The 60,948-nt window shown below is 36.6% G+C and overlaps 2 protein-coding genes across 2 annotated transcripts; both read right to left on the bottom strand.

The window, feature by feature from the left end:
- Window positions 1-9,772: 9,772 nt before the first annotated feature.
- LOC122295430 (cytochrome P450 CYP82D47-like) lies at window positions 9,773-12,067 on the bottom strand. The gene is made up of 2 exons (XM_043104448.1): window positions 11,022-12,067; window positions 9,773-10,712 (listed from the first exon to the last, which is right to left on the bottom strand). The coding sequence occupies exons 1-2, from the start codon at window positions 11,985-11,987 to the stop codon at window positions 10,074-10,076; spliced, it is 1,605 nt and encodes a 534-aa protein (XP_042960382.1). The 5' UTR covers window positions 11,988-12,067; the 3' UTR covers window positions 9,773-10,073.
- A 17,521-nt stretch (window positions 12,068-29,588) lies between these two features.
- On the bottom strand, window positions 29,589-31,771 carry LOC122295710 (cytochrome P450 CYP82D47-like). Its single transcript, XM_043104799.1, has 2 exons — window positions 30,739-31,771; window positions 29,589-30,475 (listed from the first exon to the last, which is right to left on the bottom strand). The coding sequence occupies exons 1-2, from the start codon at window positions 31,690-31,692 to the stop codon at window positions 29,855-29,857; spliced, it is 1,575 nt and encodes a 524-aa protein (XP_042960733.1). The 5' UTR covers window positions 31,693-31,771; the 3' UTR covers window positions 29,589-29,854.
- Window positions 31,772-60,948: the final 29,177 nt, after the last annotated feature.

Here is a 60,948-nt window from a genome sequence, read left to right as displayed (position 1 = left end):
ATCGGATGACTATATTAACTATTTGGAGGACTACTTTGTTGAGTTGTATGTGAATTTTCTAGTACTTAGTTTTAGATTGCCTTATGTTTTTCCACTGTGTTTATAACTATACAGATTTATTGCACGCATGCACACACTTGCACAATGCGTTGGGGATGTGTGACCCGATTGGCTAGTACCCCGGCATTGTGACTCCTGCCAAATCACTCATGGGGGTTGAGGGTGCTACAAATAGAGTGTTGATGAAATCTTACCAATGTGAAGAGTAACTGGCAATGGTGATAATCGTGGTGAATAGCATTGCTCAATGGGAAGGAACGATCATCATTCACCAACCACTCAGTGTAGAGGCTTGATGACAACAAAAAAGGAACCCACAAAATTGCATATCCAACGACGATAAAGAAAACATGTAGAAGAGGGAAAGTTTGAGAGTGGGTTTGTTGACTATGGTTTGGATGTGAGAAAAAGAAGAGAAACTGTGGAGACATGGGGGTTTGTATCGGGGTGGAGGGTTAACAAGAGAGGGAGTATCAAGGAATAGGAAAACTGAAAGGGAGAAGAAAAGCATACTGAAATGATGCTATTTTGATCTCCATGATTGAGCTCTTGGTGGGCTTGGGCCCAGGGTTTGGGTATTATATTCACTCCCCCTTTATAAAAATTTCATCATCAGACTTTTCTTATAGGCCATCAAAATCCCCATAAAATAAACATGGGTACTTGACTCGCATCTCTTCCTCACATTCCCATGAGCCTTCATTAGCAGTGTGATTATTCCACAACACTTTAACCAAAGGAATAGTTCGAGTTCGTAGCACCGGTTCTTTCCTTTCTTAAATCTGCACTGGTTCTTCCTTATAAACTAGATTTTCCTAAATTTGAAGTGGCTCATAGTCAATAATGTGGGCAGGGTCAAGGATATACTTCCTCAAAATAGAAACGTGAAATACGTTGTTTACCCCTGAAAGTGCCAGTGGTAGTGCCACCTTATACGCCACTGGTCCAATCTGATCAATTATCTCAAAGGGTTCGATATCCCTAGGGCTAAACTTGCCCTTCATTCCAAATCTCATAACTCTTTTCATTGGTGCAATCCTCAGGAACACTTTGCCTCCAACGTCAAACTCTAAATTGGCAACAACGATTATCTGTATAGCATTTTTGTTGACTATGGGCAATTTTTATTCTAGTTAGAATGAGCTCTACCTTCTTTGTTGTTTTCTGGATGCTTTTTGGCCCCAAAATTTGTCATACACCGAACTCATCCCAATACGAGGGAGATCTACACATCCTACCATACAACACTTCATAGGATACCATTTTAATACTTGCTCGATAACGTTTCTTGTAAGCAAACTCAACCAATGGTAAATGATGGATCCAAGTCCCCTTGAAATTCATAACACACGCCCTCAACATGTCTTTTAGGATTTTGAATGGTCCTTTTTGGCTATCCGCCCATCTAGGGGTGAAAAGTAGTACTAAGTCTTTACCCTATTGCTCATGGCCTCTTGCAGGCTTCACCAAAACTTGGAAGTGAATCAAGGATCTCTATCTAACACGATAGATATTCATACCCCGTGCAACCTCACTATCTCTTGCATATAAAATTCAGCTAGTTTTTCCATCTTATAGGAAACTTTAATAGGCACAAACCGAGCAGTCATCGTTAAGCAACCCATGATCACCTGACCACCCAATGTCCTTGGTAATCCTGTCACAAGATCCATGGAGATGTGCTCCCACTTCCATTTTGGAATCAGATATGGTTTCAACAAACCTGTTGGTCTCTAATGTTCCTCCTTCACCTGTTGCCAAATTAGGCATTGTTCTATAAATTTAGCAATTTCGCTTTTCATACCATTCCACCAAAAAGGCGCTCTCAAGTCCCTATACATTTTGGTACTCTTTGGGTGAACTGTAAAGAGAATGGTAAGCTTTCTAAAGAATTATCCTTTTTATTTCATCATTATCATGCACACACAATCTATTTCCGAACCTCAATTCTTCATCCTCTGACACACTGAACTCAGATTTATTTCTTTTCTCTACTTCCTCTACAAGTCTCACTAGCCAAGAATCCTCTTTTTGGGTTGCCTTAATCTATCTACCAAAAGCTAGTTGAACCATAAAACTGGCCACGAAAGCTTGTTGATCACTAGTGACAATCTCAATTCCCACTCTTTCCAAGAACGTCAATAACTGACGTTGAGTAGTAAGTCTTGCAAAAATACTACTGCTAGTTTCAAATCATAAGTGGGGTAATTTTGTTCATATGACTTCAGTTGGCATGAAGCGTATGCTATAACCTTCCCTTGTTGCATTAATACACACCCCAAATCCAATTTTGATGCATCACTGTAAACCATTGATTAAGCTATATTATTGTATATTTTATACATTTAGAACTAAGATATTTGAATTATTTCATGACATTATTATTTGTTTTAGATGAAAAAATGAATAAGAAACATAAATTTGAATTGTGATTTATATTAATTAATAGCATAGTCTATGCTTAATTTTATAATTTATGATTTAATTGATTAATGTTTCTTTACATACACAACACCTCTTTAATATTTTATTCTTTATTTTTATTTTTATTTTTATTTTTATTTTCTAATTCCTATTTCTTTTTGGGGATAAGAACACAGTAATACAGCATGAGGGAGTGGGTTCCCTTCGGTTTGGACACATGCAAAGCAGTAGAATCTTTTGGTTTCTTATCAAAACACGAGCGGGACCCACGTGGCTATCCTTTTGGTTTGGTTCTCTCAATAGATAAGCGTGCGGTTTTATTGGTTTTGGCTTGTACGCGAGGCACCGAGCAGACCTGCAGAATTCTTCTTTTCAATTTGAGTGGCGCGCGGGGGACCCCAGCGATTATTTTCTTTTTTGGTTTTGGAAGCAACACGCAAGCTTTGAGTTTGGAGGATTCGTTTTGCACGCAGGACGGGAGAGTAGTTTTGGTACATGAGGTATCTATCTCAAATTTAAAATTTTTATCTCATTATTATAATTTTTTTAAATTTTTATATAAAATATAATAAAAATTTTAATTTTTTCAAATTTCAATACAACTTTTTTAAATACCAAAATAATAATAATATTAAAAATAATATTTTAAACTCTCATCTCAAACTCAAAATTATCATCTCAACCCCCAAACCTCTCTAGCAAACCAAAGAAAAAAAAAACCGACGCTGCTCATCCTTCTTCCATTATTTGCCACGTCCATCTTTATTCATCTTATCTTTTCTTTTCAATCCTTACTTTTTATTTAATTTTAGTTCGAAAGTTATGGTGTCTTATTGAGATTTTCAATTTAAAATCATGTAGTCTTGAGTGTTCTATTTTCTGCATATTTAATTTTGATGTAGTTATTTTTCTTGCTCTTTTTAACCTTGTGTTTAACAGTAATTACAATTTTCATGGAATGTTTTTGAAAATTTTGTGATTTGAAGATAAGAATGAACCCTAAAATCTTAATTTTAGAGCTTTCAATTTTCAGCTCGTATTTTATCAATTATCTCTAATTTAGCTTAGTTCTTGGCTTAGTTTTATTAATCTCTTAATTCTATAGCATATTAGATTGATTAAAAGTTAATTAGAATTTAAATAATTTCAATTTTATTAATTACTTTTTTCTAATTAAATAAGATTGCTTGGCTTAGTTGATTCCTTGATTTTTAATTTCAATTTGTTAGTCTCGTACATTTCATTCGACACTCAAAAATTTATAAATATGAATCTAGTCCATGACTAGTACCCTTTTCATTTTCGTTGCATTCTTTCATCCATTGCATATATCACCACTTTGATTTCCTCTTTGTGAATATTTTTACCTTTACACGAGTTTGATTTTAAACAACTCTTTTTAAGGAAACGATCTAGAAATTTTATTCTTAATTATTATATAACATCTCCCTACACTCAAATGTACAATATTCATGTTCAAACGTGGAAGACAAAACAACGAAGAAATTGAAAAGTAGTACGTTCGAACCGTTAGACAAAACGTTCGAACATATATGCGAACATACTAAATACATGTTTGAACATTGAAGGCATAACAGCTAAGTATTTGAAACATCATACATTCAAACGTTTAGACAAAACATTCAAACATTATAACATAGAATGGCTAAGCCATTCTCGAAAATCACATTTGACAACCTAAGTGGCCAAATGCCACCGCTGAAATGAAGTATATACTTCAAGAGGCTTTTCTATGGTGGCCATTTGGCCAATAGCGACCTGTGGTGGCCAAAAAATGGAGTTTAAAATCCGGCCACCCATTTAGTTTGAGTTTATACAAATTTAAAACTAGAACTTGTAAAAAACACATGTAAAAGGACAAAAGAGGGATGCCTACCATTTTGTGACGATTGTGGTGAGGTTTGACGGTGGCGGCGACGGTTTAGTGACAGTGTGTGATGGTGAAGCGCAGAGATAAACGTGAAAATGATGTTGAAGGTTTAGTTTTTAGCTTATATACATGAAACGTTCGAACGTTAGTACAAGTAACGTTTGAACATGAACAAAAATGTTCGAACATGAGCAAAATTACATTTGAACATTTCTTATTGAATATATGTTATATCTTATAATATACTATATTATTAATATAATTAATATATATTAATAAATATATTATATATTATATTATATTATTATATGAATAATAATATAATAACATATTAACATATGTTATATATTATAATATATATAGTAATGTGGACGATAAATAACTTTCCTATATATGGGAATCTTTCTAGTTAGAGTACTAAAGGAAAGTTAGCGTGTCTGACATATAATAAAGAAATTGCTAGTGAGTAGTTAAAATATTCCTAAAAGATGTGTTTCATGGGTCATCGATAGTAGCTAACAGAAAATCATGCATGGAGAAAAGAATGCGCTAAGTTTGATAGGAGGGTAGAGAACAGAATTGCACTAAAGGAGTTGTCTGGGGACGAGATAGTGGAACAAGTAGAACATGTTAGAGCGAACAATTTTGGCAATGGTCAAGGAAGGAATAAGAGAAAATGAGATACAACAGAATTGAATTGGACGAAGTTTAGTATTTTTTTTTTACTTACCATATTGGTTGTTCTACATATTGCGACATAGTTTAGATGTAATGCACACAGAGAAAAATATATATGATAACATATTGGGTACATTGATGAGTATTAATAAAAAGACAAATGACACAATCAAGACATAGAAAGACCTTGAGAGAATAGAAATTAAACATAATCTTCATTTGCGGGTGAAAGGCAACAGGGTGGTCATGCTGCATGCATGTTTTACGATGACAAAAGAAGAGAGGAAGGACTTCTGAAAATGGTTGCAAGGTGTGAAGTTTTCAAATGGTTATGCTTCAAATATTAGTAGATGTGTAAGCCCTAATGACTGAAAAATTAGTGGATTGAAGAGTCATGACTGTCACATATTTTTGCAGAAGTTATAACTGGTGAGAATTCGTCGGAAGCTAACATCTAATGTACTTGTCGCCATATTCGAACTCTGTATGTTTTTTAAGGATTTGTGCGCTCGGATAGTAAATTGAGATACGTTTCAAAAGATGGAATATGACGTTGCTACTATACTATGTCAATGTGAGCAGATCTTTCCACACATTTACCTCAGGAAGTGTTGTTGGGCAGACCAGTGCTATTCCGATATATGTATCTAGTTAAAAGATATTTGGGTTGACTGAAACGCACCGTTGGGATAAAGCCAGAGCTGAGATTTCAATAGCAAAAGCCTATATACATGATGAATGATTAGCATTTTGCTCTCTATATCTTTGTAATGTTGAGACACAATTTAATCGCCCAAGAGAAAAATACTAATATTGCTGCTTTGCCTTCTCGTGAGCTATTAGTGTTTTCCCATAATATATGATATTTTAGTGCACAAACGGGTTACGATTTAATTGATGGAGAGTTGGGTAAAATTCAGTGGTACGTGTTGAATAATTGCCAAAAGATTAATGACTATCTCAAGTATGTCGTTGCATGATATGAATAATTCTTGTTAAAAAAATTTAACTATAACTTTTGCGCTCAAAATAAGATTCTTTTGTGTCAAAGGCCTATGGCCTAATTGGTATTACCTCCAGCTTCTAAAATTGAGCTCTGGAGTTTGAAGCCCCCCTCCCCAAATGTATCAAAATAAATAAATAAATAATATTCTTTTGCACCCACATACTATGAGCTCATAAACAAACTCAGTATAGATGGTTTCGATACATAAGGATAATCACTTTACGAGTGTCAATACTACATCTAAATCGTATGAAAATGATCCATTCATATTGGTTTGTCAAGCTACCAAAGTTTATTATTTGATTGATTCAATAAAAGGCGCTGATGAAAATAGTGGAGAGATAACTTGTCGAGTCGTACAAAAATTTGTTCTTTAAAATATATATAGAGTAGGAACGAGTGGGATCACAAGAATAGTGAAGATGAATATGACACTCCAATTGTATAGGTCTATCAAGAGGATGGAGTAGGTATTAACTTGTTTGTTAACCTCAGTGCACTTGAGTTACTCTCCTTAGGTAGAAATCAAATCCCACCCGTCTATCTCGACCTATCCATATTAAATGATCATTCAATTGAAGTAAGTGAGAAAGAAGAAGAAGAGGAGTCAGAAGGAGAAGAAGAATTCTGGGAGGAAGTTGATAAGAAGGATGACAAAGAGGTTGATGATGATGACAAATAGGTTGATGATGATGACAAAGATGTTATTGGGGCTGGTGCCATGGAGTGGCTGAGTTGTCGCTCACGGTGGGAGAAAATACTTCCCTTGTTTCAGTGTGCTACAAACAAAGCACCGCTTCCAGTGGTTTTTAGTGGCTGGGAGACGGTGGTGATCAGAATTCGTAGTGTAGCTTAGCGGGGGGAGCTATGGTGAGTATTGGTTGTGTGTGGACGAGGTGGCTAAAACCGTTCCTTTATGGTGCGCACGAGTTGAGTCGCAGCCTCTTCACGGTGGAGGGAAAAGGGGCTAAGGGTGTGAGGCTAACAGCTTGATGTCGTGTGTTTGGGGGCGACTGAAGCATATCGAAGGGAGTCACGGTGGTGGTGGTTATGTCCAATAGGTTGCCTCGTGACGAACTCAAGTGGGTCATGCATGCGTGATGGGCTCAATTTGATTTTGGTGTGGTGTAACTCGACTTACTGTAAGGGACGACCAAGACTTACGGTGGTCTCCATGGTTGTGCAATCGGCACTATGGTGGTGCAATGTCTTACCTAAGTGATAGAAGGGCTGAGGGGCGGTTATCGGAGATGGAGGTTTGTTGCGCTATTTTAGGGGCTGCTAAAAGTGGAGAAGTAGTTATGAAGACTGGTTGGCAGTGGTGAAGGCCGGTGTAAAATGGGGAGATGGTAGGTGAGATCTTTACCAGTGTGTATGGAGAATGGCATCAGACTGAATGGTGATGAAAGGAGAGGGAGTACCTACAGGGAAGATGAAACCTACAGATGAAGAGGTCAGTTATGGAATGGGGTTTGAGTGGAGTGTTTGAATGAGGCTAGGGTGGAGGTTACAACAACGTAGGAGAGGAAATTGGATGCAGAGAAAACTGAAAATCAAGAGGGAAAAGGGGAAAGGAAAACCGTCGGGGTGAGGAAAAGAGAACCAGAGAGGAAAAAAAAAAAAAATCCTACCTACCTGAACAACACCTTTTGTTGGTATTACAAAAGGTGTACGTCACATGTCGTTAACAAACGGATTCACGGTGCTACATCTGCATGTGGTAATTATTATATGTGCTACATACAATAATTATTAGTTGTCTGCAACTAAAATATGGAATAAAAAGATTATTTTTCTTCATTTCTTTTGTGTCGTTGTCATTCCCTTTTCTTTTCTTTCTTTTTAGTAAATGTAGATCTTGTTTAGTTATACCATTCGATGAGATGAGATAAAATATTTTATTAAAAATTTTTAAAAAAATATTATTATAATATAATTTTTTTCATATTAATTTTATGTTAAAATTTTAAAAAATAAATTGTTTATTATATTTTAGGTTAAAATTTGTGAAAATTGTAATGATTATATGAGATGAGATAGTTTGAGTTTATGTATACAAACCAGCCCTAAGTGTTTATGTGCAGCTATATTTTGTATTGACATTATTATATCGGTTCTGTTTGAGTCTAATGGTATAATAAATTTGTGTCATTATTTGTTATCAACTGGGTAAGTTATATCTGATGTGTTGGCATTGGGTTTTCCTATTATGATGTGTTTGCCTTCTTGACCTGCCTTTGCCAACTCTTAAGTAAACCATCGAAGTAATAGTTGACAAGTTTTTCTATCTCTTTGCCTTTGCCTGCTCGATCTCAGTAAACCATCAAACAAAGCACTGCTCTCCGGTAGATATGGCATCCAGTTAACTGTTGGTGATGCTATCATGGTGAGAATTGTTTTTCATCCCAAGTTTGTTCTCTCTTAGTACATCACTTATAGTCCTAGGCAAATTTGTTGAACTCTTTTCCAAGAGAACTCTGTTTTTCGTTAACGTGGTTGTTACTTGTTTGTTATGAGTTGATACCTAGAGTCATATATACTTCAGCTTTCAAATATATCTTCAATGTTTTCTCGTGTCACATATATTCCATTCTTGTATTATTTTGTCTTTCCATTTTAATATGCTCCACTTGGTGTATTTATAATGTATTTTTCACATCTTTTGTATGTTTTAGGCTATGACAACCATACGGTTTCAATAGAGTTTTTATTTTTATTTATTTTTGGTAAAAGACTATTTTTGACAAATTTTAGTCACCGAAAATGAGTAGTCTCAAACATTTTAGTTAACGCTGCAAACGGGAAAACTATTTTTCGCATCAAGAGTGGATACGTTTGCGGCGAAACAGATTCGCCAGTAATAATCTTTCACACCGATGATATCACCAACCATAGAGATTTTTCCTGGCGTTCTTATTCACTATTTGTAGCAGTTTCAAACTTTCAACATGCTGGAAATAATACTTATTTTCAATGATTATTGCAAATCGTTGCTAAAAAAACAGTTGTAAAGTGGAAAGTCTATTTGTGACCAATTACAACATTGAAAAAATGTCTTTTTTCTTGTAGTGGCTGTTACAACTAAGGTGTGTAAGCCCTGCATACTCATTTTGGAAAGATAAAAGAGAGAGAGAAGTGAAGTCCACTCTTAAAGATATGATCTTTCACGTGAGTTTTAGATTTTTTTTTTTTTTTCAAAAGAAAATATGCATAACTTATAACATAATAATTGAGAACACAAATATCGTTTCACTTTATAAATTTGGGAATTTTGTATGCAATTATAAGTTAAGACTTACAAAGAAATTATTCTCAACTAGATTCTTCTTTTGCATGATCACTTTTAGATCTAGAGAGAGATTAATATGTGGACTTGCGCGCAGGCGTGTGCATATGAATCTCCACGCATGCATGTACATGTCTATCATCATTTACTCCCACCAAACACATATTTGTAGTTGACTAGTCTGCAGTTATCTGCAAAGTGTAAATGTCTATCATCTTGGAGTTTGGGTAGAAGACTCTGCATGAGGATCTCATAAGTATTGCAAAAATTATGAATCTCCACGCATGCATGCATGTACATATCGGTAGCACTCATCACATATAAAACATATGGAATTCGTGGATGAATGCGACGCACAATTTTCAGCACTGTATTGCATGTGTATCTAGAAAACAATTTTCTTGGGACAAAAAATCGAGTGCCAGACTGAGAAAAAGAAAATCTATTCATTATGCATGTATTGACTAACATAATGGATCGGAGGCCATCGAACATAGATCAGGTGCATGGCTTTCCATATACTAGGTTCCAATATTAATGTTCAATCATGTAGGCATATTGTAATTGCCAATTTAATTATTACAGTAATTACGTACCAACTTTTACGTGCATGGTGCAAAGCGGCACTTTTTAATTTATTGGAAAACTAAATCAAGCAAAGTTATGGAAATCTTGATCAAAGCCCGGCCAATTCTGAGACCCATGCGGCATGCATGCAGGCATGAATTCTATTTGATGGTCTTCGGTGCATAAAGCTTTGAAGGTAGGCGAGGTGCGATGAGAATCTCGAGGGGAGTGGTTTTCATGTTCGTCAGTCCAAAGCCCTCAGTCATATCAACCGGTGCATTCGAGAGACTTGAGATCTCAAACATGTGCAAAATACGAGCCAGTGTCAAATGTACCACTTGAAGGGCTAAAGTTACTCCGGGGCACACTCTTCGACCACTTCCGAATGGGATCAATTCAAAATTTTTGCCCCTGACATCAAAATCCTTGTGGGTTGATAAAAATCTTTCCGGCTTAAACTCCAAAGGGTCTGACCATATCTGTGGATCCGTTTGAATTTTCCAAATGTTGATAATGAGTCGGGTGCCTTTAGGGACATGGTATCCGCCTACGATGCAGTCCTCACTGAATTCTCTCGGCGATCCTAATGGAGCTGCTGGATATAAACGTAATGTCTCTTTGACAATGGCTTGGAGATAGACCAATTTACTGATATCTGAGTCCTCAACAAGTCTTTCCTTTCCTACTTGGATGTCAAGCTCATCTTGGGCCTTTTTAAGCACATGCCGATTATTTAGCAAGAGCGATATCGCCCATGTTAGGGTAACTGTGTTAGTGTCACCGGCCCCTGCGATCAGATTCTGCAAGGTGCAATTTTGTTGAAAATTCATAACTCATTACCTTGAAGGTGGAATTGCAACAACACAATCATTCTTCTTCAAAACAATCATAGCTGAACAAACGATCTTTGTTTTATTTTTCTATTTTATTATATAATAACTTCTTGAGCACACAAAACAGAAATCAAGAGATTGTTATATACATCGGGTTATGCAGGAACCCATGCAAGTTCAAACCTTGTGAAGCAAAAATTGAGGAAAATAAAATACAGCAATTATTTTTCTGCGCAAATATTGCAGAATATATAGAAGAGAAAAGCGAATGCCTACCGAACATGTGGCTTTGTTGATTGTATCCACATCAAAATTGCCTGCAAGCTGGTCTGCACCTTGGAGGATAGAAAGCATTACGTCCATGAAATCTTGCTCCCCTTTACCCTCGTCCAAAGCCCTCTTACGCTTATGTTCTTCCAGCCATTCCCCAATGATACTGTCCAATTCTTTGGCAGTTCTCTTCATGGCCTTCTCATGTCCACCCAAATCCAACCAACCAAGGCAAGGAATGGCATCCGACACCACGAACAACCCAAGCAAACGAAAAAACTCCCTTAATGCTTTTTGCAAACTACGTGCCTTTTCTTTGTTATGATCCTCTATACTGGTAGAAAATTGGTACCGCTTTCCCGCAACCATCCTAACAATCAAGTTAAGATTCATGTCCCCAATCCACTGCTTCAGTTCCACCATAACCTGGCCTGAGTTGTCCCTGTGCTTGGTCCAAACTTTGTATAGCTGTTCTAAGGAGGTCTCAACTTCGGAGACTCGAACGTGAGAAAGAAGTTCAAGCCGACGATTAGAGAGTAGCTCTACGGAGACTATTTTACGTAATTCACGCCAATAGGAACCATAGGCTGCGAGGCCGAACATGGCATAGTTATAGCCCATGTGCTTTGAAGCAACAAGTTTGGGACGAGAGGTAACGGCGACATCGTTGGTTGTGAAGCACTCCTTAACCACCTCCCAATTGCTCAACACCAAGGCCGGCTGCAACCCTATCTGGATAATGAAAGCAGGACCGTATTTGTCTGCCAAGGCTCCCAAAGTTTTGTGGGGTAGTTCGCCTCCTCCCAATAGAGGCAGGTGACCCACTATAGGCCATGCACCCGCTGGACTTGGTGGGGTTTTGAGCAAGCCATCTTTAGACCTCCTTAAAAGATGGAAGAACAACAGAGCTATGGCAAGTGCTCCAACTACAACAGAATTTAGGTAAGGAGAGAGAAGGGAAAGAAGATCCATTCTTGGCGACAATATTTTGCAAGAGGCAGCTTGGAGGATATCTTTTCGTGAACTTATAATGCTGTTATCACCGTATGTTCCAACTGTTGATTTTTTTGGGGTGATATAAAGTGGAAAATCAAATTATCATAATTTAATACACACGTGGCCTTCTTATCTTCTTTAACAGCCATAGATCTCAGAACTTGCGGACGCTAAGAAGTGATCTACCGGGTCATGTCAGCAGATCACTGAAATAATTGTAGGATAGCAATGTGCTTTTTAGTATTCTTCTAATTTTTAAAGACTCAAAAGGGTACAAAAATATAAAAAAAAAAATCAACTAATAAGTCTTCTCCGGCTTAAATCATGCAAACTTTATCCTTTGTAAAGTTACATTTTACATATTACCCTTTTGAAAAATACTGCCGACAATGATGGCTTATTCTTGAGTTATTTTATTCTTAATTATGAGGGTAGAACATCCCATGCTAAATGATAAGATTTAATTTATAAAATTATCAAATTTTAAAATTTATTTTTTAAACTAAATTATAACATGTAAACATTTTAATAGGTGTACCTATATGAGTTTGAGAATAGATTTTTTTCATTTTTAAAAATGAGGATAGTTATCCCTATTGTGCAATCTTAATTTTCTCATTTCACATAATTTAGCTGCTCAGATTGATGTTGATTTGTCTCTGTGTTGCAATCTTTTCAACGAAGCTATTAGAGACGAGATTAATCAACATGTAACTAGAGCTTTGATGCTCTTTTTTTTAATGCAAATGCAAAGGTTTGAGCTGTAATATTTAGGGCTTGTTTAGGAAGTGAGAAAAGATAAGAATTCTATAAATAATAATAACAGTAAAAATATTTGAGTTAAGATATTCTACTGAGTTTTAGAAAACAAGAGAAAAAAAGTTAAATTTAGGGCTTATTATTTTTGTTTTGTAATTTTAGAAATTTGTAAAAGTTGAATATTTGAAATTAAAATGTATTTATGTTTTTGATGTTTGCCAGATAGTTATGCTACAAATCTCGATAGATGTGTGAGTCCTGATAAATGGAAAATAAGTAGATTGAAAAGTCATAATTATCACATATTTTTACAAAAATTATTATCAATAGGAATTCATGGGAAGCTAACTTCTAATGTACGTGTCGTCATAACTAAATTATACATGCTTTTCAAGAATTTGTGCACTCTGGTAGTAAATCAAGATGTGTTACAAAAAATGGAAGACGACATTGCAATAATATGTTAATTTAAGCATATTTTTTCGCCATCATTTTTTGACGTAATGGTCCATTTAGCAATGCATTTACCTCGAGAGGTCCTATTAGGTAGACCAATGTAGTTTCGTTGGATGTATTTAGTTAAGAGATTTTTGGATAGGCCAGAGCACAGTATTGGGAATAAAGCCTAAGCTGAGCGGTCAATAGTAGAGGCTTATACACACAATGAATGGTTGACATTTTGCTCTCTATATCTCGATTAAGACATGCTTTAATCGAGAAGAGCGGAATGCTGATTTTGCTACCTCTTGCCCTCGTGAGCTATCTATGTTTTTTTCAAAATGTACAACCCTTAGGTGCTCAAACAGGATATGACTTAATCGGTGGACAGTTAGAAAAAGCTCGGTGATACATGTTGACTAATTATTGTGAGATTGATGATTATCTCAAGAATACTTCTAATTGTTATACAATCTATTAAAGTACTACTACATCAAAGGCATTCAAATAGTATATTCTTTTTACTTCTATATAGTGAACACATCAACAATTTAGCATAGAAGGCATAGAGATCAAATGTAGAGGTGAGGCACGAAGAAGCATTTACAGGATGGTTTGAATAACGTGTATGCATTTAAATGTCCCGTATGGTAGAATGTTTGTAAACCATTTTAATTTATAGTAACTTTGTATAATTTTGTTACTATTTCACTTGTTAGATTTTGGAATAACGTGCTCATGATCTAGAATTAGTTTTTTTTTAATTGCATGTATTTGGCTCGTTGTCCTTCAAACAGAGCACTTCAATATAATACATGCATGACTCGAGATTATAGGTTCCATACTATGAACCATGAAAGTAATTGAAAGATGCAAAACTGTGGTGTGTTGGTCGAGGGAAGTTATGAAATAGAGGATATTGACTACTATGGTGTCTTACGTGGCATTATCGGACTGAAATACCTAGGCTGGAATGTGACATATATATATAAATGTAATTGGTAGGATCTAGGAGGTAGTCAAGTATCGATATATAAGGATAGTCAGTTTATAAGTTTCAACACTGCATATAAATGGTATGAAGATGATCCATTTGTATTAGCTTGTCAAGCTACCTAAGTCTATTTCTTGATTGATCCATTGAAAGGGTCCGATAAAGCTAGTGGAGAGACAACTTGACGAGTCATATAGAAGTTTGTTCCTCGTAATATTTATGATGCAGAATTAGTAGTGGATCACAATTATAGTGGAGATGAAGATGACATTCTGATTATAAAGGCTTACCAGAAAGATGGAAAGGGTTAATTTATTTGTTGACCTTGTGCACTCGAACTAATCCTCTTATATAGAGATGACGTCTCACCCATACTTCTCAACCCATCCGTATTAAATAATCATTCGGTTGATGATTTTGACAAATCACAAAAATCAAAACAAGAAGAATAAGTCGATGAAGAAGATGATGATGAGGGACAAGATTACAAAAATGTTATTGAAGGAGATTCTGAAACAAGCACGGAAAATACATTTGAAGATGAAGAATAAAACTATTAAATGTTTAGTTTACTTAGATTAGGCTATTTCTTTTTTCATAATTATTTCTAAGCTAATTTGTTGAAATAATAATGCTTTTCAAGGATGCTACCAGAATGACAATGAAGAAATGTGCCTCTTTTATCTAGTCCCAAACTAGTTGAGGACTCGCTCTTGATCAAGTTGATACATGAGGCAGACAGCCAGTCCACACCGACTAGTAAGTAAATTGTTGTTGATAATTAATTATATTTGAATTCTTGAGAAGAAATTGATTTTAATAATTTTAAATATATTAGCTGATGTCTTGTCACATTTCGGTTGTGGCTTAACACGTGGTCTGGCTTTGGAAAAAAATAGTAGGCATCGAAAAATCAAGGTTAACATCCCCGATAAGTCCACTGGAGTGTGGATGATAGTGCAGCATTGCTTTCTTCCTATGTCATAACACTAGTTCGAGCTTATGTACTATTTTATATGCGATCTTGGCGAGATGTTCTGAATGAGGTTAAGGATCACATTCGGAGTCATGTATTGGTCAGTTTATATACCCTTTCTAGAGATGTTTTAATTTCATATTTTTGACGCAATTCACTTCTTAAGATGAATTTGATCTAAATTTTGGCAGTAGTGTGGAAGTATGTATTGTGAATGAGTTGATGGCATCATTATTTGGCATCACAAGGGATGATATCATGACCGCTTCAAGAATTTTGAGACGCTGGAAGAGGCTACTCAGTCCCCTTTTAAAAAAAAAAAAAAGTTAGAAGATTGAAGCAGGTGTTGTGATCTTTTCGCAAGCCAAGATTATCAGGTATTCTAGATTTTTTCCCTATAACTTATTTACATTTATATTGGTTTCACTGATTATATTTAACGTTGCTAATTTCTCCTACAACTCTTAATTTCTAACAATGCACAGAATAGAACATCTTTGACAATCTACAATCGAGCCGATTCATGGTCATTCCAAAGCCTTGTAGTTAAGATGCTAATTACTTATTAAAATTTAGTCATTTTTATCCTATTTTTTATATAAGTACTAACATGATTTTTTAAATTTATTATTGTGCCTTTGTTAGAAACGCAATGATCCTGATAATTTCTCCCTCATTCATATCTATGTTGTTACTCACACCGATGCGCAAAGTGAGTGGATTGATCATGTTGACAATGATAATTATGTAACTAGCATTCATTTTGTGTGAATAAATTATGACAACTTGTGTATGGATATTATGTTTTCTTACTATTTCTTTTAATTTGTTACTTATTGTGTGATTTTCTTCCTAATTATTGTAGGAAAAAATGATTGAGATGCAGTCTGCCTCTGAGGAATCTTTTTCTAGTGATGTCTACATATTTATGTAAATTCTCGGGACCAAGTCTAGTTTGGTGAGAAGTTTGGGACGTTCTTTCAAGCATGCCAGCTCATCCTCCACGACCTCGACTTCATAAGTTAACAATCTTATTAAGGATTTGGATGTCGCACACTAAGAATTAGGGGTCCAATCGGTCTCATTTGGTCTGACTTTGGACAAAATTTAGAATCGAATTGGTATATCCCGGTCTTACATTTTTCAAAACTGATTATGCACCAGTTACCTTCCTAAACCGGTATCCCAATTTTTAGTTCGGTTTGGTCCAATTTTTCGATTTAATGTACTATATTATATATTATATGATAGTATATAATACTATAGTGATATATTATAGTATATTATAATATATAGTAATATAGTATTAGTATAACTATTAATACAATAAACAAAATGATATAAGATTTTAAAATTTAATATTATATTAATTAATAATTTATTATATAATATAAAACTAATTTATACATAATTATATATTATATATAAAAATTATATACAATAGAAAAAATTAAAATATATATATCAACTAGTCTAATCCGATTTTAGAAAAAGAAAAATCAGAACCGAACCAATTTTGACCGATTTTAAGCAAAATAAAATCGGTACCGAACCAAATAAAACTTTAGACGGGACCAATTCCACCATTTTGGTCTGGTCCAGTCCAGCTTACCGGTTCACCAGCCTTTTCGTACACCCCTACAAAGAATTTGAGTAGATAAAGTCGAGATAACAGAAGTTGAAGGCTCTCTTATAGTGACAGTTTGATTCAGAGACTCATTTGCAGAAGCGACAAATAGACCAGGAGGAAAGAATACGCATTGAAGTGTTAAGCAATAAATCTCACATTGTCTGTGGACAAGATCTTTGGCATGTTTATAAGCAATGAGCTCTTTGAATTGGTTCTATGATATGAGTTAGGCCCTTGAATTTCTTCATAATATCAGTGCCTGCCACAGAATAAATTAGAGCCCATACTACTTACCCTGTGACAAAGAGCGGGAAAAATACTAGCCCACACGTGAGAAAGGGTGTTGAGGAATAAATCTCACATTACTTGTGGACAAGATTTTGGGCATGTTTATAAGCAATGAGCAGCCTTCTTTCTTTGAACTGGATTTATGAGATGAGTCAGGCCCATAAATTTCTTCATGAAGATCAAGAACAATTACAGAAGGAGATGCTAGTCTAGATGAAATGTGTTGTCACTGTAATAAGAGTGCGGTGGGCGAGGAAAGAAGAAAAAATAAATCCTATCATTGTTCAAAATTTTTGTCGTCTAATTTCGCAACTCTCTACAACATTTTCATCAAATGATACTATTTGTGGTGTAATATGATACAATTTTTATGAATTTATTAGTACTGATCAGTACGATTAAATGTAAACAAAGAATGTTTGAACCTGTCTTTACATTTGAAACAACGTTCAAACATAACTACACGGATGTGCAATATATACGCTCAAGTGTATATACTTCACAAACATTTGAACTTATTCTATTACGATCAAACGAATAATTTGTTGATATTTGAATGAGCAACAAAGATGAGGTCAGACATATTTATTAACTATCCGAACGTTTAATCTTTTTACGTTCAAATAATTGCCCAATAACATGCTAATGCAAAATTCAAACATCACATTACAAATGTTTATCGAACATTAGAAATTGAACGTGCGAATGAAAAATATGGAACATTAGATATTTATCATTCAAATGCTAATCGATCAGGTAAACGTTCGAACGTTATTATAGATATTTGAATATACTTTCTATGACGGAATTCGAGTGTTACAAAATCTCTTCACATTCAAATGTTACAACTCACAGCAGACTTCCAACCGTCACAAAAAGACTTTTAGTGATTGTTGTACAATAAACTGTGACAAAATATTTTCTGTGATGTGTTTTTGGTGATGGTTGTGGGGACAGATTCAAAACATCACCAAAAAATTTCTATGGTGATTTTCTTAGTTTTTGTGACGGTTTCATCTATCACAATAAATGAAATCTATTGTAGTGATATAGTTTTACTTGCAGAACCATGTGTTGATTTGTCAACTATTGAAAATGGCAAAAAAAAATAAATAAATTACAATTTGAAATTCAAATTGAAAACAAAAACAAAGATAAAATGGAGCAAAATTGTACGTAAAATTACGTGTAGCACCCCTCTTGATTAATTAAGGGCAGGAGTTAGATTTTTTCAAGCTAGAGCCATGCCAAAGATTATTGCAAGTTGCAACTGTGGAACTTTGAAAATTAAACGCGATCGAGTTCCATTCAATTGGAACTCAATTCAGCTGAGAAATACTACAAATTAATTCAAGAACAAAAGTCATAGACAGAGGATTGGGTTACGCATGCCGATCGATCTGTGAGGTCGAATTTCAGGATTGAAACTCGTTCCCCGTCATCACTGATACTTGTCTACGTAAGAAATTTACAATAATGTGATCGTGATATGGTTCTGTTTTTCCAACACCAGACGGTGCCCTTTTCATGGTTACAATAATGTGATCGTGATCGTGATCGTGATCTACAATAATGCGATCGTGATATTGATACTTGTCGTTTTATTCTACTCAATCGGCATATATAATAATCAACCGAAATGTATCGTCTACGTTTGTCAACTATATATAGGAGTTCGATGCACATCAACTTTTGTCTTGTAGTAATACTTTTCTTGCTTAGTGTCTATATTGAGTACTGTCGTTAGATAAGTTGTCACATTCATCATGGCTATACGCAAGAATTTATGGTGAATATCTAAGGATATATACAATTTTAAAATGTAAAAGTCTTGCGCGTGCAGATTTTTAAAAATACATGAAGTGGACCCCACAATTAAAAGTCTGAAAAATTCAATTTAATATATGGAAGATTTATTAATATTGTTATGACGGGTTTCAAATCACTCTATTGCTTTTGATCTGTACATTGTAACTTGTAATTAAAGAACCCGAAACAAAGGCATTGGCATGCACACAAGGAATAATATCACCTCATTTTCCAATTAAAGACTAGAGTAACTAGTGCTAGACTTGCCTTCTTTCATCAGTTGCCAAAAATTCACAACACTTATCTGCTAGTCAAAGCTAGCTTCACCGTTGCTTGGAGTACTGAGAATGAGGGCATGCAGGAAAAAAATTAAGCTTTGTTTAGACTTAAAAGGCCATGTACGTTTGGGAATCAAGGTGCTCCCAAAATTTTTTAAACATCAACTAAACATAAAAAAACTTTTATATTTCAACCTTTCATCACTCAAACACAAGAATTAATATCGCTGTTACAAATTCTGCCAGGTTTAGTAGCTAAGATGAGATACAAAATTTTCATATTATCTCATCTCATTATTACAACTTTTTAAAATTTTTACATAAAATATAATAATCAATTTAACTTTTTCAAATCCTAATTTAACTTTTTTAAATTTTAAAATAATAATAATATTAAAAATAATATTTTATTTAATTTTTAATTTTCACCTAAAACAAAAAATAATATTAAAAAATTATATTCAAACAACTTTTCAACTTTATATATCCACTTTCACAAATTTCTATATAATGCTTATTTTAAAAATTCTTTATTCAAAATTTTTTCCTTCATTTTTCAAATTCTAAACTCAAATAAATTGCCAGCATTTTCAAACATTTTTGGACAAGTGGGAGAAGCGAAAGTTAGTCAAGTGGGATTAACTGTTTGTCAGTGTTTGAAAATAAAATTGTACGTGGATATATATCACATTGTCAAACCAAGATATATAAAAACAATGATTTCGTTTCTATACGTACAACCAGGTCGATCGGTCTCTCAGTCAAGAGTTCGGAAACCTGTTCATATTGATAACTGCAGGATGGAAATGAAGTTCATCCGGAAATGGTCATGTATATACTTCAAAATCTTGCAAACATATATCATGTTAGTTTCTCCTTTCATTACATAGTTTATTTTTTAATTTTTTAGGACGTGACCTGACTGATCTTTATTTCTTATTTTCATTTTTAATTGGAGAGAGAGAGGGCCCGACGCATTATAAGAAATAAAAAAAAATGAATTTTTATGATTAATTTATTATGACGAAAAGACTTTTCGTATCTAATTTTCAGCTGTGATTTACACTCTATAGGCCGTCCTCTGAACAAACTCACAACATCAGACCTAGATACATGACTAGATTCACAATAGGCCTTATCGATCGGTTGTATTCTGATCACTTGTTAAAAAGCACACGTGTTAGAAGCTTAATAGAGGGTGGAAATCTCGTCTTAACATCATGTCCGGTTTGAAATTTTTCTCTTTTTATTGTTATGTTATTGGTGAAGTAAATCAGACGTTATCATTTTTCGCAAATAATTAATCAAAAGATTATGGAACCATGTGCTTACACAGTTAAACTCTGCTTTATCCTAATGGTCAATTTTTAATATCGTTTGGTGGCAATTGCAATGTTAGTGCAAGTTGTTGCTACTGAGAAATATGGTGAGAAATAGAGATCTTAGGTTGGTATGTATCTAACTATATACCAGAAGAACTCATTTTTTTCATCATCTTTGGAGATCGAAGGTCTACCTACAAATTATAATTAAGCATATGGAAAATGTAATATTTTATACACAACCACAAACTTAATATAAAATACTCATTAATCCTCTGCTTTTTTAAAAAAAATAAAAAACCAAAGCAAATAAAGAATTACATATTTTATCTTTCAATTTTTTAAGGATTCTTATTGAATACAATGATGAAAAGGTTAATATATGTTTAGTTTTATAATATTTTTGTCTAAGAAATTATTAAAACAAAAAATACCTCAATTGTTAGATGACTAAAAAATAAATACAATTTTGAATCGATTGACCCAATGAAAGACATCCAAAATCTCTACTTTCCCAGAGTCTTCCTCTGTCAAAGATGTCCCCACTTTTAAAGGTTAAGGATGACGTTCTTCCATCACGGCTAGAGACTTGACGAATCTACAAAACATTTGCAGGATCCCACATTCAATACTTCTGGAACTCCCCCACCACAGTTGCATTGATGAAGAATGGTTTGTTGAAAAAGTTACGATTCCTGACTGCACCCCAGCCCATGGTTTGCAACTTCCTTTTTGCCACCCAATACATGACTTTCTTGATCTTCTTCGGTTAGCCCCTACGTAGCTTCATTCTCATGCGTGACAGGTTCTTTTTTGTTCTTGCACAGTGTTTTGTATGGTTTTAGAGGCCACTAAGGAAGAATACCTTGACTTGACTGCCCGAGAGTTCATGGCCTTTTACTCTTTGAGGAGCTCTCCAGGAAACATTCTCAATTTTCATATAAAAAAGTAACAATTCACCCGTTTTGTGGCTTGCCATGCAAATTTCAAGTAATGGATGAGAAGGTTTTTCTTGGTTTCTGGCATGGGTTTGGAATTTGCCAATTTGGAGGTTATGCGATAGGAATTCCCAATTAGAGCCTCTTGGAGAAAGGTTCCCGACGACGAAGGCCTGGCGGGGGCCTATGAACCTCTGTCCAAATAGGAGCTTTCCTGTGTCAATATGGTTCATGCCTAAGCAGCTGACCATGATGATGTCATTTGAATAAATCTATTTTTCGTGACTTTGAATGTGTTTGTTGTTTTCACTAATTTATGATCTCTATGCGAGGAACCAGTATCTCACAGAGAGAGAGAGAGAGAGAGAGAGAGAGAGAGAGAGAGAGAGAGAGAGAGAGAGAGAGAGAGAGAGAGAGAGAGCAAGTTGTGGTGGAGGGTGAAATCCTTGATATGAGAAGTTCATGTTATTGAAACAATCCAGGGCTTGGTGTCCACTTTTGCTTCAAATTTGACAAGAAGCATGGTTGCCAGTAAAGAATGTATTATTTGAGTTTTTGTTGCCTGAAGTTACAATGGTCTTTGTAGGGTGGCTGGTTTGTTGTGAGTGCTACTGTTTTGGATTCCCATTGTGGCGTTGGGGCTTGTAAGGGCCATTTTTTCTTTTTATAAGAATAGAGTGCAAAAGAACCTACATCTTGAGTACTCTAGCATTATTGTTAGAAACTAACATTTCATAATTCAATAGCTCGATAGAAATTCATCAAATGTAAGAGATGATGTTCAGGTGGCAAAGAAATAAGAAGAGACAAATGCATGATAGGAGGTGTTCAAACCACTAATGTTGTAGGTGATCAAATTGTCATGATCAACAAGCTTTCCAACAATAGCCAGTTGATCAGCCAATAGTCTAATACTTTGTAAAAATTCACCACACATCTTGGAACCTTGCCGAAGGGATTAAGGTTGGAGCTTCAAGTTGGCAATCCGAGATTATCATTGACAAGCAAAGAGAGGGGCAAGAAAGTTCCACACCTGCTATAAAGAATGAAGGCCATATACCAAGGCCAAAACATTTTCTAAGAGAGTGGAATTCAACCAGCTTAACAAGAATTGGTCCTTTTTATACCCAAGGGTAAATGTAGGGTTGATCGTGCCAATGAGCTTCCCTGTGGAGTCAATGACAAATTGGGAGGACAGGCCTCAGTGCCATCAATGATACCCATGAGATCGTAGCTACGTAGGATAGGTTGGAATTGAGATACCCAAAGTAGATAGTTTGAGTTGTCCAATTTAATTGAGATGAGAAAAGCAAGATTGGGAGCATTGAATGGAACAGTGAGAGCAACCGAAGAGGAAGTGGTCATTGTAGGATCTACAGAAGCGGTTAAGCATAAAAGCTTTGGTACCATGTAAGATAATTGATATGATTTGAAATGGCTGCACACAAATAAGTGGTCTACCTATTATATATTTATAACCAAGATAAAACATATATGTTACAATTGAATATACGTGATAATATATGTGATAAGGAAGAGTTTGATTTACATAAATCCTATCTAATCTGAAAATACAAAGAGTTTTGGTGAATCCTATCCTATCTAAGATAAAGATAAGAATGACTCTATTGTTGGGGTAAATATGTTGCTACTGAAGTGTTTGTTGATATGGATAAGGATTCATTTACTCTAACAGGATGGGCATAAGGGAGAGAAGAGTTTTGGACTGCGGAACCCCTAGCAGTAGTTGGGATTTCTCTACTTGCACGAGGGCTTAGACTGTGCATGAATGTCTATACTTATAGATATGGTTGTCGTGAACCCCATTGTGCTTGAAGATGAAGACATTCATGGGCTTGGAGTTTATGAACAAACTGGGCATTGGGGCTCATGGGTTTTTTTTGTTGGGCTTTGTATGGGCTCAACAAATGGTTAGCCCAATTAATAGGCCTAACCAAATTCTTGGGCTTTCCTAAATATTTGTAGACCAAGTTGAATAATAAATTCTAATCGGCTAGATTTGAGCATAGGTAAGCCTAAGTCATCCAATAAATATTTTTTAACTTTAAAATAGTTCTCGGGACTATCACCTATTAAATAGGACTGGACTTGGCCCATAAAATTAAAAGGACTTTAAATCTAATTATTGGGCCCGATAAAATTATAATCCACCGTAATAAATCCTAGGCTTGTGACCTTTTCCAAATTATCTAGTAAACCGAAATTGGGCTTCTAAGCATTTTGGCCCCTAAATATCCCAAAAACATCAACTAAACCTTAACGTACCTGAAAATATACTTTGGGCCTATGAGCCTAATTAAAATTTCTTTATAAATTTAATAAAAAATGGTTCATAAACTTATTCAATATGGCCCAATAAACTTAATTTAGGTTCAACAAAATTACCCAAATTCCAACCTTAATTAGAAATATTGGACCGAGTTATTACTATAACACCATGATCCAATATTATAACAAATGAGATATGGATAATTTTATTAGGCCTGAATTTGTAAAGCCCCAATACCATAGAAGTCGGAGAGTTATTTTTTATAATTTAAAACTCATATTTCATCAAGATATTTACAGATTTTAAAATATGAAGTCATCAAAATATTATAAAATTTCTTAATAAAAGCTGTCAACCCTTAGAAATCTTCTATTAGTAATCCACTGTACTTAAATAATAATCTCACCTATGCTCCATAATCTTAATCCTCAGCTGAACTATTCCAAATCATCTGATAAATATTGTGGAGGTAAATGGTGAGTTATCAACAACTTTATAAGCAGAAAATATATACTAATATGCAAACATGAACATTTATAAAGATCGGAATGCAGAATAGAACATTTTCCTTTTCATTTTTAAAGTGCGGAAGGAGAAACATGTTATCAAAAATCAGAGCGGAGTTTCAAAAATATTCATATTCAAAAGTAATTTGGCATAACATATCTGATTCGTCATCATCATCAATCAAAGCATCTTATCAAATCAGAGGCCATATTTAACCTCATGGTAAGGTTGTGCATCTGTAGATACTCAAGCAAGTGCATATCAAAACTGAAACAGATTACCACTGTTCTTTTCCATGGCAGGGCCATATCACATCACATAGAAACAGATACCATCTACATCCACTGTGATAGGGTCCCTTAATTGAACACATCAAAGACAAAATCAAATTTAGAACCAAATAGTTATACCAAAGATTTTTCAAATACCACATCTTATCAAAACAGAGTACTGACCAAAATCATATCATCTTTAGATTCAAAAATAATTTTATTCAAAATCTTTTGGCATATCATAACTAATCACCATTATACCAGAACATCATATCACATCAGAGGCCATGTTTAACTCTTGTTGTAGGGTTGTCCAAATCTCAGTAGGTAACCGAGTGAAAACAAAATGTGAATCTTCCCCTTATTTATTCTCTGTGCCTTAAGTGTGTACATAGAAAAACCACTTTGTTTTCAAAGTGCACCAGAAACAAGACAATCGGTACCAAGCCAAACAAAAGCTACTATTAGATCACCATCTGCAAACCATATCTAGATTCAAAATGTCATACCAAAAGTTTTCAGAAATCACATCATATCATATCAAAGTACAGAACATTTTCAGAACATAACAGAATCAGATCACAAAAACATAATTTATACACAAAATTTCATATTCCCTCTCTTTTGCACAGTTCAGAAACTGAATGCTAGAAAAATAATTTCATATTAACACCAATCATGACAAAAATGCTTTCTTTTTCATCGAAGTTCGTGAATGATGTCAAAACAAATAACTGAGGTTGTGTTTATAATTATTTTCATAACATAAAATGCACATTTTCATAAATTAACATCAGTTCATTTTATTTTTATGCAAAATCTACCATAAGAACCCTGCTTACCTGAACTTTTTAGCTTTTCAATAATTTTCCTCAATAAAATTGAACGGTTATTAATTGTCACCTATAAAAATAATCATGTAATTTCCATAAATTTTCAATGAACATGCAATCCAATATCTCAACATGAAATGCCAAAATTAACATATTTTAATTCCTCAAAACTTAAAATTTTCTTAACCCTAGAAATACCATTACTTTCAAAGTTCCTCAGCATCCACTTAATTGTTATAACTGTTCAACTACAAATTATTTCCAAAAATATAACTAATATTATAACAAAGACATTTTAAATAAAAAATCATAATTTTTCGTTAAATCAAAAATAGAATCGATCAATTTCCCTTAGGACTTCAAAATAAAATTTTTGTACTTAATATATATTTCTTGAATTCATATTAAAAATATAATATAACTAATAATATACATCCAACATTTATTTATTTATTAAGTTATCTATTTAAAAAATAACACTCATAAAAAATTAAAAATAAAATGAAAGAATGAAAACTAGTTTAAATATAAACTCACCTAAAGGGTGTTTTAGTAAAAACAATAACATGCATAGTCTGAAGTTGAACTTTACAACACCATTTTCTGAAGTTAAAACCATAAAACCATGCGACCTAAATAAACTCACCGAGGGAAGAGAAAACTTGAGACAGAGATTCGGAAATGGCACTGGGTATATGTCGACAGCGAGGCTGGGAGCAGCGGTAGCACACGGAGGAGGACGATGGAATTGGAGTGATGAGAAGTGCCCAGCGACGCTATCTGCACGGGTGGTGACGACGAGGTGGGCTGGCGACGTGTCTCACAGTTGGGAGCACTTCCCCTGTTTTCGATGGTGCAAAACAGAGTGTTGTACTGGGCGACGAGGTTTGAGTGGCTTTCGCCGTGCTAGGTGTTGGTGGTTTATAGGGCAGCACTGGGTGGTTTGTGGATAGAAATGGCTGGCTTCAGTGTGTGGGTGAAGACTGCCGTGAGAGGTTTACAAAGACCAGTTTCCGAACATGGACACGGCAGGTATGGCTGATTTTTGAATAGGAAAAAAAGTGGATCTGCTGGGTCTCAAATGAATTGGATTATTAGAAAAAAGCCTTGTTCTTTGGAAGATCTATCTCTTGTCTGGTACTGCACGGTTCTACTCTGCAAGAAGTCCCAATCATTCTCTTGAAGCTCATCCTCTTCATCATAAATGATTCGCTTGCCCCGAAATGTACGTGGGAGAGATAGAGAGAATGAAACGGAAGGAATCTAGGATGTGCAGCAACCCTAGCTAGTTGAAATAGATTTCTACATGCATGTGTTATACATGTATATATATATATATATATAGGTGATTCAAAAAATAAAAATTAAAAAATTAAACAAAATAAAAATAAAAATAAAAAGTAGATGAGGAAGGATAGAGACGTTCATCACGCACGCTGTGGAAAGCGGACGTGATGAAGCCGTGCATAAAGAAAAGTGCTGTGTGTGAACTTGTGTAATACGTGAATATAAAGTGTTACAAATAAATAAATAAATGGGCTCTTCTTTAAAATTTGGATCTTTATTTAAATTCTAAAAAAAAGAAAAAAAAATTCTTTATTTGAAAAAATTATCTCGATTCATAAAAGGATTTTTAATCAAAATATTAAAGTCAAAGAAAATTATAATTCATCAGATATTTTAGACATATAATCTACTTAAAAAATATATTTGAAAAATCAAAATTTTTAAAAAAAGTTAGTATTAGATCTAGGTACGTGTTACAAAATTAGGTTTAATAGATCATATTAGACAAGCTTACGGGCTATTATTTTCTGAGGTTGGCTAGGAGATTTTAATTAGGCCTATAGACGAAAACATTATTTTAAGGCTAGGCCATTAAGTTTGGGTGGATGGTTTTGAATAGGCTACGGTCCAAGATTTTTTACGATGGGTTAAGTATTTTATTCGGCTCAATGATTGAATTAAAGCATATTTAATATTTAGGAACCAGGTAGGCCCAATTTAAGCGGCGTTAGGCTGAAGATTTTATTTAAAAGTCCAAAAGAATTTATTGGACAAGTTAGCTCATTTTACAATTCAACATCAATCTGTTAAGTTTGCTAAGTAACTAAGCTAAGCTAAGACCCAAAACCAGCAAAATAGGCCCAACCCGTGTGCATGACTCTTGACCTGTGAAACGTTCGATTCAGATCTGCATGTATACAAGTCCTTCTCATGCACCTAGGACATCGTCTTCAACCTAAAACTAGGGCCGCTACACATTGCCGAAGTGTCCTTCTTAAGATACTACCCCAGATGGCACAAAACCATTGCTAAACCATTCCTCCTCAAGCCATGACCAAGGCAGCCATCTAGGCTACTTTGATGAGCAATTTTTGTACCCTGTACCTCTACTACATAAAATGTGTAAAGTTTGAAATATTTGATCTGATTATATAATATTTATTTCAATATGATAAAGTAGTGGTCTCCCCCTACCACGGGTAATAATAGTGGCCTCTGACATTACCACAAGTTATAATAGTGGCCTCCCGCCCTGCCCCAAGTTATAATTGTGGTCTCTGTTTTGAATATATTTACTTTGGTCACATAGTAATTTATGTTTTGCTGGACTTTTCTCAAAATGTGCAACCTTGCCATAGGGGTAAATATGGTCTTTATTTTAAGTGCATCACTTTGGTGACAAAATAATGATTTATGTTCTGCTTGGCTAACCACAAATATACACAACCCTAACCTGGAATAAACAAGGCCTCTATTTCTATTTATGTTTCTATCTTTTTATGTTGTTTAAGTTATGCTTATGTCTGAGGTCTTTTGTATGTATTATTATTATGATGAAATACTTTAGAAAATACCATTGCTACAATTTTTAGAAATGTTTGTTTCTACATTCTATAACTAACTCAATTTTGCACATTAGTATAGGTTCATTGCCTAATGAGTCAATGGGCTCACCCCTTTATCCACCATTTTTTTTTACAGGTAAGTTTGATGGCACGTGACAAGATTATAAGACAAACGTGGGATAAGTGTCAGGTGGCATAAGTGGATTTGTTTGAGTTAAGAAAATTTTTGCTTGTGTTTAGTTTACTTTACTTGGAAGAAATTTTGAGACGTGATTTTGGAAGACTTCTTGTATTATTTAAGTTTTCTTATTGTGCATTTTAGGTTAAAAGATTCAAGGCCGGATGCCCTGGCATGACAATTATAGCTAGTGTCATATTCAACGTGTAATTTGGTATTCTTTTTCATTCACAACACATTTTTTGGAGGCTTTCTATGCATTTAACAGATCCCTGTCTTTCATACATCAGTTTGCATCCACACCCCCATGCATTGCCTGAAGTTTTTTGCCTACTATCCACTTGTTCCACTTGCCACAGAGACTCCTTCTGTCAGGTCGTCGGTCAGATCCCCAAGTCCCATCAACCTAGCTTGCAAAGTGGTCTTATTTCCAAACCCAAGATGGCATTTTTATCATCATCTAGAGTTTGAGCGGAGATGTTAAAATATTATCATATTTATGATAAAATATATTCATAATATTCTACCATATGTGTGGTAATATGACTTATTCTTTACCATATTTAGTTTATTGTAGAGAATTTAGTTAGGCCTATTAAATGGGCCACGTAGAAACCAGTGCACCTTATCAATTTCATCAACAGGATGACCCATAGCATGAAGTTGATCACACAAATTTTTGAAGACTCGGGATTAATCACCAATGCTGCGAGTGCCTTTCTTCATCAGTTGAAGTTCATCCTTCAATTGAATCTCTCGAGTTTTGGACTTATGAGAGAAAGAGGCTTCAAGTGTCTGCCAGGCATCAAAGGCAGATGTTAAGCCTAAGACTTTAGTCGTGGCTTCTTCCGTGAGTGAAGAAAAAATTAGGCTAAGAATGAGTTGATTAGTTTGATGCCAAGTAGAATATATTTATTATTGCCATCTAGAATAGTGGGTGCTGCTGAAGGATTAGAACCATCAACATACCTGAGTAAATTTTGACCGGTAAGGATAGGTAAAAATTGGCTCTTCCAAAGCAAATAATTGGTAGAGTTAAGTTTGATGGTTAACATATGAGCCATCGTGTTAAATGGCAGGGGAGAAGGGGAGGGCGACTGAGACTCCATAAAAAAGTAATAAATAAAAAAAAGATGGACACAAGTCCTAGGTTTTCTCTGATACCAAGACAAGGTTTAGAGACCTTGATTTGTGCAGAAGCAAAAACACATTATTTAGAACTCCTCTGCATACGTTTGCTGTAGGATGAAGACTTTATTTATATTATGAATTGTAAGAATTACAATCAAGAGACTTAATGACAGAATATTATAAAGCAATAAAAAAAGGACATACAAAGATATTTATTTGTTTCCTTCTTGAGTATTCTTGCTGCATTGACTTGAGGATGATGTGCATGATTTGCTGCAGGTTTCCATAACAGAGGTTTCCATAGCAGAGGTACTATCGTTAACAGTATTCTTGCAAATGACATATTTCTTATTCATAGAGGTTTGATGGCAAGCGAGGTTTGATGACTACCTCAAGTGGAGTAGATTTCATGTTTGTTAGTCCAGCGCTTCCAGTCATATCTATTGGCAAGTTCGATGGGTTTGAAATTTCAAATGCATGTATCAGATTAGCCAGACATAAGGACAGAGTTTTTAGGGCTAAAGATATGCCAGGGCACCCTCTTCTACCGCTACCGAAGGGAAGGAGCTCAAAGTTTTGACCCCTTACATCAACCTCCTTGTGGGTTGTGAGAAATCTCTCTGGCTTGAACTCTAATGGATCAGACCATACTCTAGGGTCGGTCTGGATCTTCCACATATTCACTATTATAAGGCTGCCTTTCTGAACGTGATAGCCACCTATGGTGCAGTCTTGTATGGCCTCTCTTGCTGTCGTAGGTGCAGGTGGGTATAGCCGTAATACCTCTTTAACAATCGCTTGGAGATATGACAACTTACTGATATCTTCTTCTGTGACTAGTCTTCCCTTTCCCACATGGACTTCCATTTCCTCTTGGGCTTTTCTTAAGGCATGGTGATTGTTCAACAGTAGGGCGAGTGCCCATGTCAGAAAAACCATGATTGTGTCTGTTCCTCCTACTATAATGGCCTACGTAGCATATGTAGTTTGGGTTAAAAATAGAATAATTGTACGTACATAACAAATCAATAGGTGCTAGTTCACATTCAGGAGAGATTGATATTCCTTTCAAGGTTCAGTTTTGACTCGTCAAACCTAAATCATTTAGATAAATAGTCGGAATCAGTGCTGCTTGCACAGCTCTGTGTAGATAACTCATGGTCATGCACTTGTATAAGTTATGGGCTTGTGATTTGTACATGGAATATCTTTCAAGACTTGAGAAAACTTACCAAACATGTGGCTTTGTTGACAGTGTCGGCATCAAAGCCAACAAGGTGATTTCCAGTACTATCAAGGACTGAAAGCATCACATCCATGAAATCGTGCTGCTGATCTTTAGCCTCACCTGAAGCTCTCTTCTTCTGGTGCTCCTCCAACCACTCCGTTACGATGAAGTCCATATCTTTTGCTGTTCTCTTCATGGCCTTCTCGTGCCCACCCAAATCCAACCACCCAAGATAAGGAATCGCATCCCCCACCACGAAAAGCCCCAGAAAGTAAAAGAATTCCCTGAACACCTTTTGACACCGTCGTGCGTGCTCGTCACTTGCAACAGTGGTACTAGAGCAGCGCTTTCCAACTACCTTTCTAAGAATCATGTTGAGAGAAAAGTCCCCAAACCATTGCTTCATATCCACTAGGACATGATCGGACCCATCATTCCTCTTGGTCCAGAGTTTGTACAACTTTTTCAAGGAAGTCTCCATCTCAGAGGCTCGAACATCCTTGAGCAGCTCGAGTCGGCGGTTAGAGAGAATCTCCATGGACGTTAACCTGCGGATTTCACGCCAGTAAGACCCATAGGGGCTTTGTCCGAAAAGGGCATAGTCATAGCTCAAGTGTTTTGCAGCAACAGTTCTGGGGCGAGAACATAAGGCCACATCGTTGGTGGTGAAACATTCCTTCGCCAACTCCCAACTGCTGATTACCAAAGCCGAACGTACCCCAACGCGTATGGAGAAGGCTGGTCCATATTTTTCTACTAAGGATCCCAAAGTGATGTGTGGCTGAGATCCGCCTAGCAGGTGCAAGTGACCAATTAGAGGCCATGCACCAGCAGGTTCGGGAGCTCTTTTGGTCTTAGTACCACGAGACAACCTTTTGATTATGGAGGAAACAAGAAGCATGGAAAATAGTCCAGCTACGATTATATTTATACTTAGATTTTGGAGCTGGAAATCCATTGCAGACACCTCAAGACTAGAAGTATGATCTTTGGTTAGATTTCAAGAAAATCTCCCTCAGGTTTACAGATTTTCTTCTTGCATGGATCACTCTATATATATATATATATATGTTAGGACCGGTCGGTATGCATGTATTAGGTTTTAGCTACTGTGCTGCAACAATCTCTCCCACCTAATAATTAATACATGTAAATTTCATTGATCACTATCCCAATATACGCCGACCTCATAATTCACCAAACACTAGCTAGTCATCTCCCACACTACAAGAAAAATGATTTAAGCGTCACTTAAATTCATCACAAAAAATACAAATTAATACGTGTCGTTAATAAATGTCACAAAAAATACAAATTAAAACATGCCGCAATTATTTATTAACGAGTAGCTTGTAGTGCCATAATGTATAAGAGAAGAGGGGTCCTTGATCCATTGTAGCTTGTCTTATCCGTCAAGACTCACTGTTGCGTGTTTGGTTTGAAAAAAAAAATAAAAATAAAAATAAAACAAAAAGCACATTCTTATGAGAGATAAACCAAAACAATTGGAAGCTGAAGATATGGGATGAGAGAGAGAGAGAGAGAGAGAGAGAGAGAGAGCTAGGCTTTCAATCAAAGAAACAAATACGTGTTCCAAGTGTAATTAAATTCAAGTTTGTAGGTAATCTGATAATGTATGCATTTCAAGTTCTCAATAAATAATCCATATTTTTTTATGGTAAAACAATATCATTCATCAGAAAAAAAAGATATTACAGACATCTATCAAGCCAGATGACTTGAGAAAGAAAATCTGAAAAATAATCCCACCAAATTTCAAGTGTTTCAACATTCCAAGCATGTCGAGCTAGTTTATGAGCAACTTCATTTCCTAACCTACCAACATTCTGAAATTTGTCTTCACTAAACAAAGATAAATGTTTCCTTCTTTTTATTGTGATATCTCGTATTTACGTGTATTTTAATCAAATAATTATTTTATTGATTAAGATTATAGGCTTCCTTATTTTAAATTTTAGATGATTTACGTGGTACTATTTTTACGATTTCTAACTATGAAATTTAATTCAATGTGTTTTATTGTTATTAATTATTGTTCATTATTTAAAATTCTCTTTATTTTAAATTAGTTTATTGTTAGATTTTATTATTTTATTTTATTTAGTCACTGCGTTTAGATTATTTTATTTAACTTGTCGTTATAAAATTTTCATCGTTAGATCAATTTTGAGACCCAGGTTGAAAAGACTGGACCTCTTTTTTTTCTCTTCCTTTTTCATTTTTCTTTTTCTTTTTCCTTTTTTTCTTTTCTTTTTCTCCTCCTTTCTTTCTTTCCTTGCTTCTCGCGACCCCCTCCCTTTTCTCTCCCCTAGTGTTTCTATTTTCTCCTCTCAGCGCCGTTATGCACCACCGTTTGGCGACACTGCCCAGCCCAGCACCTCCTCCATCCTCCAGTGACCTCTCTCACCCCAACCACCACCCTCACGCTCCCTTTTTCTCTCTCCTATCCATGTATAGCTTGAGCGGGCTCAACACTCACTGTGCAACTGTGCGCTGCCCAATGGCACTGCCACCACCACCACAGCAGCTTCCCCTCTTGCCAACCATCATCCTCCACCAAGCTCAGCTCCTAACTCGCCGCTGTTATCTCCCATGAAGCCCACCAAGACCCAAGGTTTTCTTCCATTTCCGCGACCGCCAGCCGTCGCCTGGCCACCGCACCACCACCAATAGATTTCCCTTCCACCGGTGACTGCCCCTAGCCAACCTCTTGCCCCACCATGACCCCACCTTCCCTCACTCTCCCTCACTCTCCCACATCCTCATCCTCACCCATCGCTCTAGCCACCACCATCAACTCCACGGACCTCCATAGCCTCCCATAGCTCCCATTTGAATTTCTTCATTTGTGACCCACGGCCAACCCTTGTAAAATCACTGTCCACCACTACTTCGACATTGTTGGCATACATTTGATCTTCTAGCATTGCCTTTCTTAACTGTAAGTAACTTTTCAAAGAACTTTATAAGATTTAAATATATTTTTACACTAACAAAATTTTTGCAGTTTTGTTGGTTATGCTGGGCCTTGTGTCCGATCGAGGAGTATGGAGGTTGGGTTGGATAGGAGGACATGTTTGTTTGTGAAATGGAATTATGCTTGGGAGTTTTATGTTGTGTTTGGTATCATGATATTCATTACATTATTGCATGCATGCTCATCTGTTGTAAATGAAAACTGGATTTTTTGTGTGAGAAATGATTTTTAGGTGCATGCATATTACAACCCCAAACTAAGATGATGTATTATTTCAGTGGAGCTCCTCTGGTCATTCTGAAGCCTAATATACTGAGTGTCATCTTCTGGGTTGTCGCTGAGCGACAACAGAATTTGTTGGGATGATAACGCTTTCATATCGACTCTGTGGCCCTCTTTGCTGCGGAGGTTAGAGGATACTTGGCCACAAACGCGCTGGAAGAGAAACAGGCATCACTCGTTACGAAGTTACATGTACGGTCGTTACCAGCGGTATGATGAAGGGAGCCAGGGTGTCCGAATGGTCCCTAGGGCGGATCATGGTGCATACGGAATAATTGGATAATGGTCATTTTTGGGAAAAATGGCTAGTTTTGATAAATAGATATGTGAACCATTTTCTGAAAAAATGGTGGTTTTATGCTTGGGTCATTTTCTGGGAAAACAGAATTTTTTATTTTTATTTTTAATGGACTTATTTTGGGCCAAATGGGATTTTTGGCATGCGTTGGAGAGTTGATCATTTTCGAGAAAAATGATGTTTTGGTCTCATGCATGTTTCAACATGTGCATGCATACATGTTGGTATGTAAATGTGTTTTTATCTCATGTTTGGTTGGTTGCTTGCTGAGATTCACAATCTCACGCGGTATTTGAATCCTATGGTTCTATTTTATGGAATCGTATATTTTGATATAGATGAGAACATTGAGCCTGAAGTCTAGGCTCCGCTGGAGGAGTGACCTGGGATGCTTTTCATGTCTTGAAATTTGTTTCCCACTTTTGATTTATATTTTGGTTCGTATTATATTTTTATTGGATAATAGTATAGTTTTATTTTTAAAGGCATTTTATTTCACGGCCATGTCTTTAAAATTCTGGTGCTTAGTTGATTATCCTTTATTTATTTGCTGTGATTTTTGTTATACAATTTTTGCTTGTGCACACAATTAGCACTTGTCGTTTAGGGTGTGTGACCCGTGTTGTTATCATCCCGATGTCATGATTACGTAGGAGTCGAGGGCGTCACATCTGTCATCAGAATACCAAGCACATACAAAAAATCAGCTTCATTTTGAAGATCCTGAATCAGCAACAGACAATCACTCTCAACAATAATCTTTTGGATCCCCATATTAGCACATAGTTGAAGGCCTATGAAAATTGCTAAAATTCCATGTCCTCTGGATCTACAACTTCATTTTCCACCTTGTTGGCAGTCATGATAATATCTCCTTTTTCACCTCTTAAGACAACCCCAACTCATGCTCTCATGTGTAAATCACTAAACATGGCTCCATCCACATTTAATTTTAGAAAACAAGTCCTAGGAGGCTTCTAACTATAGAATTTTTTTAAACCACTGCCTAGCACATATTGAATAGCAGTAAACTCCTTCAAAGATAAGGCATATTCAGCCACTTTTCTAGGCTCAATACAAATTTTTTTATTCACCAACTTACTTTTATAAAATATTTTTGTGGTGTAGCACTCCTCTGTTTTAATTAATTACAAGTTATAAGCACTCATATTGATGTTGCAACTCTTTTGATTGTATAATATATTGTGATTGGATCAATTGATGGTTGATTCACTACAACAAAAATTAGATTTAGTGATAGATGAAACTGTCACAAGAAATGACCAAAATGTCATGAAATATATTAGGTGACGATTGTAAACCGTCACGTAATATGCGTCTCAGAATACATTTGGTGACAATTTACTGTACAACCATCACTAAAAATATTTTTAGTGATGGTTGGTAATTTGCCGTTTGATATAAGGTTCGAACGTTTCCTTTTCGGTGACAGTTAGAAGCTATCACAGAAAATTACGTTCTAACGTAAAATTTAACATTTGAACGTAAACTAGACCAATTTACATCCAAATGAGAGAAGATAACGTTTGTTGATTATAGTTTAAACGTATCATAAATGTTTGTTGATTATAGTTCAAACTTATCATATTTATGTTCGAATGTTTATACGTCCGAACGTTACGTTTGAATTTAGATTCCAATGTAATGGACCAATGTCCGAACGTACGTATCGTAACATTTGAAAGTTCATTCGAATGTTAAGAAAGTAGAGTTTGAATGCAAGAAGTATGTTTAGAGGTTTGGAGCGTTAAACGTTTAAATATTCAAACGTTATGTTCATTTGACGGTGAGAACGTTCGAACGTTTTGTTATAATTTTGTGTAGTTATGTTCGAATGTGGAATATTGTTCAAATGTATTTTATTTATATTCGAATGTACATATCAGAAATACTAAACTCATCCAATTAAAAACGTACCAATTGTATCATATTACATAACATATTTCGCAACCAACAATGTTTGCAACTGTTTTCAAATTAGATATTAAAAATTTAATACACCAATAAAATTCATTTCTTTTTCTTTCCTCGTCCATCACAATTCTGTTGTAATGACATAACATGCTCCATTTGCAGCATCATCTCCCACTGCACTTGCTCTTGGATCTCACTGCGTATTCTTTCTACCTCGTCTCTTTGTTGGTCTTGCAGATGCTTCTCTAAATGAGACTGTTGCTCTAAGAGGGACTCCAACTCTTACTGTCTGGATCTCATATACTCATTCTCGCATCGTGCAGCTTCTAAATCTTTGGTAAGATTATTAATTTGTGAAGTCAATGAGATTGAGGAGGATGAACCAGAATGCTTGAAAGATTGTCCCAAACCTCTTGCCATACTAGAGTCGAGCCCGAGCACTTGCGTGAAAATGTCTATGTCACTAAGAGAGGATTCCCTGGAAGCTGACTGCATCTCTATCATTTTTTCCTGCAGTTTGAAAGATCAAAACACACAATAAGTAACATATTAAAAGAAATACAAATAAAAAATAAACTATTCACATGTTGCATAATTTATTTAACAAAAGGAACATCGCTTACATAATTAATTACAGCAGCAGGATCCATCCACTCACTATGCTCATTAGTGTGAGCAGCAGCATAGACATGAACGAGGGAAAAGTTTTCAAGATCATCACGTTTCTAACAAAACGACATTAACAATTTTAAAAAGATAGTGTTAGTACTTATACTAAATAATAACAGGAAAATAAATGAATTATATAGTTTATTAATTACTATTTTTTCAGCAAGACGATGGAATAATCTTGAACCAGCATGATGGTGAATAGTCAGAGCGGATCTATTATGTGCATTTGTAGAAATTAAGTTCTACAAAATTAATTAAGAATGCTAATTGTATTATATATACATATAATATAAAAAATGAATATAAATATCAATAATTAAAGGAAATAAATCTAGAATAGTATAGCCATTAACTCATTCACAGTTTTCAAATCCTCGCTACGGCCAAAGTCGAGGTCAAATTCATTCTAACTATAAATTAATTACGTCAAAAATATGATACGCTAATCTAGGTGAAAAAAATAAACTCTCAAAGTAAACTCACTAGCACACGACTCCGAATGTGCTCCTTAATCTCATTCTGCACATCTAACCAAGAGTGAACATAAAATGGAGCATAAGCTCGGACTACTGTGCTAATATAGGAGGAAAGCGTTGCTGCACTATCATCCACTCCTTCAGTGGAATTATTAGGAATTGTGACTTTCAGTTTGTTGTGCCTTCAGTTTTTCTCAAGTGAGATGCCGCGTGTATAGCCACGATTGCGACGAGCGGATGCATCAACTAATAGATAATAGTATAATTTGTATAGTTATATAGTTATTGAGACAAAAGTATTAATTATATAATTAATTATCAACGACATTTCCTTACTGGTAGGTGTCGATTGTGGATCGTTCTTTGTAGTATTAACTTCATCTTTAGGAACAGACTCCTCAGGTGGGAAGTCCTTAATGGGTTCGGGACTTGGACTTGGTGGATGAGACACATTTCTTCTTTGTCTTTTTGGTGGCATACTTGAAAATGATTATATAAATAAAAAAATTAATTAGAAGAAATTAATTTTAGTATAAAATTTTATAATCACCTATATGAATAAAGTTTTTAGTACTTTTAGTCTTCAACTTCGGATGTATTTTCTATGCTTGTTTCAGAATCTCTCTCTATAAATCTTTGTCATCATCATCAACCTCTTCTTCGTCCTCCTTATCCACTCCCCCCCCCCCCCCCCGCCGGATTCTTCTTCGTCTTTTTCTTTTGACTCTTCTTATTCTTTCTCACTTTCTTAAATTGATTGATCATTTAATACGGACGGGTCGAAATGGACGAGTGGGATGTCATTTCTATGTAAGGGGAGCAACTCGAGTGAACCGAGGTTAACGAATAAGTTAATACCCCCTCCATCTTCTTGGTAGGCCTCTACAATCAGAGTGTCATCTTCATCTCCACTATTATCGTAATCTGCACTCGTTCCTGCTTCATATGTATTTCAAGAGATAAATTTTTGTATGACTCGCCAAGTTATCTCTCCACTATCTTCATCAGCACTTTTCATTAGATCAATCAAGTAATAGATTTGAGTAGCTTGACAAGCCAATACGAATAGATCATCTTCGTACCATTTAGATGCAGTATTGACACTCGTAAAATGATTATTCCTATATGAAATTTCTAACGTACCCCTGTAAAACCACGAAATTGTCTACTAATTTCCTTGAACAAATAAGTTATATCTCAATCATCAAGATTATGAAATAAATCAAATACTTTAAAATAAATAATCAAACTTGCAAGACACAATGATTGGTTATGAAGGGAAACCCTTTAAAGAACCCTTTAAAGGTAAAACCCTACGGGGCAGCCAAACCCAAGAAAGTTAATCTTATTATTTGAAGAACAATTACAAGTAATAATCAATTACAAAACATTTGCAATTCGACTCTCTTACTTGCCTAGACAAACGACCCGTTTGTCTTCTATTGTAGTAGCAGCCAGAATCTCTGGCGATTTTCAAAGGTTGACTTCTCTTCTGGAACTCCAGAGGCTGAAATCCAATCGATGTTCCTTCACATTCAAAGCATGATCACACTTAAAAAGATATGAAAAATTCCATGAAAATTCTCAAGTAAATTTTCTCTCATAAATGCTCAGAATATCCTCTCTGAAATTCGTGGCTCAAAGTCCTTAAAAAGATTCAAAACTGAATCCCTTTAAATAGAAAGTCTGGAAAGAGTTCTAGTCACAGTAAGACTCCGCTAACGGTTAGCAACAGTCGCGAAAACGTGTTCCGACGGACTGCTAACATTTCGCGATAACATCTTCTGTTATTGACTAAACTCTGTTCAGCTTTCTTCTGGATAAATACAAATCTTCCAGAACTTGATTTTAACCTCAAAAACTTATCTAAACAACACCAAAGATTTCTAGATAGACTCAACATTGTTTAGATACAAATCAATACTTATTTTATATTCATCCAAATATAATCAAATAATGATAGGATAAACCTTATCATTCATCCAAATTTAATCAAATAATGATAAGATAAACCTTATCATTTGGTCATCTAATCCTAACCAATTTTTACCTTTACAATCTCCCCCTTTGGCAAATTGGTAACAAAACCAACTTGATGAATGTCTTGCATATACAATCTTCCCTTTGTCAGATATGTCACAAAACCAACTTGATGAATGTAGTGTGTACCTAAGACAAAAACAACCAGCAGACCAAGATCTCGTGAAAAAAATCTTAATACAGTAATGAGAAGAAATGACAGAGAACATTCTTTGAAACTAGTCTCAATAATAATCAAAGGTTAGATGTAATGTAAACCTACAAAAAAAGAGTGTTCTAGTCATCATCAATAACCATGTTCAATACTTAGTTCTCCCCCTCAATATTCTGCTGATCCCCCTAAAGTATATAGTTCTCCCCCTCAATATTTTGTTGCTCCCCTTTTCTATTTTCAGCAAATTCATTAAACTCCCACTTACTCAAACTCCCCCTAAATTTCACAATATCAAAATATTCCAATTTTCTCTTCCAATACTCCCCCTTTTTGTCACTAATCTGACAAGACACAAAATAGAATAAATATCACTTATGTGTGCCAAGATGAAGACACTAAGAAAGACATGATGAACAACTCCCATGTATCTCAATTTTTCATAGATTAAATGCACATGATGTATGAGCATGAATGTATGTTAAACAATGAGCAAATGATTGAGACAACTTGGTTGAGACAAAAAAACAAACACTTGGTGGGCATACCATGAAAACCGAATGACAAAGATCAAGAACCCAATCAAAAATCGCCTTCAATACATAAAATCAAACCATGTGAGTATATATTTCAGATTTTAAGATATTTCAGCCCCAACATCCAAACAACAATCAAAATCCCAATCTCCATATATGTAGGTGCCAATCCCTAGAACTGGAAGGAGAGAGATGTATTTGAATAAAATCAGAGTCTTACCATGATGGATTAGTGTACCAAACCGCTCAGAACCAAGACCTTAACAAGTGATGCGAAAAAAAAAGTAATGGCTAAGGCTTGCAGTTGACACTAGCGAGAGGATTTGTTTTGAGAAGATTTTGGAGAGGAGAATATGGGTGATCGCATATGTCATTCCCATGAGTGAGTCTTCCTAGAGTGCAGCTTAAAACTCTTAAGTGGCTCACATGCTAGGCACATGCTTTTCTCTCTTATACTTAAGTCCCTACCGAGACTTACTTCAAGAATCCCATTGGGGTTTATGCCACTTATTTCAAAACCAAGTGACAGACTTAAGACTCATATCAAATACTGACCATTTTTTTTTATATTTTATTTCTGTATTTATTTTATAAACTACAGTAGAAATAAAATCATAAAATATTGCAAAATATAGGGAAAAAAATTAAAATGATTTATATATATATATAAATAAGCGATAGGGCAAGTAACATGCTTATATGCATCTTAGTTCAAATATAGTGTAACTTACAAAAAAATTCAATAGAGTACACCTCTTATTTGCAACAATCACTCTAGATGTTCACTCCTCATAAGATCATCAATGTCAAAGTTCATGTGAGTGCGTGAGTGAGCAAACTTATATAAGGTAGCAACTCTTTATTTTATTTTATTTTTCTCAATATATTTTTATAATATTATCCATGAGTATATATATATATATATATTTTATAAATGCTCCCAAGAGATTGTCACTCACCTCAAAAGTCAAACTTTATACTAGGGCCTAGATACATGAGCATCTCCTCCTAACACTAGTTTGCACAATCCATTTTTTATATCAATTTTTGTTGCTCATCTTTTTCCACAATGATTAGAGCAACAATTCTTTCTATTAGGACTTAAGGAGATAGATCCGTGTAGGGTGGTTGTCTTTTTCCGCAATGAATTAACACTGACTTTTTTTATATGGATCAACTCTTTGTGTTTGGCAAGAGGAGAGCTCTTTATTGATGTACTAGGTTCAACTAGTATTAGTCAATTCAAGGTATGAACGCTCTCTTTGATGAGCATCTCATTAAATGATGTGAACTTTATATATAAAAAACATACATATAAGTTTCTCACTGTGCATTGAAAATGAACTTTGCTAAGATAATCCATAGGGTTAGTATGCACAAAGTAAATCACACAAAAGAGAGAGATACATAGGTTCAGGAATTTATTAAGTGAGAACACAAATGCTCAAATTTTGACATATCAAGCATGCACTTTCCTTAAAGAAAAGTTTTGAACCAAACCAGAATTTTTTTTTTTATATTATACTTTTCTTATTTAAAACTGAAAAATAGAAACATAAAACAAAACAAAAAAATAAAATACATGTCCTAGGCTAATGCAATAATATAAAGGATGCAAGAACATGCAAGTAGTCCTATCAATTAATGTGACATGGCATCTTCTTTGACCACCCACTTTGCTTTAAATTTTGGCCTATTCTTTTTATCAAAATCACTTTGTATGATCTTTTCTTTATTTTGAAAGCAAAAATTTGCTAGTTCACCAATTTTGAGATTTAAAAAATTGATTTGTTAACTAATATCACAAACTTAATTTTCTAGACTATTTCCTTTCTTTTTTAGATTTCTTTCGCATCCATTTTTCTTCACTTTATTCAAGTTAAAACAATTTGGCTTTATATGACCAACAACACCACAATAATGACAAGTAGGAATCAATCTACCATGCAGATTTTTTGAATAAACTGGCTTAGGTTCAGCATAATTTTGAAAACTCTTACCTTGACTTCGTTTAACAAAAATAATACATTTGGAAGTTATGGCAGCGGATGATGAGACCAGTTTTTCTTTCTCCTTTGAAGTCGTGTACCCTAGGCCAGTTCTATCACTACTTATCTTTTGAACACTCAACATCTCTTCTAATTTTGTATTGTTGCTTTTTCTTGAACCTTTTTCAATTCCTTTTCAAATGCAATTTTTTGATCCCTTAATCTTGCTATTTCAATATAAAAAATTTTGAATGCCTCAGCCAAGTTATTTTTCTCACTCTCCATGTGACGCCCCCAAATCCCCACGCCCGAACACGGGGAAATCGAGACGTCCAGATGGTGACAACCCGGGTCACCATCCTATCGACGGGTGCCAGGTGTGTGCGAAAGCAACATATGTGCACGAAGAAACACGTAGCGGATAACGAAAGTCATAACTAAGTACCAGAATTTTTCTTAACGTAATACAAGCTATTTAAAACATACATAGATAAAATATTACAAAAACACAAATACGGTTTTAAACCAAATATAAAACAAAGCATCAGCAACCCGGCGGAGCCGCATCCTCGGGCTCAGCCTCCTCCTCCTCCTCCTCGAACTCTGCACCAAAAGCTACGGAACCAAAAATGGTACCGCAGGTAAGTAAAACCCAAACACCACCAGATAAAAACACATAGAACTCAAATAACATGGATGCAAGAAAAACCAATGCACATGCCCCGCAAAACCACATTTTTTCCACGCACGCCAAAAACCCATTTGGCCCAATAAAAACATATTCTTAAAAACCACGCCTCGCCATTATCCCAGATAATGGCCCAAACCACCATTTTCCCAGAAAATTGATCTAAAGCCTCAAAACCAAAACTCGTCATTTTCCCAGAAAATGGTCCGCATCCGAAAACCATAAAAACAAACCGGTTATGCATGCACCATGATCTCCCCTAGGGATCATCCACACACCCTGGCTCTGTGCCACACCGCAGGTAACAACTAGGCATGTGACACCTAAACGAGCGATGCCCAGACTCGCGCCCTGCGCGTACTTGGCCAGGCCATCCTCTAGCCCTCGCCAGCGAAGGGCCACGGAGTCGGTGAGTAGAGCGATGCCCAGACTCGCGCCCCGCGCGTACCTGGCTGGGCCATCCTCTAGCCTCGCTCCTGTCGTCGCCCAGCGACAACTCAGGGGACGTCACTCAGTATTATCCACTCCCAAGTGACCAGAGGAACTCCACCGAGATAATAACCCATCCCGGCTTGGGCTCGTGAGACACACGCACCCGAAAATCCATTCACGTCAGCAAAACAGGGTTTCTCAAATAAAATAAATACACAAGCATGCGCTATGCAAATGCAATTATCAATGCTCCAAAACAAACAACCAACCATAAAACAATAATTCAAGCAACTTCGTCCTCCATCCATCCAACCCCGGAACTCCTCGGACTCAGTCCGGAATCAACCAACCAGCAGATTAATTAAATTGAAAGAGCAATATATATTTAAATCTGAAAATAGGGTTTGGAAAATACGTACAGCGCTATATGGCAATTTTAGAAAACACGCGGCGTTGCAAACGGCGCCGAAAAAGCAACGTCACAGTGAAAATTCACTGTGGCCGTGGGTTGTGAAAAACCCACTTTTGAACGGGGACAAACTAGAGCTTGGGATTGATAGGGAATGGTCTAGGGATGGTTGTGAAGCTATTGGAAGTGGTGGTTGGCCGTGGGTGGCGGCGGAATCGCCGGAAAGAGGCCGGATTTCCCAAAAAGGAAAGCTAGCTCGTGGGAGCTGTTCCGGTGGTCGTTGGAGGCCGGAAATGGGTGGGTTAGGACGGCAAGGGACCGGTGATGAAGTGGTGAAGAAATGGTGGCTGGAGGTGGAGCGACGGCGGCGGGAGCGAGAGAGAAGAGAGAGAGAGAGGCCGGGGGGGAGGGTCGAGCGGGAAAGAGAGAGGGAAAAAGAAAAGAAAGAAAAAAAAGAAAAGAAGGGAAAAAGAAAGAAGGAAAAAGAGAAAAAGGAAAAAGAAAAGGAAAAAGGAAAAGAGATGTAGGGAAAAAGATGAGGTCTAATCCTCATTCCGGGAAACAAAACTAAACCGCCAAAAAGAGATTAAAAACCACAAAACAACTAAAGGCAATAAAACACAACATCAAATAAATTAAAAACTAATTTTTTTTAAAACGCAATTAAATTAAAATAAATAACTAATATATTAAATAAAATAAAAACAACCATATCAGCGAAAAAAAACACTCAAAAACGGGTCATCACATCCTCCCCTCCTTAAAAACAATTTCGTCCTCGAAATTGCAGATCAACCACCAACTTAAAGCAAGCCACAAGTAAGCACATAAACCAACTGTGATCAAGATTAAGATACATACCTTCTCTATTCGAACAAGTACGGGTACTGCTCCCTCATGTCCGCTGCTCGCTCCTAAGAGAAGTCTTGAGCTAACGGATCTCCCCAAGCCACTTTAACCAAAGGTATCGTCTTGGACCTCAACTGTTGCTCCTTCCAATCCAAAATCTGCGACGGAACAACTTCATAAGTGAGATCCGGTTGCAATTGAATACCCGCTGGGTCGACGAAACGTGGCTCTTGCTGTCCAAAGCTCTTCTTCAGGGATGATATGTGGAAGACATCATGAACATCCCCAAAATAATCTGGCAAAGCAACTCTATAGGCGACGGATCCTACCTTTTCCAGAATCTGAAAAGGGCCGATATACCTCGGATCCAACTTCCTCTTCTTACCAAAATGCTTAACACCTCTCATGGGAGAGACTTTAAGGTAAACCCAATCACCAACTTCAAAAGACAACTCTCTCCTCCTGGTATCAGCGTAGCTTTTCTGGCGACTCTGAGCTGCCGCCATTTTGTCTCTGATGATCCGGACTTGGCTTTGCATTTCTTGAATTATTTCGGGTCCAATTATCCTACTCTCCCCAACTTCATCCCAACACAAGGGCGACCTGCACTTTCTCCCATAAAGAGCTTCATAGGGAGCCATCTGAATGGTCGCATGGAAGCTGTTATTGTAGGCAAACTCGATGAGCGGCAAATGATTTTCCCAACTCCCTTGGAATTCCATGACACATGCTCGCAGCATGTCTTCCAGGGTCTGTATTGTGCGCTCTGACTGGCCGTCTGTTTGCGGGTGATAAGCAGTACTGAACTTCAACTTAGTACCCAAAGCTGCCTGCAAACTCTTCCAGAACTGCGATGTGAACCTCGGGTCTCGATCCGACACTATACTCTTTGGTATGCCGTGCAGCCGCACTATCTCCTTGACATACAAGCGGGTCAACTTACCCAAAGAGTCGGTGTTATTAACAGGCAGAAAATGAGCACTCTTCGTTAACCGGTCCACAATCACCCAAACAGAATTCTTCCCACTAGGCGTTCTCGGCAAACCCACTACAAAGTCCATCGTGATGTCATCCCATTTCCACTCAGGAATAGGGAGGGGTTGGAGCATACCTGCAGGTCTCTGATGCTCGGCCTTTACCTGACGGCATGTGTGGCATTTCTCAACATATAAGGCGATGTCCTTCTTCATTCCATCCCACCAATAACTTTTCTTCAAGTCCCGATACATCTTTGTACTGCCGGGATGAACTGAATAAGGGGCCGCATGAGCTTCAGCCATGATCCGTTCTTTGAAATCTGAGTCCTTGGGGACCACTCTGCGATCTCGGAACCGAAGTATCCCATCGTTATCCATGCTATAATGCAACGGCCCTCGAGATTTTCTGACTCTTTTTCTGATGTTCAGTAGCTTCGGATCCTTTCTTTGGAGAGTCTTCAATTCTTCAAAATCATTTACCCGAATATCAAGAATTGAAGATAAAACCTCTTCTTGCTGCGAACTCTCTATAAGGAGCCTTCTCATCCCACAAAGCAACGAATCCATTTCTGACGGCTCGGCTTCATCGTCCAAATGTGACTTCCGGCTCAAGGCATCAGCAACTATATTAGCCTTCCCCGGATGGTACTTGATCTCACACTGATAGTCACTGATTAGCTCCAGCCATCGCCTCTGCCTCATGTTCAGATTTTTCTGGGAAAACAAATGCTTCAAGCTCTTGTGATCAGTAAATACCTCGCAAGCTTCCCCATACAAGAAGTGCCGCCAGATCTTGAGGGCAAAAACAATCGCAGCCAATTCTAGGTCGTGCGTCGGATAATTCTTCTCATGGTCCTTTAGCTGACGAGATGCATAGGCTACAACCCGTCCTTCCTGCATAAGGACACAACCCAAACCAAACTTACACGCATCACTGAAGACTACGAATGGCTTATGCGGTTCTGGGAGCGCTAACACTGGTGCTGTCGTCAACCTGTTCTTTAATTCCTGGAAGCTTCTCTCACATTTCTCTGACCAAACAAATTCTGTATTCTTCCGAGTCAAAGCTGTGAGAGGTCCGGATAGGCGAGCAAAACCCTCTACAAATCTTCGGTAATACCCCGCCAGCCCCAAGAAACTCCGAATCTCGCGCACTGTAGTCGGGCGCTGCCATGACAAAATGGCTTCTACCTTACTAGGATCAACAGCCACTCCGCCTCGGGAAATTACATGCCCAAGAAATTTAACTTCTTCCAACCAGAATTCACACTTGCTGAGCTTGGCGTATAGCTGGTGTTCTCTCAATCTCTCAAGTACCAGACTAAGATGATACACATGCTCTTCAACATCTCAGGAATAAATCAGTATATCATCAATGAACACTACCACAAAGGAATCTAGATAAGGTCGAAACACTCGGTTCATCAAATCCATGAAAGCTGCAAGGGCATTAGCTAACCCAAACGACATCACCTTAAATTCATAGTGTCCATACCTCGACCTGAAAGCAGTTTTAGGCACATCCTGGTCTCTGATTCTCAGCTGGTAGTATCCCGACCTCAGATCAATTTTAGAGAACACGGCTGCTCCTTGAAGCTGGTCAAATAAATCATCAATCCGCGGGAGAGGATATTTATTTTTGATGGTCACCTTGTTCAATTCCCGATAGTCAATGCACATACGGAGGGTTCCATCTTTCTTTTTAACAAATAAAACTGGTGCACCCCACGGTGACGTACTAGGCTGAATAAATCCCTTCTCTACCAACTCTTGCAACTGAGTCTTCAACTCTTTTAATTCAGCCGGTGCCATGCGATAAGGAGCTTTATGCACAGGAGCCGCTCCAGGTTCCAAGTCTATAACAAACTCCATCTCTCGCACAGGGGGTAGTCCGGGCAAGTCATCCACAAACACATCGGGGAATTCTTCCACAACTGGAATGTCTGCCAAGGACTTCTTCTCAGACGGCGTGGACACCATCTGAACCAAGAATGCATCCGCTCCCCATGTAATCTCTCTCCTTGCCTGAATCGCCGATATAATCATCGGCTTTTCTTTTAATCTACTCCCTGCAAATTCCAGACAATCACCATCTGGAAGCTGAAAGCTAATTATCCGACTTCTGCAATTAATACTCGCAGAATATCGGTATAACCAATCCATCCCAAGGATGATATCAAAACCCAACAGCTTGAACACCACCAAATCTGCATCCAGGAATCTTCCCTCAAAATTTAACGGGCATCCCAAGGCAACCTTGGAACACCACACCATCTCACCATCGGGTAGAGCCACTACCATAGCCTTCGGCAACGGTTCCGTGACCAAATTACACACCCGTGCAAACGTGGAAGACACAAACGATTGTGAAGCACCGGAATCAAACAAAGTACAAGCATAAAACTCATACAAACGGACTCTTCCTGAACCAAACACACAACCCATGAAATCCAAAAAGCAAAGAATAAACCAAAAACACCAAAAGAAATAAATCCAACTTAAAATTAAATTAATCCATACCTGTGATTACTCCAGCATCATGGGTCGCTGGTGCCTCATCATCCATCTCTCCGGGTGTGACAGCATAAACCCGAGCTTGCACTGTTTGTCTCGGGTTTGTTCTTCCACCGCGTCTACCTCCACGGCTTCCTTGAGCTGCTCTTGGACATTCTCGGGCAAAGTGACCCTACTGGCCACAATTATAACATCGAGCCCCACCAGAAGGGCACTCACCCACATGGGCTCTATTACAAACTCCGCATACAGGCACACGTCCTCCCATGCGAACACTTGAGGATGCTTGCGGTCGAGTCCCGGTCCGCTGAACAAATTTCTAAGGCGAACCCGAGCTGCTTCCTTCACCAGAAAAACTCCGCCTCTTATGCCCTGGAGGGGAGCCCATACTCAGATTGTTTTCTCGTTCCACCAGGGTGGCCACATCCACTAATTCCTGAAAAGTGGATATCCGATGGCTGACCACCATACGGCTTATATCAGGGCGCAGTCCCTCTTGAAAACGATCAGCTCGCATCTCCTCTGTGGCGATAAGGTGAGGAGCAAATCGCTCAAGTTCTATGAATCTCCGGGCGTACTGTTCCACTGTCGTGCCCCCTTGGACAAAATCTGAGAACTCTCTCGCCTTTTGCTTCCTTACTGATGCGGGAAAGAAGCGGTCATTAAACTCCTTCTTGAAACGTTGCCAGGTCACCGCAGCGAAAGATCCCAATTTTGATTCCAGCATCACTCTTTTGGTATCCCACCAATTAAACGCCGTGCCTTGCAAGAGATAGCTGGCGTAGAGTACTTGTTGCGCCTCGGTGCATCCACACACCTCAAAAGTTCTCTCCAGGTCCTTGATCCATTTTCCAGCTCGAAGCAGATCCTCTTCTCCAGTGAAGTGTGGAGTCCTATGCGCCAGGAAGCGCTCATAGGTGCACCCAGCTTGCACCATGCTGCTAGATCCTCCCGGGTAAGGCCAAGGCCCTCCCTGATATGGCCAAGGACCTCCTGGTTGCGGCCAAAATCCTTCTTGTTGCGGACAAGGCCCTCCTTGTGGCGGCCAGGGACCCCCTGGTTGTGGCCAAGGTCCCCCTGGTTGTGGCCAAGGTCCTGTCTGTTGAGGCCTATAAGTTTGCTGCATAAACTCCGTCATCTGCCGTATGGCTTGAGCTATGGAGACATCTCTTGATGTATTGTCCCGTGGCTCCTGAGTAGATTTCTTTGGCCTTCCCATCTTCCTGCCACCACAACCTTTGACCCCTTTTCAGAAAAACAAAAACAAATAAAACCAACCAACAAAACAGAACCAAAAACCAACACCACATCACACCAAAACAAAAGAAACAACTTGTAAAAACATAACTAAACAAATAAAAACAAATAAACAAAATCAAACAAATAAAACAACTGTACTTAACATAATTTTTAAAACACAACTTTAAAAAGCATTCTGGTACTTCCTACGGGACATGTGGTTTTACCCAGAGCCCAAACTGCTCTGATACCACCTGTGACGCCCCCAAATCCCCAGGCCCGAACACGGAGAAATCGAGACGTCCGGATGGTGACAACCCTGGTCACCATCCTATCGACGGGTGCTAGGTGTGTGCGAAAGCAACATATGTGCACGAAGAAACACGCAGCGGATAACGAAAGTCATAACTAAGTACCAGAATTTTTCTTAACGTAATACAAGCTGTTTAAAACATACATAGATAAAATATTACAAAAACACAAATACGGTTTTAAACCAAATATAAAACAAAGCATCAGCAACCCGGCAGAGCCGCATCCTCGGGCTCAGCCTCCTCCTCCTCCTCCTCGAACTCTGCACCAAAAGCTACGGAACCAAAAATGGTACCGCAGGTAAGTAAAACCCAAACACCACCAGATAAAAACACATAGAACTCAAACAACATGGATGCAAGAAAAACCAATGCACATGCCCCGCAAAACCACATTTTTTCCACGCACGCCAAAAACCCATTTGGCCCAATAAAAACATATTCTTAAAAACCACGCCTCGCCATTATCCCAGATAATGGCCCAAACCACCATTTTCCCAGAAAATGGATCAAAAGCCTCAAAACCAAAACTCGCCATTTTCACAGAAAATGGTCCGCATCCGAAAACCATAAAAACAAACCGGTTATGCATGCACCATGATCTCCCCTAGGGATCATCCACACACCCTGGCTCTGTGCCACACCGCAGGTAACGACTACGCATGTGACACCTAAACGAGCGATGCCCAGACTCGCGCCCTACGCGTACCTGGCCAGGCCATCCTCTAGCCCTCGCCAGCGAAGGGCCACGGAGTCGGTGAGTAGAGCGATGCCCAGACTCGCGCCTAGCACGTACCTGGCCGGGCCATCCTCTAGCCTCGCTCCGGTCATCGCCCAGCGACAACTCAGGAGATGTCACTCAGTATTATCCACTCCCGAGTGACCAGAGGAGCTCCACCGAGATAATAACCCATTCCGGCTTGGGCTCGTGAGACACACGCATCCGAAAATCCATTCACGTCAGCAAAACAGGGTTTCTCAAATAAAATAAATACACAAGCATGCGCCATGAAAATGCAATTATCAATGCTCCAAAACAAACAACCAACCATAAAACAATAATTCAAGCAACTCCGTCCTCCATCCATCCAACCCCGGAACTCCTCGGACTCAGTCCGGAATCAACCAACCAGCAGATTAATTAAATTGAAAGAGCAATATATATTTAAATCTGAAAATAGGGTTTGGAAAATACTTACAACGCTATATGACAATTTTAGAAAACACGCGGCGTTGCAAACGGCGCCGAAAAAGCAACGTCACAATGAAAATTCACTGTGGCCGTGGGTTGTGAAAAACCCACTTTTGAACGGGGACAAACTAGAGCTTGGGATTGATAGGGAATGGTCTAGGGATGGTTGTGAAGCTATTGGAAGTGGTGGTTGGCGTGGGTGGCGGGGGAATCGCCGGAAAGAGGCCGGATTTCCCAAAAAGGAAAGCTAGCTCGTGGGAGCTGTTCCGGTGGTCGTTGGAGGCCGGAAATGGGTGGGTTAGGACGGCAAGGGACCGGTGATGAAGTGGTGAAGAAATGGTTGCCGGAGGTGGAGCGACGGCGGCGGATCGGGGCAAAATCCGTGCAGCCTTTGGAGAGCTTTTCTGGCCAAACGGCCGGCCGGATGGGGGTGGTTTTCGGTGGGGAGGTGCGCCGGAGGAAGACGAACCGAACGGTACCGGCGGTGAGCCGCACGGTGGCCGGACGGCGGTAGATCGGGGGTGAGAGGTGTTCCGGCGTGAGGGAGAGAGAAGAGAGAGAGAGAGGCCGGGGGGGAGGGTCGAGCGGGAAAGAGAGAGGGAAAAAGAAAAGAAAGAAAAAAAAGAAAAGAAGGGAAAAAGAAAGAAGGAAAAAGAGAAAAAGGAAAAAGAAAAGGAAAAAGGAAAAGAGATGTAGGGAAAAAGATGAGGTCTAATCCTCATTCCGGGAAACAAAACTAAACCGCCAAAAAGAGATTAAAAACCACAAAACAACTAAAGGCAATAAAACACAACATCAAATAAATTAAAAACTAATTTTTTTTAAAACGCAATTAAATTAAAATAAATAACTAATATATTAAATAAAATAAAAACAACCATATCAGCGGAAAAAAACACTCAAAAACGGGTCATCACACTCCATATCAGTGAATTTATTGTACAGCTTCTTGTTAAGTTTCTTTAATTTGATCATTTCTTCACACACATCATTGTAAGTTTCTTGTAAACTCAACTCATGATCATTCACAACTAGAGCAATCTCCGAATCACTATTGTCATCATCACTTTTAGATTTTGGTAGCTCAATATCAGAAAAATCATTAACAATAGTAGAAAAAGTCACAAAAGTATTGTCATAATCAGATGATGAACTTGAAGGTTCAGATTCTGAACTATCACTAAGTATGACATTCAATATTTTTCCTTTACTTTTCTTAAAATTTAGACATTCAATTCTTATATGACCATAACCAGAACATTCATGACACTTTACTTTATCAGATTTTTCTTTATTCCACTTTTCAAAATAATTTTTCTTTGCAGAAAATTCTTTACCTCTTTTTTTCTTTCCACTATACTTTTTATTAAACATGAATATTCTGAACTTTCTTACTATGAGATCTATATTCTCATTGTTAAGATTTTCTTCATTAGAAAAATCATCTTGATCCTCTTTTACTATTTTGAGAGCAATGAACTTACATTTTCTTGGTTGAAGAAGTGAGGATTCATATGTTTGTAAGGAACCGACTAGCTCTTCAACCTTTATTGTATCCAAATCCTTACTTTTCTCAATGGTAGTAACCTTAGGCCGAAATCTTTCCGGTAGAGATCTCAAAATCTTCCTCACGATCCTTGAATCCTCAACCTTCTCACCGAGATTAAACCTGGAATTCACAATATCATTCAGTTCAACATAAAAATCATTAAAATTTTCGTCTTCTAACATTTTAATCTCTTCAAATTTTGAGGTTAGCATATGCAATTTCGAATTTTTTTACTATTCTTGTGCCTTCATGTGTAACCTCCAAAATATCCCAACCTTCTTTAGTAATCTCACACATGGAGATTCTTTTAAAGTCTTCGGGGGATATAGCCATGAAAATAGCATTAAGTCATTTGCTATTCAAATTGCAATTGCTGATTTCATCTTTTGTCCAAGCATCTATAGATGTCTCGGGTTTAGTACATTCTCATTCAACCGAATGCCATACATGTTCATCCAAAGACTTGAGAAAAGTCCTCATACGAACTTTCCAATAAGCATAGTTTTCCCCATTGAAGTATGGTGGAACGTATAATGATGTCGACATGATCTACAAGGGCACGGATCACACTCGAATGAGTGAATCATGCTCTGTTACCAATTGAAATTCCCAACGTACCCTTGTAAAACCACGAAATTGTCTACCAATTTTTTTGAACAAATAAATTAGATCTCAATTAGTAAGATTATGAAACAAATCAAATACTTTAAAATAAATAATTAAACTTGCAACACACAACGATTGGTTACGAAAGGAAGCCCTTTAAAGAACTCTTTAAAGGCAAAACCCTACAGGGCAGCCAAACCCAGGAAAGTCAATCTTATTATTTGAAGAACAATTACAAGCAATAATCAATTACAAAACCTTTGCAATTTGACTCTCTTACTTGCCTAAATAAACGACCCGTTTGACTTCTACCGCAGTAGTAGCCAGAACCTCTGGCGATCTTCAAATGTTGATTTCCCTTCTGGAACTCCAGATGTTGAAATCCAATCGGTGTTCCTTCACACTCAAAGTATGATCACACTCAAAAAGATATGAAACACCCCATGAAAATTCTCAAGTGAATTTTCAACATAAATGCTTAGAATATCCTCTCTGAAATTCGTGGTTCAAAGTCATTAAAAAGATACAAAACCAAATCCCTTTAAATAGAAAGTCTGGAAAGAGTTCTAGTCACAGTAGGACTCTGCTGACGGTTAGCAACAGTCGCAAAAACGTGCTCCGATGGACTGCTAACATTTCGCGATAACATCTTCTGTTGTTGACTAAACTCTATTCAGCTTTCTTCTAGATAAATACAAATCTTCCAGAACTCGATTTTAACTTCAAAAACTTATCTAAACAATACCTAAGACTTCTAGATAGACTCAACATTGTTTAGATACAAATCAATACTTATTTTACATTCATTCAGATATAATCAAATAATGATAAGATAAACCTTACCATTCATCCAAATTTAATCAAATAATGATAAGATAAACCTTATCATTTAGTCATATAATCCTAGCTAATTTTTGCCTTTACACTATATATCGAAACTCGACCACCGCCTAGATCCTACCAATCACATTTAAAGAAATGTTATAGACCCACCCAGATATTTCAATATGATAATATCACAAATGACACAATAATAATCAATATCATCTGTTCCATGACTCCCCTCAACTAACACACCATAGTTTTGAGTCTTTCTATTACATACACGGTCCAGAGTATGGAATCTATAACCTCAAACCGTGCATGCAGTGTATCGAAGTGCTCTATTTGAGGGACCACGAGCCAATGCATACAATTCAAAAGAGACTGATCCAGGATCACGAGCACGTTATTCCAAAATCTAACAATTGAAATAATGTTATTTATTAAATATTACCTAGAGTTAAAACTTTCATAATCCAACATATTATATAGAGTTTAGTTCATACACGTTCAAACCATCCAGAAAATTCTTCCTTATGTCTTGCCACTATATTCTCTACGCCTTTCATCTTAAGTTTGTCTATGTGCTCACTGTATATAAGTGCAAAATAATATTATTTTTTAGAACAAAAGTTATAGTTAACCTCATTGAAACTAGAATTATTTGAACCTTTTACAATGACATACCTAAGATAGTGATTAATCTCCCAAAAATTATTTAGCATGTACCACCGAACTTTACCCAACTCTGTATCAAGTAAATCATAACCCATTTGTGCACCCAAGGGTCGTACATTCTAAGAAAACACTGATAGCTCACGAGGAGGAGGAGCAACAAGATCAGCATTTTGCTTTTGATGATTAAATCATGTCTCAACACCACGAAGATATAATGAGAAAAATGTTAATCATTCATCGTGTCTATAGGCCTCTGCTATTGAACTCTCAGCTCTGGCTTTATTCCCAACAGTGCGCTTCAGTCGACCCAAATATCTTTTAACTAGATACATCCAACGAAACTGCACCTGTGTACTCAACATTATCTCCCGGGATAAATGTATTGCTAAATGGACCATGACATTAAAAAATGATGGTGGAAAGATCTGCTCGAATTTACATAGTATAGTAGCAATGTCTTCTTCCAGTTTTCGCAGCATATCTCGATTTACTACCCGAGCACACAAATCCTTAAAAAACATACACAGTTCGGTTATGGCTACACGTACGGTGGATGTTAGCTTCCCACAAATTACCACCGGTAATAACTTCTGCAAAAATACGTGACAATCATGACTTTTCAATCCACCAATTTTCCAGTCATTAGGGCTCACACATCTACTAATATTTGAAGCATAACCATCTGGCAACTTCATACCTTACAACTATTTGCAAAAGTCCATCCTCTCCTCCCTTATCATCGTAAAACATGCATGCGGCATGACCACTCTATTACCTTTCACCCATAGATGCAGATTATGTTTAATTCTCATTCTCTCAAGATCTTTCATCGTCTTAATCGTATCTTTCATCTTTATATTAATGCTCATTAATGTATCCAATATATTATCACAAATATTCTTCCCTATGTGCATTACCTCCAAACTATGTCGCAACATGCAAGACGACCAATGCGGCAAGTAAAAAAAATACTACGCTTTGTCCAATTCAATTCTGTTACGCCTCGTTTTCTCTTGTTCTTTCCCCGACCTTTGCTAAAATTGTTCACTCCCACATGTACCAATTATTCCAGTATCTCTTCCCCAGAGAACTCATTTGGCGCAATTCTATCCTCTATGCGCCCATCAAACTTAGCGCATTCTATTCTTCATGCATGGTTTGCTGGTAGATAACGTCGATGACCCACGAAACACAACTTTTGAGAATATTTTTATCACTTACTAGTAATTTCTTTATTACACATTAGACACACTAACTTCCCTTTAGTACTCCAGCCGAAAAGATTCCCATATGCTGAAAAATCATTTATCGTCCACATTACCACAGCATACATTTGAAACGTTGTCGACGTGGATGCATCATAAGTTGTGACGCCTATTTTCCATAACTCTTTCAGCTCTTCAATCAACGGTTGCATATATACGTCAATGTCATTCCCAGGTGATCTCGGGCCAGGGATAAGTAAAGTTAACAAAAAGTTGGGCGCCTTCATGCACCTCCATGGTGTAAGATTGTACTGAATCAATACTACAAGCCAAGTGCTATAACTTGTACTCATATTCCCAAAAGGGTTGAATCCCTTAGTTGTGAGTCCTAGGCGCACATTCCGAGCTTCTATCCCAAACTTTGGATACTGATTATCGAAAGATTACCATGCAAGTGAGTTAGCTTGGTGCCTCATAAATCCATCATTATTAACTCTTTTCTCCTTGTGCCACTTCATATTGTGAGCTGTTTTCTTACGCATGTATAATCTTTGCAACCTATGTCTCAATGGGAAATATCGCAAGACCTTAACCGGCACGCTTTTCTTATCCTTCCACCCCGACTCTCCAAATACAGGACATACTTGTTTCTCCTCGTTCTCCTTCCAAAATAAAACACAATCATTCTTGCATGCATATATGGACTTCTGCTCAAACCCTAATCCCTTTCTCAACTATTTCGCTTCATAAAAGTTCTTCAGCAATGCAGACCCTTCGGGAAGCACCTCGTTAAATAAGTCTAATACCATGTTTATTGCTTTCGTTGACATCCTACACAATGACTTAATGTGAAGTAATTGCACAATAAACAACATTTTGGAATGTTTTGTATAGCCTGGAGAAAACTCGAGCTTTGCATCTTCCCACATTGCAGCAAAATTTTCAAAATCAGTCCCTCGGACACTTGAGGTACTGTCATTAACGTCATCCATAAACATCCCAGCTCCAATGTCACTCAACATCTCCTCCATCTCATCTTGCTCATAATCATCATCCACGTGCCGCAAATAATTCGGATGACCGAATAATCCATCTGCTGATTGTGCATACGGCTCACCATGCACTACCCATCGAGTATACCCCAAATTCATACCGTTCACAAATATATGATTTTCAGTTTCATTCAACCATATCGCACACAAATTTTTGCAACCTCAACATGGACACTTAATGTAACTACAACTATCAGCAGAGACCCTTGCAAAATCAATGAAGGTTCTTACTCCACGCGCATAGTTTATGTAATCTTTTCCAAGTCTATCGCCTAGATGCATCCAACTTTTATCCATTTCTAAAAACATCTATTTATTAGTAACACAGTATACTATAATACACATGCATGTCATGCTCTAATTCAAACTGCTCTTTCGATATGGTAGTTGATCCTATCCCATTCAAGATTATATTATCCATATTGCATATATTATGTCACTCTACTATTTTCCAAGTCAGTAGAAATTTCAGTAACACCTCTCCATAGTTCTCCAATTATACATGTTCACATAGAAGGATTGTGACCCTACGAACAGTATACCCGAAAAACAATAAAGGAAGACACCGAGACTTCATACTAAACTTGTTTAGTAGGAATAACAAGAATGTACAATACATATAATATAATCTCAAACTGTCCACATTGGACAATTCAGGAATTAGTATACACCTAAATGTATACTAATTTCCAAACGGGTCTAAGGTTATTTATGCGATGTCACACAATATCTTACAAAAAACACTACAAACAAATTTTTCCATGTTGTTTGAATTAACAATGTCAAATAAATATAGTAGTGTTATATTGTTACACAAATGCTTAGATAGAAGAATATACTCACACACTACCTTTCTTGTAGAGAATGGTTGAGAATTACCTTAAAGAACATGTCTAAATTTATGTCCAATTACTTAACTGTCACAAACTATCCGACCTTAACAACTCTCAAGGCCGGAGGGAATTTAAAAGTCAAGTAACTTGATAGACATTTCTTCAAGATAATTCTGAACCATTATCTACAAGACGGGAAGCTTGTAAGCATATTTACAATATCTCTCTCTAGTTTAACAAAATAACAAAACTATTTGTTTGACATTGTTATTATAGTTAAAAAAATATATATATTTTTTTGTTAATATATAATTGTTATTAAATTATAATTGATAATTATATAATTATAATTAATGCTTATATTTATATATAAATATATATTTGTTATTATATACTAATTATTATATAATTTTAGTTGCTATTATTAGTAAATAATATTTTAAGTTGTTACTTTTTATAAATAACAATGTTATTGATTGTTATTATACAATTTAAACACTTATTTATTGATAATACTTTCTAAATTTTAATTGTTATTATATAGAAAGTATTTGTTATTATATAGTTGTTATTATTAATATATAATATAGTATTATACTATATATTTGTTATTATATAATCGTAATTAAAGATTGTTATTGATAATATTTAATTTTTATTATATATATTTGATTATAATTGATACTGATATTTATTTCTTATATAGTATAATATACTATATACTAGCTTATAATATGCTTAGAGATTGATAACCCTTAAGTTATAATTGATAATTATATAATTATAATTAGTGATTAATTGTATATATATTTGTTATTATATACCAATTACTATATAATTTTAGTTGCTATTATTAGTAAATAATATTTTTAGTTATTATTTTTTATAAATAACAATGTTATTAATTGTTATTATACAATTTAAATATGTAATATTGATAATACTATATATTTATATATATATATATATATATTTGTTATTATATAATACTTATTATACTTATTTTAGTTGCTAATAAAAAAAAATTACATATATAACATACACAACATATTACACAACATATGCTTAAAAAAATATAACATACACAAAAATCACTCAATATGCTTCAAAAAAATACACACTTCTAAAACACATAAATTTTAATAATAACCATACACATGTCAATCATTCTTTCATTTTAATTCATGCTATAACACAACTCATATCACAATATATATATATATATATAATTCATCAATATCCAATTCAAACATGTTCACAATATATAAAATCAAAAGAATATTTCCCCCATACAATATTATACCCTAATCTAATTCATCAAGATCCCCAATCAACTCACATTATACACATAAAAAATTTCACTTTTATCCAAAATAAAATCACAAAAAAATGTAATAATAGAGTTTAATATATATACCTTGTGCTCACAATATCCTCCTCTTGCAAATCACAAATTTTCAACAAGTCACAACAAACAATCCTTCAAAAAAATCACAACACTAGCTAATTAAATACATAAAAAAAAAAAAAAACATTGGCAAATATCATGTAAATTGTAAATACATTCGAAGAAAAATATTTTACCTTACTTTCCTTTGGGACAAAAAAAAAAATATACACAAAATCTCTCCCTAACTCAATCTAACCCTCTCTCACTCTAACACTCTCTCACTCTAACCCTCCATCTCTCCCTCTCTCCCTCTAAATTTTGTATCCCTCTCTCTCTTTCACGCACGGGATCAAAGCAGAATGAATGTGCTTTCCTGTGTGTGTAATTTTTATATTCAACTTGTCTAACACTAAACGTTTGGACGCTCATTAATTTACATCCGAACGTTTAATTCTCCAGTGAACGTAAATAATTTAACGTTCGAACGCTAAGTTATCCCTTCCAAATATTGTACAATACGTTCGAACGTTTAATTATCCTGCCCACGAAGATAATATAACGTTCGAACGTAATAAATACTACGTTCGAATGTTTTAGAATTCCAAAGATTAAGAGGAAAAAATCCCGCCACTTTTTCACTTACGTTCGGATGTATATCGTGTATGTTCGAACATATTGAGGAAAAAATATGTTATTTTTATATATGATATTATATAATATCATGTAAACTCAATTTTGATATATTATATTAAACAATAATCAATATTAATAGTATATTATATTATACATATATATTCTATATATTTTACAATATTATATATGATATTATATATCATGTATATATATAGTTGAAATATATAATATATTTTATATATTATAGTAGTAGACTATATAGTGCACGAATGTGCACGAAGAAACACGCACCCGATAGCAAAGTCATAAACTAAGTACCAAAATTTTTTTTAGTTTAATACAAAGTTGTTCAAAACATACATAATAAAATATTGCAAACTACAAATATAGTTTCAAATCCAACAACATGGCATGAACTCCAACTCAAAACTCCGGCGGAGCCACATCCTCGGTCTCAGCCTCCTCCTCCTTCTCGATCTTTGCATCAAAATTTACGTTACCAAAAATGGTGCTGCAGGTAAGTAAGATCCAAACGCCACTAGATAAAAGCGTATTAAAACTTAAACAATATGTATAAAAGAATGCAAATGCACATGTCCCACAAAAACCACATTTTTTCTACGCAGGCCAAAATTCCATTTGGCCCAAAAACATAACCTTTAAAACCAGTCCTCGCCATTATCCCAGATAATGGTTCAAAACAAACCACCATTTTTTCAGAAAATGGATCACATAGCGTCAAACCAAACCTCGTCATTTTTCCTAGAAAATGGCCCATAACTAAAACCATAAAACCGATCCAATTATTGCATGCACCATGATCTCCCCTAGGGATCATCCGCACACTCTGGCTTCTGTGCCACACCGCAGGTAACGTCTACGCATGTGACACCTAAACGAGCGATGCCCAGTACTCACGCCCAGCGCGTCCCTAGACCAGGCCATCCTCTAGTCCCCGCCACTCTAGGGACCACGTAATCGACACGACAGCGTTACCGTATCATGCTATCCGATCGTCGCCCAGCGACAACCCAGGGGATGTCACTCAGTATTATCCACTCCTGAGTCACCAGATGAGCTCCATCGAGATAATACCCCATCCCGACTTGGGGTCGTGATACACATGCACCCGAAAATCTATTTACGCCAACAAAATATGATTTTTCTCAATTTAAATAAAATGCACGTGAATGCACCATGTAAATGCAACCTCAAGACACAAATAACCAACCAATCACAAATCAACAAACCAACCAACTCCGTCCTCAATCCATTCGACTCCCGAACTCTTCGGACTCAATCCGGAATCAACCAACCAGCAGTCAAATAAATATTGTAAGAGCATAATATATTTAAATCTGAAAGTAGAGTTTGGAAAATGCTTACAGCGCTATAAGGTATTTTTGGAAAGCTCTCGACGTTGCAAACGACGGAGAAAAAACAACGTAACAGTGTATTT

The sequence above is a fragment of the Carya illinoinensis genome, chromosome 15, assembly GCF_018687715.1.
Source record: "Carya illinoinensis cultivar Pawnee chromosome 15, C.illinoinensisPawnee_v1, whole genome shotgun sequence".
Lineage (NCBI taxonomy): Eukaryota > Viridiplantae > Streptophyta > Magnoliopsida > Fagales > Juglandaceae > Carya > Carya illinoinensis.
Note: the sequence above shows the minus strand (reverse complement) of the source record. Positions and strands in the feature narration are given on the sequence as shown.

Bases quoted from the DNA above. Each gene is read 5' to 3' on its own strand.
- LOC122295430 (XM_043104448.1), bottom strand. From the start codon at position 11,987: ATGGATCTTCTTTCCCTTCTCTCTCCTTACCTAAATTCTGTTGTAGTT. The intron at 10,713-11,021 runs GTAGGCATTCGC...TGCACCTTGCAG, and splicing joins TCAACAAAGCCACATGTTCG to AATCTGATCGCAGGGGCCGG.
- LOC122295710 (XM_043104799.1), bottom strand. From the start codon at position 31,692: ATGGATTTCCAGCTCCAAAATCTAAGTATAAATATAATCGTAGCTGGA. The intron at 30,476-30,738 runs GTAAGTTTTCTC...TATGCTACGTAG, and splicing joins TCAACAAAGCCACATGTTTG to GCCATTATAGTAGGAGGAAC.